We start from the raw sequence: 58,728 nt of genomic DNA on the forward strand, positions 1-58,728 counted from the left end.
GGAAAGCACAGAACCAGTGAGTGTCTGTTGTGCATGTAGCTCATATAGAACGGAACATAGGTCTTGGATCAAAGGGACCAATGCCGGCGCGAAGCGAAGTAGAGTGAAAGGAGCGAAGAGCATCGAACGGAACGGAACGAAGCGACGGCATCGGCCTTGTGCGGGTTTAATTCACTGTCTGACTGTTAGAGACGCTGAATAAGTTGGGGGTGCGAGGACAACACCCCCGCGGTACGGTACAGGGGTATTTCCTGTACGGGCCTTAAAGTCTTTTATGGACTCAGGTTAGGGTTAGAATAAATAATATGTTGTCATCTTACTTTTCAGTACTGAATAAAGAAATCTCCGCTTCACTCTCGTAGACATACGCACACCGTCAAACCACATAAATTCTTGTATTGATTTTCTTTTTCATCTCTTTAATATTGCGTATAAAATCCAACAGTGTCCGACCATTTTGTTACCCGCACATCTTGAAAAATGAGAGAAAGGTTAGTTAAAGAAATGCTGGCCGTTGAAATCATCCAGCCTAGTGTGAGTCCATTTTCTAGCCCGGTGTTACTCGTTAAGAAAAAAAGATGGGAGCTAGCATTTTTGTGTTGATTATAGAGCATTGAACAAAGTCAAATTTTCCAGATAAATTCCCCTATTCCAGTTATTGATGAGCCATTGGATGAGCTTCATGGTACAACCGTATTTTCAAAACTGGACTTAAATTCAAGGTAAGACGAGAAGATGTGCATAAGATGGCTTTCAGGACGCATGAAGGACACTGAATTTTTCGTAATGCCTTTTGGTCTTACCAACGCCCCAGCCACTTTCCAATCCTTAATGAATCGAGTGTTCAAGGAGTATTTGAGGAAGTTTGTATTGGTATTTTTTGACGACATTTTGGTTTACAGCAAAGACCTACCATCACATGGGAAGCACTTGGAATAAGTCTTTGAGGTTTTGGCAAAGCATCAACTCCACGCCAAGAAGTGTTCATTTGCACTACGCCAGGTGGACTATTTAGGACATTTTGTCTCAGCGGATGGGGGCAACAGCAGACCCTAGCAAGATAGCAGCCATGGTTCGATGGCTTTCACCCAAGACTCTTCGGGAACTCCAAGGATTTCTAGGATCCACAGGTTATTACCGTCGTTTCGTAACCAATTACGAGGCAATCAAGTGGCATTTGACACAACAATTAAAGAAAGACGCCTTTTGTTGGACTAAGGAGGCAAAAGATGCCTTTCAAAGGTTGAAAACAGCAATGATAATGGTTCCAGTACTAAGATTGCTGGACTTCTCCAAAGTCTTTGTTGTCGAGACAGATGCATTAGGATGTGGCTTGGGAGCGATACTAATGCAAGACCACCGACCTATTGCTTATTACAGTCAGGTTTTGTCAGCAAAATCACAGCATCGGTCTGTATATGAAAGGGAGTTGATGGCTGTGGTACTAGCAATTCAGAAATGGAGGCAGTACTTCCTAGGGTGGTGGTTTATCTTCCTTACAGATCAACGAAGCCTAAAATATCTGATGGAACAGAAGGTGGTGCTAAGAGAATTCCAGCGCTGGGTAACTAAACTTATAGGTTATGAGCTCTAGATTCAATATAGGTCGTGCATAGAGAACAAGGCAGTTGATGCACTGTCGAGGTTTTCAACCCCAATCGAATTCTCTGCTATCGCAATTCCTATAATAAGGATGTGCAAACAATAGAGGAACGTGTTTGCTCGGGATCCATTCTTATCCAAAATCAAATACGAGCTGCAAGAAAAAACCTGACTCGCATCGAAAATACTCACTTGATCAAGGTAAGCTTTTATACAAAGGAAGGCTAGTTCTTCCCCACTCCTCATCACTAATTCCAACGCTACTCAAGGAGTTCCACAGCAGCTCGTTAGGTGGCCATTCTGGGTTTTTACGGACCTATAAGAGGATAGCGAGTAATCTGTACTAGAAGGTGATGAAGGATATTAAGAAATGGGTGGAAGAATGTGCAGTGTGCCAACTTAACAAAAGCTTGGCACTTACACCAGCAGGCTTCCTGCAACCATTACCGATACAGCAACACATTTGGGAGGATGTCTCTATGGATTTCATTAAAAAATTGCCCAAATTAGTAGGGTTCGATTTAGTGCTAGTCATAGTGGATCGCCCTAGTAAGTATGCACACTTCTTGCCACTTAAAACACCTTTCACTGCTTCGGGGGTCACCAGAGTGTTTGCAAAAGAGGTAGTCAGGCTTCATGGGATTCCACGCTCCATCGTGTCAAAAAGGTTCTTGAGTCATTTTTGGACGAAATTATTTAGACTCCAGGTAACTCGATTTCACGGGAGCACAGCCTATCACCCACAATCCGACGGGCAGACAGAGGTTGTCAACAGGTGTGTGGAAACATACCTGTGATGTTTCACTTATGACAAACCCCGAAGTTGGAGTTCTTGGCTACCTTGAGCCGAGTACTGGTACAACGCTACCTTTCAAATCTCTAGTAAGGCCACCGTTTCGGGTTGTGTATGGGCGGGACCCTCCCCCACTCATTCATTTTTGGACACATAAGGCAGGCGCCTCAGTGATAGAACAACAATTGATGGACAAGGATGCTATCTTGGAGGAGTTGAAAGCTCACCTCAGCCAAGCTCAGGCCAAGATGAAGCTAAACGCAAACATGCATCCACGAGATGTCCAATTTGATAATGGCGAGCTAGTGCATGTGAAGTTAAGGCCATATCGTCTCCACTCTTTAGCGGGTGAATTAAAAATTGGGACCCAGGTATTATGGCCCTTTCAAGATCATCCAACGAATTTGTCAGTAGCATACAAATTGGAACCACCTCATACCGCAGCATTCACCCAGTTTTTCATGTGTCTAAAGAGTTAGGGACTGAGGTGGTAACCCCACAGATTCCTTCCCAGCTAGCTGCTACCTTAAAATGGGTTGTGGAACCTAATCATGTGTGGGGATCTCGTGTGGTAAAAAGGGGACAGCATTCTAAACAGGAAGTACTGATACAATGGAAGAACCTACCAGCATCTGAAGCATCATGGGAGTCATACAAGTCAATCTACCAACATTTTCCTAACTTACACCTTGAGGACAAGGTGGTTTTGGAAACCAAGTGTAGTGATAGAACCCCTATACGATTTACTTATTCTAGAAGGACCCAGAAGAGGGTTGGGGGAGCAGGCCGGAAGTAATAGAATCAGGTGATGAGGAGGTTAGTTAGTTTTAGAAAAATCTATAGATAAGTGATGAGGAGAGTGTAGTAGGCACGCAATTAAAGAGTGAGAGGAGAGGAGTAGACTGAGTTGTTTCCTGTAATCTTCAGCATTCCATTTCTTTTGTAATCATTCCTTCATTTCAATCACAGAAAATCTGGTTCTCTTTTATCTTGTTCTTGTCAGTTTCCAAGAGAGTCCTATCACAATGGTTATTTGTTCATTGTGGTATCAAATATAGGAAAGGATCATAGTGTTTGCAGAGGTATTTTTCTCTCTAAAAAAAGCAGGGACCACGAGGTACTCTTTTCATATTTTGATTCTCCGAATGACAGCAATTTTCTATGTGCCCATCTATATTACTCCCTTCTGTATTTCAGTGGGTTTAGCAGGTACTTAGCTGCTCAAAGTGACAGTGATTTCTTTCCTTTGCTCAACCAAGCCCCTCAACCGCCCTCCTTGATTAGCAAGACCATTTGATTGCGATAAGCTGCAACAGCTTGACAAATTTTAATTCTCATCTCACAGAGAAAAAATCATAGGCACCATTGTCTCATGGGCTGTTGATTTCTGTGGGTTCTTTTTAGTTGTTCAGATCAAGCCTTTTTCTCTAGCTCATGATATTCACTGCCATTCTCTCCTTATGCATCATCTCAAATCAACATAGCTTCAGAAATAAAGTCGAAATAAGAATATTATTTCCCATGGTGCATTACTTTTACCAAGTTCTCCAAGGAAAAGTTCCTTTCCTGCTCTTATATTCTTCTTTAATGCATTGCCTAATGTCACGAAGGAGAAAAAGTATATTCATACTAATATCCATGTTACAAGAAAGTGTCTCAAACCAGGTTTTTAGCCATTATAAGATCTTAATTACCTTCTTTATGCGCATGGCAATGTCTCCCATATAATATGAACAACTCAATGTCAAATTTCTCTCCGGACTTGCATTATCTGTAACATCACGTTAAACAATTTACGTCAGTCAATATTACAATTTATCAGAGAAGATATAAAAATGTAACAAAATAGAATGCAATTGGATGAGGAGAGATGATTTTCATGAGAGGGACAAGCAAGTGATAGATCGGGAAAAAAGAGCCCCCACGATTGCCAGCTGAACTAAGTCTTATTCCCAATCAATTTGGAGTCAACAATATCAACACATTTTTGCAGTTTCTTTCAGTTCATCGCTAGATCCTCTGGGAGAAGATAAAGGGGTGAAGATAATAAAAAATTAAATGCTCCATCTTAAGCCATAGAAACAAGTTAAGAGAATAAATATTACAATGGAGGGAAAATGTGTATCATATAAGCATCAGATACAAAAACCAAAAGAAACTCCTTTGAACACCTCCGGGGTAAAAAATTAGTAGTCCATGTATAAAGGCAGATATCTCGCCTATAGACCATGTGTTGCAAAACAGGAAAAGAAACGCGAGAGAAAATATTTCTGGAGATAGTCAATCCATTCAACACATCATTCCCTCAACTTATGTTAAGAATTAAGGTACCGAATAGGCTTGGTGATGAAAATAAAGGATAAACTCCTAGTTAACAGAGAGTATCACCATCGAGGAACATAACACCAAAGGATAAAACTCCATTCGTAAGTAGAATACTATTGTTTAATCTCATTGAGTTTATCACTATAGTAGGATAGGCTAGCTAATTCAAAAGTTTGAAAAGGAGGTTAAACAAGGATATGAATCATTTTCTTCTTGGAAGGCTTTATGGGGTACATGGCTTCAAAGAAATTCACCCTTCTTCGTGCACTTAGTAATATACAATGAACCCTTCGAAAAGTGAGAGAGTTTGTATAAAAGAATATTTCTTGAATTCGGCAAAGGCCAAATGTTCTTCCTTCAACTGACCAGAAATTTGAACATCCTCATAATAGAAAACAAGAAATCTCCCAACAAATGGTCGTAAACCATATTTCCCAACTCTCATGGAAGTGCTAGGAGCATTAGGCATCCTAAAATGTAAAACTAACCACTCATACAAGTCATATGCTAATTTTTAAATCATCCACCAAAATTTTGATCTGATGGTATCCACTATGCAGGTATATCTTGCAGAACTGAGTGGGCCCATCCAAGTCATCCAACATATCCTCAAGCCTATAAATGGGAGGTAATTTAGTTGATTGATACACATTCCCCAAGATCCTTCTTTCTTTGAATCAAGTAAAATAAGCACACCAAACAAGGTCACAAGGAGACTTGCTATTACGAACGAGCCCTTCATATAAAAATGCCTTCTATTCCCTATTCAACTTAGCTCTCTTCGCAAGGTTCATCCGATAATGAAGGAAAGAAATCTTGATCTTACAACTATGAATATCACATAGTAAAAACTTAGCTTGTGTGGAAGCTCATCGCTTAATTTCCTTCGTAGTATGAACTAAATTTTTGTCTAATGGTACATCACACAATACCTTTGCCATTCAGAGTTGGATTTCAGCACCCCAGACGGTGCAACAGAAGCTGCATAAGCTGAATCACATTATTTCAGAAGGTTTTAAGGATAGTTCAGGGAACACTATTTACATTTTAACAGGATGTACCATCTATGAGAAAGAGCATATACGTGGTAGTCACACAAGGTGCACAAATCAATGTACCTTCTAAATAATTGGCACATGACAAGACAGCAATACTCCCCTTCCGATCTGAAACAACGGCAGTATTAACATCCATAAGAACACAATCAGCAACTAGCCTCTGGACAGGATCACAATAAACTTGCTCCAGTTTTCTGGCATCCTGGGTAGAAACAATATATGGAAATTTGTACCAGATGAACACGACAAAATAATATATTCCACCCCCATTTAATTTTTTCTAAACCACATAAAAATGACATGTCCAGGTCTTGAAATAAAACCTTTAACTAGAATAAGGAAAAAGTTACAAGTTTAGATAAAAAAAATAATAATAATAATAAATAAATTGGAGGAGGATATAATTTAAAACATAATACAACAACTGATATTTTTACATAATTAAATTACTTTATATTAACTTCTGTGGTTAAATAGAAAAATTTCCGTAGCATAATAACTTATAAATCTATTTTACCTTCTAACATAAACTTCTAAGAAAATCTAAATCAAGTATTACTATTTAAACATGTACAATTGTGCAAAGGCCATATGTAGATCAAGTTTGTTGTGAATATGAATCAACCTAGATACAAATCTAATCATGCATGCAATCTAAGTTATACTTTGACAGCAAACAGATTGTTAATACTTCAAAAGGAGTCCAGAATTGAAGTTTCGAACTATAAATAAAAAAAAAAAAAAAACCCTACTAAAATAGAGGACACATATTGACAAGGTGTTTGATGGGGATAAAAATTAAATTTTTAGTAGATTTTGATAGAAGTTTTTGAAATGTGAGGTTGAAAAAGTCAAAATAAGAATATTATTTCCCATGGTGCATTACTTTTACCAAGTTCTCCAAGGAAAAGTTCCTTTCCTGCTCTTATATTGTTCTTTAATGCATTGCCTAATGTCACGAAGGAGAAAAAGTATATTCATACTAATATCCATGTTACAAGAAAGTGTCTCAAACCAGGTTTTTAGCCATTATAAGATCTTAATTACCTTCTTTATGCGCATGGCAATGTCTCCCATATAATATGAACAACTCAATGTCAAATTTCTCTCCGGACTTGCATTATCTGTAACATCACGTTAAACAATTTACGTCAGTCAATATTACAATTTATCAGAGAAGATATAAAAATGTAACAAAATAGAATGCAATTGGATGAGGAGAGATGATTTTCATGAGAGGGACAAGCAAGTGATAGATCGGGAAAAAAGAGCCCCCACGATTGCCAGCTGAACTAAGTCTTATTCCCAATCAATTTGGAGTCAACAATATCAACACATTTTTGCAGTTTCTTTCAGTTCATCGCTAGATCCTCTGGGAGAAGATAAAGGGGTGAAGATAATAAAAAATTAAATGCTCCATCTTAAGCCATAGAAACAAGTTAAGAGAATAAATATTACAATGGAGGGAAAATGTGTATCATATAAGCATCAGATACAAAAACCAAAAGAAACTCCTTTGAACACCTCCGGGGTAAAAAATTAGTAGTCCATGTATAAAGGCAGATATCTCGCCTATAGACCATGTGTTGCAAAACAGGAAAAGAAACGCGAGAGAAAATATTTCTGGAGATAGTCAATCCATTCAACACATCATTCCCTCAACTTATGTTAAGAATTAAGGTACCGAATAGGCTTGGTGATGAAAATAAAGGATAAACTCCTAGTTAACAGAGAGTATCACCATCGAGGAACATAACACCAAAGGATAAAACTCCATTCGTAAGTAGAATACTATTGTTTAATCTCATTGAGTTTATCACTATAGTAGGATAGGCTAGCTAATTCAAAAGTTTGAAAAGGAGGTTAAACAAGGATATGAATCATTTTCTTCTTGGAAGGCTTTATGGGGTACATGGCTTCAAAGAAATTCACCCTTCTTCGTGCGCTTAGTAATATACAATGAACCCTTCGAAAAGTGAGAGAGTTTGTATAAAAGAATATTTCTTGAATTTGGCAAAGGCCAAATGTTCTTCCTTCAACTGACCAGAAATTTGAACATCCTCATAATAGAAAACAAGAAATCTCCCAACAAATGGTCGTAAACCATATTTCCCAACTCTCATGGAAGTGCTAGGAGCATTAGGCATCCTAAAATGTAAAACTAACCACTCATACAAGTCATATGCTAATTTTTAAATCATCCACCAAAATTTTGATCTGATGGTATCCACTATGCAGGTATATCTTGCAGAACTGAGTGGGCCCATCCAAGTCATCCAACATATCCTCAAGCCTATAAATGGGAGGTAATTTAGTTGATTGATACACATTCCCCAAGATCCTTCTTTCTTTGAATCAAGTAAAATAAGCACACCAAACAAGGTCACAAGGAGACTTGCTATTACGAACGAGCCCTTCATATAAAAATGCCTTCTATTCCCTATTCAACTTAGCTCTCTTCGCAAGGTTCATCCTATAATGAAGGAAAGAAATCTTGATCTTACAACTATGAATATCACATAGTAAAAACTTAGCTTGTGTGGAAGCTCATCGCTTAATTTCCTTCGTAGTATGAACTAAATTTTTGTCTAATGGTACATCACACAATACCTTTGCCATTCAGAGTTGGATTTCAGCACCCCAGACGGTGCAACAGAAGCTGCATAAGCTGAATCACATTATTTCAGAAGGTTTTAAGGATAGTTCAGGGAACACTATTTACATTTTAACAGGATGTACCATCTATGAGAAAGAGCATATACGTGGTAGTCACACAAGGTGCACAAATCAATGTACCTTCTAAATAATTGGCACATGACAAGACAGCAATACTCCCCTTCCGATCTGAAACAACGGCAGTATTAACATCCATAAGAACACAATCAGCAACTAGCCTCTGGACAGGATCACAATAAACTTGCTCCAGTTTTCTGGCATCCTGGGTAGAAACAATATATGGAAATTTGTACCAGATGAACACGACAAAATAATATATTCCACCCCCATTTAATTTTTTCTAAACCACATAAAAATGACATGTCCAGGTCTTGAAATAAAACCTTTAACTAGAATAAGGAAAAAGTTACAAGTTTAGATAAAAAAATAATAATAATAATAATAAATAAATTGGAGGAGGATATAATTTAAAACATAATACAACAACTGATATTTTTACATAATTAAATTACTTTATATTAACTTCTGTGGTTAAATAGAAAAATTTCCGTAGCATAATAACTTATAAATCTATTTTACCTTCTAACATAAACTTCTAAGAAAATCTAAATCAAGTATTACTATTTAAACATGTACAATTGTGCAAAGGCCATATGTAGATCAAAAAAAAAAAAAAAACCCTACTAAAATAGAGGACACATATTGACAAGGTGTTTGATGGGGATAAAAATTAAATTTTTAGTAGATTTTGATAGAAGTTTTTGAAATGTGAGGTTGAAAAGTAGTGGAATCCATGAAAGATGTAGTAGTTAATATTGATTGTTTGACTTTGACTCATATTAAAATCTAAGCCAAACAGGGGCTGAATATATTTGTGATTTATTCATAATAACATTATCTAATCTTGAGCATACTCATGAACACACTGACTATTTATCTAGACTTGAAACAAAATTAATCTACATGAAAATTTCTATAGCTGACTTTATGTCGAATGACAATTGACAAGTTTTGATCAATAAAGAAATTTCAGAATCCGAGTTAGGTTTAGCTGGCTTCTAAGAAAACCGAGTAAATATTGGGGTAAAATTTAAATGCAAGAGAATATTACTTATCTCTAAAATGTGTCATTTAAATTTGTCAACTTCTTGGAATGCAGTTTTGTCGCATAATTGTATATGTTAACTTACGGGGGTTATACAAAAATCCCTTTCTCAATGAAATTTTCTGGATAATTTATTCTCATCCATATAGTATCTGAAAGGCAAGATATATGTCCTAAATAGTAGATTTACCCAGCAAAACTTAGAAGTCGTTTGGTCATTTTACATTGGATCTGCATAGAAACTCGTAATAGAGCAAAACCATTTGAAAATGCACAAAATAACACAAAAGTAAAACCAAACCTCTCTTTATTGGTCTAATTATCCTTTCATTGAGAACCATCTAAATTGTGGGGAAAACAGTAGCTAGTTACCTCATGATATGAATAGAAAAGAACACCATCACGGCAATCACCAACAGCTATCCTGGTGAAATATGCAGTCAAGGTCATGATCATGAAACGTGTTCTTCCAACAGCTAATCTTCTCACGCGATGGGAGTTATCATTTGAAAAACCGCAAACATAAAACTGAAAATAAAAACATCTGTCATCCTTAAGATGCAACTCAACTATCACCTTCAACATGACAGCATTACAAGCACTAAAAAATTTGATGGAAATCTCCAAATTTGATAAATTAGGCTTTTAGTTTCTCTGGTATTCTAATATATTCTCTAGTATTTTGTTAGATGCTTCCTACTTAAAACTTGATAGATTATCTAGTATCATAAATGCTTCCTACCTAATGTTTGATAGATTATCTAGTATTTTGATAGATTCTCTAGCATTATATTATATTTTTCTTGCCTAAATTAGACTAGTTCAAACCCTATATAAAGGTGTTTATGCTTTCTTATAAGACAATAACTTTGATATGGAATCAGTTGATATTTTATTCCTCTAAATTTTCTCCTTGCCCTCCCCATTCTTCTCTCTTCCTCTTTCTTTTCTCAATCTTGTTCTTGACCGATTGTGTTCGTCATGAATTTGGTATCACAGCCAAGCACTCTCCTCTTACCAAAGTGTAGTTGCTGCGTGCATTGTGGGTAAGGAAAAGTGCGTCCAGCAGCCATTCAAACCCATTGACAAGCACACCAATCACCGCCCCCACCATCCCCCAACAGTCCATCACCTTCCCTAGCCAGCAATGTCCAAATCCTTTTCCAAAAAAAAAAAGGACAAGAAAGAAAAAGGACAACAGCAGCAGCCAGATTCTGCTTCATTAATTTCTACAGATTGTTATTAGCTAGTTCTGAAAAAAGGAAAAAAAAAAAAAAAAAAAATCATATTGCTTCGTTAACAACTGCTGATCTGCCAACCAATTTTATGGTGTCATCAAAGACCTCAACAACAGGCCCCATTTGGCCCAAATTGACAGCCTGTCAAGCCACATACCCTACCCATTATTCCAATAAAAGTTTAAAACCAAGCCCACTAGCCAAAAACTCCATATATGCAGCCCATTAACAATATACCCACTGAGCTATTAACCCTTAACCCACAAAATCTGACCCCCCTAAACCCATTAGCCCAATCTTGACTCAAAGAATACTCTCCACCTCCCCGGACCCTACAACCACCTTGCCACTGGCTATCACTTCTATTGATGGCGCCCACAAACCCACTCCCCTCCACGACCTATATACTAACACTCTTCAATCCCAGCCCAACATTGCCTTGCAACACAACTTCCATTGTACGCCACCGCCAAAAACCATTGTCCAACACTGTTGTTGAGATCCCCACTTTGAGCCACCACTTAAGTCGCAACTCACTTGCGACCATCACCACTAGATGCCACAGCCACTCTGCCTGTAATTTCTTTTCTAATTCACTACCTCCTCCAACCTCATTTGCTCATCGTTGGCCTTCACTTCATTCCATTTGCTACGTTCTTCGCTGCATTCATCTGCCACTGCATCCATCGCTACATGTTTGAACAATGATTTCAACATTTGGCTGTATATAAGGCATATCAATTTTGTTATGTTGAATTCTTCACTTTCTTTTAGAGTTTATGGCTTACCAAAAACAATTAAAAAGTAGCACACACATTATTATGTTTTATCTTTTCTATTATGTTTATCTATTTAGTTTCTTATATAATTGTGATACGATTATCTTCTATTTGATTAGAATAATAGTTTCAATTAATTTCAATTTTTTAATAGTATTAGAGGTAGGAAATAATCTTACTTATAAATACTGGGGATTGTACAATTTTCATATCATCAATCATTATTCAATCACTACCAAGCAAGTTATTCCAATATATTTCTTATTTCAACTCTTATTACAAAAATTTCAAAACGCTTACGCACCAAAATTAGTATCAGAGCAAGAAAATTGCATTAATTCGATGCCCGATGAAGGTACCGGTGGTAGTCAAACCATTGACGACGAACCGAGGATCGACAAACTCGAACAACAAATCCAGAGGAACGACGAAGCTCTTCCCCATCTCACGCAGATGATGACTACATTAATTGTGAAGGGCAAACGCGAGCTTATGGAGAAACAACCAAACTGAAAAGAAACCCGATAAAAGGGAGATGACTCAGATTTCAATGAGGAAGGAGAAGATGCTAACTTGGAAGAAAGAAGTCCAAGGGTAGCAACATGTATGGGACCACAGCCTAAACCCCAACCACACATCAACCTAAACCTGGAGAAACAATGTTGACCCTTTGCAAATGACCAACTCCGACAACAAAACCCTTGCCCTCATGGCGCGCCAACACAATCGCTAATCGCAATTTTTGCGAGGCATCCCCACTGCAGGTGTATGAACGGAGATGTAGAGGTCATGGTGGCTGGCGTGATGACAATAAACCCTTGGCAGCGATGGTGATTCCACGATTTGGTTTAAGGAGGGAATGTGATTTTGACCAAGATTTTAATAATTTTAACCAAGAGTATAATTTTGACCAAGCAGGTAATTTTGAGTGAGTTTAATTTTGATCAATGGTTTAATTTTGATCGTAGACCGAGGGATGTTAACTTTCATGGGGTCCTAATTTTCAACCAAGTGATAGAAACTTCCAACAAAGACGGCCACGAAAATTCTACTATTCATCCGAAGAAGAAAATTTTTGACCCAGGGCTAACAATCGGGGTCCAAATGATCAAAAATTTAAGATGAAGATGGACTTGTCAAGTTTTGACGGTCGATTAAACATTGAAAATTTTTTGGACTGGATCCATAGTGTCCAAAATTTCTTCGACTATTTAAATATCTAAGTACAAAACCAAGTTAAACTTGTGGCATACAAATTAAAGGTGGAGCTTCTACATGGTGGGAACAATTTCAATTTAATTGTCAAAGACGAGAAAAGGAACATGTACAAACCTGGCCCAAAATAAAATGATTACTGCAAAGGCGATTTCTCCTTCCAAATTATGAGCAATTTTTGTACCAGCAATACCAAAATTGTCGACAAAACATCCGAACTATCAATGCATACACGGAGGAATTCTATCGATTAAATGCCCAAATTAATGTCTAAACAGAAGCTCAATTAATTGCTTAATATATAGGAGGCCTAAAGTTAGTCATTCAAGATCGATTAGTTCTTCACGAGATTTGGACCATGAGAGATGCAGTCAATCTAGCAATGAAAGCGAAAAATCAGATGAACAGAACCATAGTTTGTATTCAAGGTAATTTTCGACGACTAACGCAAGAAACTTATTCTACTCCAAAAAGTGCAACAACCTCAGACAACAACAATAACAGTGAGGATGCAACTCCAATTCAAAATTCAGCACAGAATCAAAGTGGAACTTTAGCTCTTGTCGAACTAACACCCAAGGTAGAAACGAGATACAACAAGCAGCCAATAAGACCCTTATGCGCGTTCTAATCTTGGGATGTGCCTCAGTGCAATCAACCGGTCATCTTTCAAATAACTACCCAAACAAGAAATCCGTTAACCTTGTAGAAGAAGGCGAAAGTGATGAAGAACAAAATCTTGATGACAATGATTATGAGAGTGGTAATGTTTCAAATGCAAATACATGGGAAGAATTAGCGTGCATTATCCAATGCCTTTTGCTTGACCCCAAAAGCCCAATCACTCTCAAAGACGCATCTTCGAGACTCGATGCACAGTTCATAATAAGGTATGCAACGTGATCATTGATAGTTGTAGTGAGAACGTCGTTTCCAAAGCAGTGGTAAACGCCCTAAATCTGTAGATCGAGAGACAACCTTTTCCATACAATATTACATGGATTAAGATGGGCCCACAAATTCAAGTTCTAGAAATTTGTAAAGTTCCTTTGTCAATTGGGAAATATTACAAAGATGAGATCATATGCGACGTGGTGGATAAGGATGCTTGTCATGTTTTATTGGGTCGTCCATGGCACTATGACGTCGATGACACTTATCGGGGACGGGATAATACTTTCATATTCCGGTTATTTGACAAGAAGATTTTGGTACCACAATCTCAACCTATGGAAAACAGCTTTGCTATCAAGGAAGAGAAATCAATTTTTACCAACATATCGGGTCCAAAATTCTTTGAACAAGTAAAAGAGCAATGCATTATATTAGCATTAGTAGTTAAAGGCCAATCAAAAGCAACTATGCAAATTCCCACCAAAGTTTAGAAAGTTCTTACTGATTTTGCTGAGATAGCACGTAACAAGTTGCCCCCTATGCGAAACATTCAACATCATATTGATTTGGCACCTGGAGCTAGTTTGCCTAACTTACCACATTATAACATGAGCCCAGTTGAACATGAAGAGTTGCAGGGACTAGTCAATGAGTTACTTGATAAAGGGTTGATCCGTGAGAATAAGCCCTAGTGCAGTTCCTACTCTACTCTATAAAGAAGGATGGTAGTTGGCGAATGTGTATACAATCGTGCTATTAATAAAAATAACAGTCAAGTCTTGTTTTCTATCTTCGCGTCTTAATGATATGCTCGACAAGTTATAGAGGGTGCAATGATACTTATCAAACTTGATTTGAGGAGCGGCTATCATCATATCTGTATTCGAACAGGTGATGAGTGGAAAACAGATTTCAAAACCAAAGATGGTCTCTACGAGTGGTTAGAGATGTCATTTGGGCTATCAAATGTACTAAGCACATTCATGCAATTAATGAACCAAGTTCTTCGTCCATTTGTGGGAAAATTTGTGATGGTCTATTTCAATGATGTTCTTATCTATAACAAGAATGAAGATGAGCAATTATCACATCTTACAGAAGTTTTCTCAGCCCTGCGACATTACACATTGTATATCAATTTCAAAAAGTTCAGCTTTATGACCGACCAACTTTTATTTCTTGGTTTTATGGTAGGAAAAGATGGTATTCAGGTTGATGAGGGGAAAGTGAATGCAATAAGCGAATGACCAGCTCCTAAAACCGTGCAAGAAGTACAAAGCTTTCATGGATTAACAACTTTTTACAGATGTTTCATTCAAGGATTTAGTACAATTATGGCACCTATTACCGATTGCCCCAAAAGGCCAATTTTAGTAAGGCAAAGCACAGGAAAATAGTTTTAAGACAATAAAAAATAAGTTATGCACGACACCGGTATTGACACTACCTAGCTTCGAGAAAGTATTTGAAGTCAAGTGGGATGCTTCAGTTATGGGAATTGGAGCAGTATTATCTCAAGAAGGTTGCCTAGTCGAGTTTTTCAGTTAAAAGGCTAGTGAATCTCGACAAAAGCGTACTACTTATGAGTTGGAATTTTATGCCGTGATTCGAGCTTTAAAACATTCGGAACACTACTTGATTCAATGAGAATTTGTGTTATTTATGGATCATAAAGCCTTGAAATTTGTTAATTCTAAAAAAAATAAATCAATTGCACGCTCGAAGAATCACCTTTTTGCAAAAAATCACTTTTGTTATAGAACATAAGTTTGGCCAACAAAACAAAGTAGCAGACGAGTTAAGTCGATGTGCATCTCTTTTAGCTACAATCAGCACTAAAGTAGTTGGGTTTGATTGTTTGAAAGAACTTTATACAGCTGATAAGGATTTTGGCGATATACGAACTTGATGTAATTATAGGGAATTTATACCTTATTACCTTTTTCAGGAAGGATTCTTATTTAAAGGAACTCAGTTCTGCATTCCTCGTTCTTCTTTGTGTGAGCATTTGATTTGAGAATTACATGCAGGCGGATTAGAAGGACATGTTGAGCGAGATAAGACAATCAACTTGGTTGAAGAGAAATTTTATTAGCCCTAGGTCAAAAGAGACATTGGTCGTCTTTCTCAGCGTTGACAATGTCAGAAAGCGAAGGGACAAGCTCAAAATACTGGCCTTTATACCCCTGTCTGTTCCAAAAACAATACAGCAAGATCTCACCATGAATTTTGTTCTTGGCCTTCCATGAACTCAACGGGGAGTTGATTTTGGTCGTAATTGATCGATTTTCGAAGATGGCTCACTTCCTTGTAAGAAAACTGCAGATCCTTCTTACGCACCTAATATATTTTTCCGCGAGATTTTTCAACTACACAGCATTCCTCATTCTATAACTTCTAATAGAGATTTAAAGTTTCTAAGTCATTTTTGGAAAACATTGGAGAATGTTTTGACACTTCTTTAAAGTTTATTAGCACGAGTAATCCCCAAACATATAGTCAAACTAAAGTGGCTAATTGAACTCTTGGCAATATGATTCGAGTAGTTAGTGGAGATAAACCAAAACAGTGGGATGTTGTCCTTCCACAAATTATGTTTGCTTTTGATAGTGCCTAATCGATCCACCAAGAAGACTCCATTTGAAATCGTTTACGATAATATTGCACGACATACAGTACATTTGTTTTGACTTCCTAATGTCAATTCTAATACAAGAGAGTTTGTTGAACGTATTCAAAGAATTCATCACGAGGTAAAACAAAATTTAGAAGATGCTAGTATTCATTATAAGACTATTGCAAACCAACATCGAAGCCTTAAGCTGTTCAACGAAGGTGATTTAGTAATGATTCATCTCAGAAAAAATTGTTTTCCAGTTGGCACTTACAATAAGCTTAAAGATAAGAAGATTTGTCCTTTTCGCATTCTTAAAAAGTATTTCCAATACTTTTAATGTTGCTGATATCTTCGAGTATTTTCCTCCGAATGAATTTTCCTTACAGATGCAAAACTCAAGGACTAGTTTTTTTCAAATGGAAGGGATTGATGTAGTACATCACAACTACAATTAATAGTTTCCTATTACAATTATGTTTTATCTTTTCTATTATGTTTATCCATTTAGTTTTCTTGATAATTGTGATAGGACTTTATTTTATTAAAATTATAGTTTCAATTTCCTAATACTGTTAGAAGTAAGGAATAATCTTGACTATATATATAGGAGGATTTTTCATTTCAGCAATCGTTATTCAATCAATACAAAGCAAGTTATTCCAATATATTTCTTATTTCAATTCTTATTATAAGAATTTCATAATGCTTCTGCGCCAATTCCACATATCTTCGCCTTCATGTCGAACTTGTTATTGCCTAGTCCTATGAACGAATTTACCAAGGACTTCATTCTAACATTACCTCAACTACGTGATATTCCCCAGGTAGCTAAATTTATTTTCAAGGCCACTGTTTGATTGCATATTTTCTTATCGACAATCAATTATTGCCTACTAATTACCATTATATTATTTTGGCTCGACTCTATTGCTTCTTTTCCAAATTTTCATGTTAAGATAAAATGCAAAATTTACTTAAATAATAAAATTATGAGCTTTCTTTCGATGCCCAATTTAGACACAAATGCATTCAAGTTGATTTTTATGCCTTATTATGTGTTTCTTTGATACGATTTTCAAAACATGTAAAGAAAAAAATTCATCATTAGAAAAATAATCTATTTGGCTGGCCATCACACTTAAATGAAGGTTTTATTTTCACTATATCACATTTGTTTCCTTGCGGGGACACATTCGAGCCACCGGCATTTCACTCATTTATTTCTACACACCAATCAATCGTGCTAGTACATCATGCTCCTCGTGTGAATTTTGTGATAATTTTTGTGGATGAGTTGCATAATTTGTTGGCTTTTAGTTCATAATCACTAATAAATTACAAGGAAAGATTGTATCATATTCTTGGGGATGTATAGATTCGATTGTCATCATATGGTCGATTTCGTTATTTGATCCAAAAGAAAAATCACTAGCTAAAAAGTAGCAATCTATCTTGTGGGAGTCCAATCTTTCCAAATTGAATGCATAATTGGAGTTTTACACTCTCTAGTCTTTTATATTTTGTTAGATTCTCAGTGTTTTGTTAGATGTTATTTACCTAAATTTAATAGATTATCTAATATGTTTTTAGATGTTTCTTACCTAAATTAGACTAGTTTAAACTGTATATATATAAGGGACTTATGCTTTGTAATAAGACACAATTTGAGATAAAATAAATTGATATCTCTCTCTAAATTATCTCCTCTCCCTATTCTCTTTCTTCTCTCTTCCTCGTTCTTTTCTCAATCTTTTCCTTGTTTGATTGTGTTCCTCATCAGAATTTCATGACTTACAGAGTTACCAGCAGAGGCCAGGAAATAACGACCAAGGTAAGGACAGAGAGCAAGAACCATCCCTGGCCAGATGGTTGAATAAGCCAATCGCAAGTGCCATGATTCAGTTTCTTCAAGCTTGATCCCATCAGAGCTATTATCATCTGGGCTGCTGCAGACACTACTGCTAGAGAGTTGTTCGGCTGCATAACCACCAACGTCACAAAAAGGTGAACTCCATTGTGAAGATGAACCAGCCTTTGAATACAGCATGATGGCACTGCTCTCTGAATTTCGCATATGTTCAAGGCAAAGAACCAGCAAACGGCCTTTCGTGCTGTTTAAGATATACAGGAACACTTGTGAAGACATAAACACAATGAAGTAGACTCCAACAAGAATATTAGGGACCAATAACTATATTATTAAGATTTAGATCAACAGATGCATGGAAGAACTTAAGTTTTAACAAAACAGTGCAGCATGAACAAAATAAGGTTGTAACAAACATATTTAACCTCTCAGCTTCTCCACTGGGCATTATAGCTGGACCAGCTGATTGGCTAGTTCCAATCACCAAAACACATTCATCTCCAACCTTTACTAACTCCATGCATTTTCCAATCTCTCCAGGTTCAAATTTGAAAGATGACAACACTGACCCACTCAAAGGATCTATACAACAAACATCGGATGAACATTCATTGTCTAATTCAGTCCTCATGACAATCAACAACCTGCTTTCACTATGATATAAAACTTTCCTTGGAGTGCCACCAAGAGGAAACTTTTGCACATTGAGCCTCTTACTTGGCACCATTTCCACCTGAGACAATTAATCAGCGTCATGATGTGAAGTGTTAATGACATGAAATTCGTTAACGAAAGGCATTCAAAATAAGACAAGATACAAAACCACCCATCAAGACTCACAAACATAAACAAGAATGCAACTTTTTTTCAATAAAAAAAATTAAAATATGCCCAGTGGTATTAGTATAAATGCTCCAATTGCAAAACTTTTTTAGAGCAGTAGGTATGGGTTCTACAAAAAGATAATTCCAAATATTTAAGTTTTAACTTCGGCTTGATTTAAGAGATTCTTGTATAGTCTAGCATAACATGAAACACTTCAAACTCTACCCGAGCAGTAACAATCTCAACCAATGCACACATGCTTAGTGAGGCTAGCAAAGCTGGGCACAGACAGTAAAAAGGTCTTGATTTAGGACGAGTCAGCTGAATGTGCTGCAATTTTGTAAATGAAGCAATTTTGTGCTTCCATTTTACCTTCAAAGTGGTGTAATTCATTTAAGTGTAAAATATGCGCCTGTTTGCAGGTCTCCTGACTATGGTAGTGAGGTAAGTCAAATCAAGGCAACAAGGAACTACTTGCATTCATCAAAATAGCCTATCTTATCGCAAGAGATATGTGTGTGATTTTCTATAGTATAACAGAAAAATTCAGGTCTTGAGTCAGTTGAAATGTACATGCTACTCAATCTTGTCATCTATTGATTTGCCATGAAATTCTACCAGCTCATTTCATTTTTGTAAATTAACATGAGAAAACCAGAATACACCTCAAAATATGAAGAGGATAAAGAATTGGTTCAAACCTGATATATGAATGCTATTTCCTTAAGTTTAGGATCATATGGAAAAAGATTCCCAATAAAAACTATGGTTAAATTAACATGAACAGAGAGCGAACAGTAATTTCAGCCCTTTGAAAGTGGTTCCACGAGTATTAATGATTTCAAAGCTGTTCTGGAAATAGACTACCATAGCAATGATTCCAAGAATTTATTCATTTTGACCAGGGAGTGACATATAAAAGAAGTATGCGACATAAGATTAGCTGACAAAGGGTTGAGCTATACCTAGTAGGCTTATCACCTCACAACCAAGGAAAGGCTTTTAAAGGAATGGGGGTGGTAGTTTTAATGCTGAGCTCTACTTCGATTTATATAGGCTCTAGTAGCTCATGATCAGCCTAACTGACCCATCTTTCTCCAGGAAGAAACCGCTTGCTTGGTGTCATGATCAAAGGAGAATTAGAACCAAAAAATTTGTCAAGAGCAGAAGAGCTCTTCTAATGTTTCTGTCTCTGGCGAGTCTCTGTAGGATACTTGGCCAAAGCATGAGACAACCAAAGTATTCACAGTAAGATCAGCTGGATGTGCAATAGTCTTTCATGAAAAGATATTTTTTTATGCAACCTACAAGTCATTTATGTGACACTATTATCCTTTCTTGTTATAAAACAGCTTTAATCTACTCTATCCAAAGTATGCACAGTAAGATCAGCTGGATATGCATTAGTCTTTCATGAAAAGATATTTTTATATGCAACCTACAAGTCATTCGTGTGACACTATTATCATTTCTTGTTATAAAACAGCTTTAATCTCCTCTATCCAAAGTATTCACAGTAAGATCAGCTGGAGGTTATAAAACAGCCTTAATCTACTCTATCCTTGCATATTTTGCAACAGAAACTAAAGAAGTTTTAGCGCACTTAATTTTTCCAAATCCTAGAGCTTATATCGACCAATTGCCCCAGATATGTAGTGATTTTTAAGCTACTTACTGATTAGTTTGTGGTTCGTCTTGAAACAAATCTTGCTGCCATAGAGGAACTCATTTAGGGTCCATTCGGTAGTGATTATGAGAATTAATTTTTTGACCATTAGGGAGAAAAGTGGGGGCCACCTGTGAGAGAAAAAATCAAAAATGACGGCTGGAATAGTGAAATAATTGTCAAAAAATCAATTTTTTGAAAGTGAAAAAGCACTACTAAGCCGGGGATTAATCAATTTTCTGGTCAAGATTTACTTCTACTCCATTAATTATCTACTCATACTGGAACCATTTATGTTGTTGATCTAAATAAAGAATGTCATCAAAGGAGCAAAGCACAAATAACAAGCATAAGTGGAAAAGTCAAATTGAAAATTGGAGGTATCATACTGCTCAATAACCCTTTAGAGAAAATTGTCTACCCTCCACTCTTTCCCCTTCCCCAGTAGGGCTAGCTTGCTCTGTAGTAGTTCTAGAGGGTAAACAAAAATTTTCACAATTGACGAGTCTCGAATGGAGTTCTTCATTCACTTTAAATTATATTTTTGGCAGACTCAATTGACACCTAGAATTTTAATACCGTTAATACTTTGGTAGAAGGAAGTAGATGTTTTATATTTCAGTTCTTGCATCTATCATTATTTTCTCTCCGTGTTCTGTGTGTGTTGATATTTATAATCCTCTCAATATTCAGTCAGAGATGAGATACTCTGGGAGACATGGTGCACTCTAGCTGGGAAAATATGACAGCCAAATATTGTTGTAGAAGGTGGGGCAAAAAAAAAGTAGAGGCAAAAGTATACAGTAGCACTAGATGGATAAGAAAAATTGTTATTACCAAATGAAGACTGTTCTCTGCAACAAATAGAACTCCTCTGGGGCATTCAATTGAGGACACAGGAGTGAGATGAGTGGAAGGTTGAAAGGAAATTGATGTATAGGATAGACTGTGCCTAGCAGTCTGCAATAACCAAGGTCTATCACTGAGAGCAATCATATCAGCATCAAGGGAATCACTCAATGGAACCAAGAAAACAGGTGTGATACCGATACGGCGCACTGCAATAAGCTCAAGACTAACTGGAAAGTCTCCCTTAGCCATCCCAGATGAATTGGATGTAAAAATTAGTGGGATTCCGTAGTTTGGAGACATGGGTTTCAACGAGGCATGGGAATTTACCAAGCACGAATCAACAAAATTTTGATGACTGGGTAACTTTGTAGAGGAAACTGCAGATTCAACAGGCCACTCGAACCTAAGTAGCATCCCGTTCCTTAATCCAGAAAGAACATACAGCCGATCAACTAAGACAAGCCTCACGTCTTGAGGAATACAGCCACTAATAGCAGTTCCCACAGTGTTGGTTAATGAAATGATTCCCGTAGCAAGAACTTTCAGGCCCTTATCAGGTACAAAGGATATGACTTCTACTGAAGGCTTATGGGTACCAATAACGAATATATTATCGATGTTAATTTCAGTTGGTACGGCCACAGGCTTGTTATCTGCATAATTCATCAGAGAGTGCTTCGGGCACTTTTGAGGTATGGAAATACAAGACAACTCATTTTGCAATCTTATGCACTGCATCTGATATATTTCATAATGATAAGCTGATAAAGATCTAACACCAAGAACAAATAATAAGTACGGACTGGAAGTGGCTACAACAATCAAATTGCATCCAACCGCTCCAAGACTTAGAGTCATATTATCAGGGAACCATGACGTGCATACTGGAGATGACAAAGGAACACCTTCTGGATGCACAGCTCTAACAGGCACGCAGAGTCTAATTCCACATTGGTGAATCTGGATCATCACACCATCAGCCACGAGACCGCATGCCAAAGTACAGACATCGGGCTGAAAACCAACTGAATCAGTCACATCAGTGAAGCTTAGACCAACGGAAAGTACTCTCGTCTCTTCAACAAATGATAGCACAAGAAAAGAATGATAAGGATCAGAAACTTTCATTTTAACTGTCCAAGTACCAGTTACACAATGATAAATAGGACTAGTTTTCAATAACTTCTCCACACTGATACCATTTCGAATGACTCGTAACGTCCCCTCGGGTGCCATCCCAGAGCAAGCAAATATTTGATCATGGTTTTCATCAGGGTGATCAACAACTGAAATATCCAAGATTGGTGCAACGCTTTGAATTGGACCTCTGTACTGTAGTAATCCATCCTCCAATTTTAAGACCATTCCATCAGCCATGTCAACAACTGCTGCCAAAAACCCACCCTCAACCCATAACAGGGCTTTAGATGGTGGGCCTTTGTAAAGACAATCAGATAGGTTTACTCTAAGGTCATCAGACTCCAAAAAAACTTGAATCATGTAGAGTTCTCCAGTATCTGCACTAAAAATCATCCTAGGGTTAGTTAAGTTACCAGGCTCCCAACTCCACGAGCAGACATAATTGGAACCTGGTTTTGTGCTATAATCATCAATGTTCATGGGATCATCATTTTTATTCATGTCACTAAGCTCCAACAAGGCTGAGGCAGCAACACTATAGATTCCTTCTTCATCCATAATATCAGGTATTCCAATAGTGTCCTCTACAAAACTCAGTTCCTCCGCTAAAGGAGGTGTAAAATTCAAGCTTGTTTTATAAACACAACAAGGGTTACGAACATCCCTAAAATCCATTAAGAGAGCATCGCCAGCCCTGAACAGGAAGGCACATCCATGAGAATTAGGGACTTCAACTATATGATGAGCTAGGGGTCCAGCTTCAGCAAACTGATATATTACATGGACGGCTTGTTTGACAATATTCCATTCCAATAACAAAAGCTCATTCCGGTAAAAAGATCCCCTCCTGCAGAACAAGAACTTTGCCTCTGAGGATATCAAATGAACTTGTAAAGGAGATCAATATTATGTCGAACACAACCAAAAAACAAGAAGAGAACCAGATTATATCATGGACAATATGAAAATGTTTTTACATTCTCAACACAGATAGTTATCACACCTATTCAAAAGAATGGCTAACACAGGGTTGTGCTCTTCACTTAATTGATGGCAATCTTTTGAGATGAAGCACATGCTCCATATGGTACCAGAAATATTAGTAAAACCACTAGCAGTTGTCAAGCTGCCTTCATTTTCAGGAGGACAAAAGATCCTCTGTAATCAGCACATGTGAAGGACTTATCAGAAAGTTCATTATCATATTCAATCAACAATGTTGAGCTTTCAAAGGATTGGAAAAATAAAAAATCTCCAGAAGCATAGGTCATGAACAAATTTAACCTTATCAATGATATCGCCACTGGCAGACATTGAGATCGAGAAAATAGCCAACCTGTCTTCATATGCACTAGCAGCAACATAACAGCCACTGTAGAGAGCAAAGCAATAAAGAACCTACATGAATAACAATTCTACGAGCTCTGATATATTGAGATTTTAGAAAGAAAGCAACTTACCTGGAATCAACAGCTAACATCCTTCCAAGTTGATATCTTGAGTTTCCAGGAGAGGAAAGTTGAAAGTGTGTCAATGGGAAAAACCTAGAGAAACAAAGTAAGCCACTGCTCACTCAAGTATCCAGGCTGAAATAAACTCGAACCAGCAAGAAAAATAAATCAAAAAACATATCTCTTTGAAGGCAAAGAAAAAGAAAGTGATACTTATTACTAAAGAAAACCTGTGCATTTCGTTGCAAAAGGAGAGAAATGATAGCTTCCCTGAATCAGAAAGGACTACCAATATATCCTTCCCCAGCAACTACAAAATAATAAGAGGAGATAATCCCTGATCATGTACAGTTCCCAAGTATGAATTTAGCAAAAACAGGTAACACAAATAAACCTTTGGACTTTGTGCTTGAAACCTCTTGTTCCACGGGAGAACAGCAAGATCTTTTATAATGCCAAACACAGGTTGCTCAGAAATAGATTGAACAATCCCATCATTGTCAATTATCACCATCTCTATGGATGTCTCCTGAAACAAGGTTTCTTCTAGCCTCAGATATCTATCTTGCATGGCAATGAAATAGAAAATGCGCTCATGTCCACAAGCAAAAAGTTGCATTCATGTATGTTAGACATAATTATATATAATCTTCCCACTCGCCACATGTCCAATTAGTAACAGACTACCGTTAATGAAGCTTCCCCTTTCAACGTTCTTAACCTACACTATTTTCTTCAATCCAGGAAACACAGATTAAACTCACGCTAGTTCATCAATTTTTTCATCTCTTACATCCACATAAAATAAATAATACCACATGCGGATGGCTATCGACATACTTGTACACTTGAATCGTCTGCAGCAGTTAGCAGCACAGTTCACAGGAATTAAGTTTCTAATATCTTAAACTGTCCAGGATCGAAATAGCGATTTTTTTTAACGTGATGCGTGAACTGGGCAACCAATTACAACGAAAATGGGAGAATGAACATAGAGAAGACCTTTCCGAAAATGACATCGGAGGACGAAGAGGAGCGGAAGTGGCCGCGGACGACTTGAAGAACGACGCTGCTCGTGAGGACTGTTTTGGCCAAATAACAAGCAGCGGAGTTACTGTTTGAGGATGATTGTGATTTGTTATTACCGTGATTAACCACCCCTGGTTTCGATGATGATGAAGATTCTTCCTCCAAAACTGCCATTGTCCCCTCTTTGGTGCTCTGATTAGCCGTGGATAGAGGGACTAGGATTTTATTGTAAGTTCGGTGGACAATAGATTTGCTGTTTGGACGATGCTTCACTTACGCATTTCAGAGGGCTCGGCCAGGGCGCACAAGGGCGGGTCCGCAAATTTTTTTATTTTAATACAAGTAAGTCCCATCAACCTATCAGCTACAATGAAGAGCCTATAAACCCCTTGTAGAACAGTACCCTATACACAATGCATAGTTCTTACTGTTTGGGTGTTCTGGTGTAGATCCCGGATTTTGGGCTCCAAGGCCGAGGTGGCCCTTGATTTGGAAGGACTATTCTTGGGTGCCAGGGGCCTGGTCAAAGGGTTTTACCCAATTTGGTCACGCAGGATTCGTGATTTTTACATGGGGGTAGAGATGGTTCCAAACTCAAGATTTTATCCCGAGTTGAGCAGCATTATTCTACTCTTTTATCCTTATATAAATTGTAATAAAATGGAATTGAAGAAGAAGAATTTAGGATTTTCTTTTCATTTCGATTTACACATGAAAAACCCTCCCCACCTCTTCCTCTTCAAATTGGAAACTCTCTTCCCCTTTTAATTCAGCACCTTCAACATTTAACACTTCACCTTCAAGTCTAAAACAATCTCTTCTCATTTTCCTTCAAAATGCATTGAGTTATTGTGTGTTTTTGTCTTAAATTTAAAATCTCTTATTCCATTTGGGAATTTTAAATCTTATTATTCTATTTAGCCCCCCGTTTGGCCTCCATTCTTTTCAAATATTAATAGTTGGAATAGTATTTTTTTGAAAAATGTGTGGTTGAAAAAAATGAAATTTTTTTTATTTGCGTATAATATTATTTTATGAAAGATTGTGTAGTTGAAAATAAGAGAGAGAGAAAAAATGAGAATGGGAATGGGAGCCAAACAAGGGCTTAGATAGATTTACAGAAGTTTTAGTTGGTATTTGGCTATTTCCAATAGTGGTTTGTAGCTCTTGGGTGGTTCGACCAATTCCAGTTTTGCATTTCAGGTTAGATTTGGTCGACATCTGTGACATCTGTTTAGGTGTTCAACTATTTCTATGGATTATAAGGAGTTAGCTTCAGCTGAATAGGTTTGGCATTTCCCTAATAAATTAAGATTGCTTGTATATAATAATTTGAGGCCTAAGATTTGGTTAGGTTTTATGTTGGAATTGAGTAGCTTTTGTCTTCCCTAAAGTGTACGGTTTTGAAGTTTTTCTATAGTATAGTGTTTTTTTTTTTTTTTTTAGTTTAGCTGTGTATGTGACTTAAGGACTTTTTTCGTTATGATATTTTATTGCTTCTTCTCACCCATTTGAAGACAACTTAATTTGCATTGTTTATTTTTTTCTGTCTTTTTAGCTGTGTCCACAGATCAAAAAAAAATTGTGTTATGGGGGAACCTCCCCATAACTGTGATTTGTTGATGGTGGGTTAGAAAATGAAACTGCTAACTAATATATTAATCTAAAAAGTTTCTTCTTTTAGGAAAGATTGAATCATTTCCAAAAAGTTCACCAAATGTTAAAAAAGAAAAAATGACTTCTTATGTTAGGTTTAAATAATTTAAAAAATGAAAAATGCTTAATTTATGAGCAAATTACCATACGAAGGTGAAGGCATTTAATTATGAAGCCACCGCGTGAACAATTTATAATACATTGTACTTACAAGTTCTCGAAAGCACATCAAGGTAAGAATGACTAATAAGTGAATATCAAATAAAATATACTTTCTTGATAGAAATAATAATACCTGCTATTGAATTTCATATTCTGCAGCATTTCTTCTATTAAAGAAAAAACTAGAAGAACTAGGTAACTTGTTTTAATATTTCTTGTTTTTATATTTGTTATTATGTGCTTTAATACCATCAGTTGTTCTAATATTTGTACATATTTTATAATTTGCAGTGCTATGGAGAATATTCTTCAAGTTAACACTACAATTACAATGAGATGCCGCAAATAGTGCGAGATGTTTATCAGAAGCTCAATACAAATTACAAAAACAAGTTTAGAGAGAGTTGCTTCAGATCTCTCCCTAGGTTGAAGGATATAAGGTTGGCTTCACAAGTTGAACAAGAAAATGAAGAGTGACAAGTATGAGTTGGGATTGACACAATATTGGCGTACATCTTGCGGGCTATGGAGGAGAATACCTACATCAATTTATGGTGGTTGAGCTTGGTGGATGATCTCGACAGGTTTGAGATGTATCAATGGGGAAATTTCTCATTTGAATACACGATCAATATGTTCCAACGTGAAATGGGAGGTAAATTGAAAAGTTTGGATGTCGGAGGAGAGTCACGCTGTTGGTATTCGTTGCATGGCTTTCCCCTCGCTATAATAATATGAACAAACAATAAACTTGACCTGTATTATTTTTTATATGTCAATTTGTGTCTTGAGATAATAATATTTGTTCTTGTAATAGATTCACGCATTTGAAGCAATTTCAACTTTGGGAATAAAGTTCGCTATGAAATATGTAAATGTAATTCCAAGAATGGTCACTTGGGGAAATGTCGAAGAGGTTAGCGTTTGTCGCCATTGATAACGTGTTGAATTCGAAGGAGGTGATGAGAACAAATTATGGAATTAGCATAGTAAATGACTATGATTTGCACGATTTGATATTTGCAGTTAAAGGTTAATTCTACATTGATTCTCACCGAAGCTGACCTCGAGGAAGCTTATTGGAAAGAGTAGAAACCTAACGTGGAAAAAGATTAAAGTGCTTCACACCATTTCAAAAGAGATGTGGCTGAACATGATGTCGAGTCACATCATGCATTCCACCAACACTCTTCTACAGCATCTCAACCACCACGGGTATCTCATGAGATCAATATAGTAGAATTTATTGAGAACGAAAATGGAAAAACTTGAGGGAAAGCTACAAGCAGTCATATCAACTCGAATTGATTGGGTGGAGAAAAAGGTTGACATGTTGGTAGAATGGGGTGTGGTGGGTCGATTCCATTTAGCAACTAGTATATTTGACGGTGTCACTAGTAGCACAACTTATGTACTAAAACATGAGCCGAAGGGTAGGTTGGAAAATGAGGCTGGATTTGATGATGTGACGGATTTGCCTACAAATAAAAGAAGGGTATAAAAGCCTTAGGAAAACTCAAAGTTAGAAGAGGATGTCAGAGGAAATAATGGAGGGGGGAAGAAAACTCCAACTGGATCTGTGAATGATATGGAGGAGCAAAAAAAAGAAAAAATGGTCGAAGAGGGTGTTGAAAAAGAAACAATAGTTGAGGAGAAGCGTCATGACATGGAAAAAGGCATCGCTAATTTGGTGTTGCTTGAGAAACATTAAGTGGATGCAAAGAAATCCAATTAAGGTATGTAAAAAATAATTTGAAGTTTAATTTTATGTTATTACATCCAAATGAAACAAAATGTAGATTTCTAATTGTTGGTACTTGCAACATATAGGTAATAGTGTACAAATCGAGGAGATAGGATGTAATTCACCGAAAGGACGAAGGTATCGTCCAAAGAGAAAAACAAGCTTATTGTGTTCTTCCTGCACGGACCCGACAAAGAGGAAAAAGTTGTCGGATATCAATGTATATGATCCTTATCGAAAGGTGGATCCCTTGATAGTTAAGACTCTTTACAAATAGATGGAAACTACATCTTCTAAGTATATTATTACATATAATTGCAAATACATGTGAAAGTAATTATATGATTACATAAATATAACTTTGTGTTGATTTTTTTGTATGCACAGTGAAGTTATACCTTTGCATTTTTATGATATTCAAGCAAAAAAATTAATCGACATTTTAAATGAGGAAGGCTAGATTACTGACAGTGTAAATTATCCAACTTTAATGATTTTATGATAATGTTATACAAGATTTCATATTAATTAGTTTATTTTCACAGATTATGAACGAGGCCCGATACTAGATAAGAGAAAAGGCTTCCAATTTTTCCAACCTATTCCGACAAAGTTGCTACATATTGGATATTTATTTCTATCAATTTGTTGTCAATGCACATGGCCAATTGCAACCGAGTAACGAACTCAATTTTAGTAAGAGTCTGATCAATTACATGAAAAGGGCTACTCTGGAGCTTGGCAAACCTTGGAACGAATGTAGATATTTGTGTATTCCTTGCTGTACCAACAACCATTAGTTCGTAGTTTAAATCGACTTGGAGGAACAGAAAATTTTTATGTTCGATAGTTTAAAGGATCACATTCGTAGGGCAACATTGAAAGTTTAATTTTTGCCTCTACATGTGGTTATTCTGTTGCTAATAAAATCCCGTGTCAGGAGTGAAGACAAATATAGCACAGAAAAATTCAAATTTGTGAATGTCAAAGATATTTCCCAACAAATAAATGGGTAAGATTGACTATTTTCATAATTGGTAGTACCCTATAATTTAACTGTTGAAAATTAATACAATAACTACAGAATTTTTTGGTAGATCTAACCGTATGATATTCACCATAAAATGCATAGAATTTCTGCGAGCGAATATGGATGTACATGTAATTTGATCGTATTACATACTAATATGGTGAAAGAGATTGGCCGCAGATTGTTGGCTTGGGACTTCGAGTTGTAGATTGTATTTTGCTATTAATGTTTCGACAACATTTTGTAGTTATTTTGTTCTTTTTGCTGGAATAGTTATTTTAATGATATTGATATTTTTATGATGTTGCCTAACTATTAGCTAGTACATTTGAAACTGTAATGATCATGGATATTGAATATAATTTCAATATAAATATTTTTCATAGTCTTCTATTATTTTCAAGTCTACATATTGTACATGTCAAGTTGTTGATATTATGCATATTTACGTAACAATATACACGTTGTTTCTGTGACATAAAGTATTTAACGTTGCTTTAATACAAAAATACACTCATTCTAATAATGACAATGAAATCACTTCTGAAGCACAAAATGTTATAGATGTCGTTCTAATACAAAAAGTGCATTGAATAACTAACGATATTGAAATCATTCTTGTAGCAAAAAACGATTTCAATATCGTTTCAATATGAAACACACACAGCTTAACTTATTTTGATAACGACATAGAAGTCGTTATGACTATACATAACGATATAGATGTCGTTCTTCAAATAGGGTAGCTCCCAGTACACGCTAAGGCCCGCACCTGTTGTAATTGGTTATTCTTAATACGTCTCAGTAGCTGTCCAAGCACGTGCCAACTTTGTAGGCTTTGGCGTGAGCCTGAATAACTTTTATTTTCTCTTCAATTGAGTCGCCCAAGTCATTGCATTAGGTCCTTTGACCACATAGATATCGTTTCATTTCATACAAAATAGCAATGATGTTGTTGCGGTCCGTAAACACACTAAATAACATAATGACATCCATATCATTTTAATACAAATTTAATGAGTTTGAACTCGTATCAATAAAAATCTTAGCTAGAATGATATATATGTCACTTTTTCTCATATCAAATGACAATAATGTTGTTATAGTGTTAAACCCACAAAATAACGTAACGGCATTCACATCGTTTCAGTACAAATGTAACGAATTTGGACTCGTTTCAATTAAAATCATAACTACAACGACACATATGTCGTTTCTTTTAATGTATAACGACAATGATATCGTCATTGCGTCAAACCCACGAAATATTGTAACGATATCCATATCGTTTCATTACAAATTGTACGAGTTCGAACGCGTTACTACCCAAATAATAACTAAAACGACATGCTTATCATTTTATTTTACATGAAATGATAACTATATTGTTTATACTAAAAACGACGATTCGACCATCCACGACCACTTGACATATATTCGACATATGTAGGACGATCAAATAGGTCATTAAATGGTTTTGATATCATGTAAATGAAACTATGTAAACGTTTGTGTTCTCATGGTTGTATACAACTTTTAAACTATTATGACAAAAAGCAGTATCTCCGTTTCTTCTTTCTAAGCCCCCGATTGGCCCCCATTAATTTTCATTCCATTACATTTCATTTTTTCCTCTCATTTTCAACTACACAATCTTTCATAAAATAATATTAGACGTAAATTGAAAATTTTTCCTTCTTTTTCAATAACTCATTTTTCAAAAAATAACTATTCCACCCATTTTCATTTTTCACAAAATGAGGACCAAACGGGGGCTAAGTCATTCGAGTGACATCAATCCACGAGATGACCTCTTTTGATCATTCTACATATGTTGAAGGCATGTTAGTTGGTTGTGGATGTTCAAATCGTTATTTGTAACCAAAACGATATAATTAACATTTTCGACAAAAAGAAACGATATCTACGTCGTTGTTGAATTGGAACGATTTCGAACTCATCAAATTTTTACTATAATGAGATAAATGATGTTATGTTATTCCATGGTCTGATACATAACGATATCATTATTGTTTCATTATAAATTTGACGATTTCGAAATCGTTATAGTTAAAGAATAACTACAACGACATTGATATCATGTCTTCTCATACGCAGTGACAATTATATCGTTATGCCTAGAAACGATGAGTAGATCTTCTATGACCATCCGACATGCATTTGACATACGTATGATGATCGAAAGGGGCATCAAATGGGCTGATAGCACTTGAATTACTCAAAAAGAGTGAACTAAGATACATTCTTTCCATTGAAACAACTCAAGGTGATAGAAAACTATGAAATATTCTCATACTTTCCAATGAGTGAGATTGAACTTGGTTGATGACCTATTTTTATCGTTTTACGTATGATGGACGTATTCGGAGGCCATCGATGGTCGAATCGTCGTTTTCAGGCATAATGATATAATTGTCGTTACGTATAAGAAACGCATGATATCAATGTCATTGTAATTATTCTTTAAATTGTAACAATTTTGAAATCGTCAAATTCGTAATGAAACGACAATGATATCATTGTGTATCAAACCACGAAATAACATAACATCGTCTATATCGTTAGAGTACAAATTTGATGAATTAGAAAATCGTTCTAATTCAAATAATGACTACAACGACATAAATATCATTTATTTTTGTCGAAAACATTAATTATATCTTTTTGGCTACAAATAGCGATTTGACCGTCCACAACCACCCAATATACTTTCAACATACATAGGATGATCAAGAGAGGTTATCTCGCGGGTTGATGCCACTCGAATGATTTAGAAAAAAACAAATGGAGATACTACTTTCTATCGGAATAGTTCAAAAGTTGTATATAATCGTAGGAACACAAAAGTTCCCATAGTTATCGTTTTATATAAAGTAAAAGGACATATAGTTATTATTTAAACCATAAAGAGTTATAAATCATAAAATTTGTAATGCACTGACATGGATGTCATTACATTATTTAATGGGTTTGACGCAACGATGATATCATTGTCGTTATATATAAACAGAAATGACATATGTGTCTTATTACGATTTTAAATGAAACAAGTTCAAACTCATCAAATTTGTACTGAAACGATGTAGATATCGTCACATTATTTCCTGAGAGTGGCACTACAATGACATTATTGTCATTTGATATGAGAGGAAACGACATATATGTTGTTCTAATTAAGATTTTAACTGAAACGAGTTCAATCTTGTCAAATGTGCATTAGAATGATATAAATATCATTACATTATTTCATGGGTTTGAAACTACAACGATATTATTGTCGTTTGAAATGAGAAGAAACAACAAATATATCTTTGTAGTTAAGATTTTTACTGAAACTCGCTCAGACTGTCAAATTTGTACTAAAACAATTTTGATGTTGTTACTTATTTCGTGGGTTTGACACTACAACGATATTATTGTCGTTTGATATGAGAAGAAACGTATTGAGTACTAATTAAAATGGGCGCATGCCTTAGCGTATACTAGGTGCGCGCTAATTTGAAGAACAACTTCTATGTTTTTGTGTATAGTCATAACGACTTCTATATCGAACCAAAATAAGTTAAGCAGTGTGTATCTCATACCAAAACGATATCGAAATAGTACTTTGTTATAGGAACAATTTCAATTTCGTTACGTTGTTCAATGTACTTTTTGTATTGGAACGACATCGATATCGTTTTGTGTTTTAGGAATGATTTAAATGTCGTTATTAGAATGAGTGCATTTTTGTACTAGAACAACGTTTATGTCGCTATGTGTAGCCGTAACGACTTCTATGTCGCTACCAAAATATTTTATATAGAAACGATATAGAACTTTTTCTTGTTGCAGGAACGATTTCAATATCGTTTGTAACCCCTCGGCCCCTTGTGGAACGGAACGCTACTTACTTTATTTAACTAACCGATGGTTTAGTCATAGGAGAATATGTTTTAGCGGAAGCTTAATTTTTACAATGATAATTTTAACAACAATCTTTCGAATATTTTAAATAAAACACTGAATAAAAAATAAAGGAACGTAATTTATTTGAAGAAAACACAACTTGTTCTCGTGTTCAGCGTTATTCAAATACTTTAAAGAAATAACATTGAAAACGTTCACAAAAATAAATCTAAATAACTTGTTTACAGGATTTTCCATGTGCTCGTTGCACCACTCTCCATCTTTTCCATCATTCAGACCCCAAGGTAGAATCATATCAATCTGTAGGGAAGGGATTAAACCCGTGAGTTAAAAAAACTCAATAGATATCATTGGTGCATTCGTGATCAAGCTATACATTTCAAACCTGTAACTTTAGAAACCTTTTTATAGTAGGATTTCCAGTAGAATCCCAAACACATAAAGTCATGAATTAACATGACGCCTCTACCGGAAGTACATACCGTACCCGAAGGTACCTTTAGACATGGAGGTATATGCCGTACCGGAGGTACCATTAGACATACAAATATTAACATAAATCTTCATTTGCTAGAAACTTATAACTTAACACGAATTAACACTTTGCACCTCTACCTATCTTGATTGATGCTTTGAACCTTGTTGAAAAATGCACTCCTTTGATGTTTCAAAAAAAACACTACGTTGAGAATTGATGTTTGGAAAACACTTCTTGATAGTACCAAAACTTCTAGGAAAAACTAATTTTCCTCCCTCCTTTTTTTTCTAGACTTGAAAACTCTCTCTTTTATGCTTAAAAACTTTTGTCTTGGTATGAAAAATGTGAGACATTGGGGTCTATTTATAGGTGAAAATTTCACAACTTAAGGGCAAGTGAAGGGCCTAATACTCATTAATACGGGTGCCATTTATGTGGGAGTTATAGGTTTAAGAAGGTGCTAGAAAATCGTGTAAGAATTTGACTTTTCATATTCCGCGTACTTCGGTTAATACTGTACAGCTTTTAGTATGTCTATCATAACTTCTTCTCTCGATATCCGATAGAGGTAATTCAAAGTGCGTTGAAAAGCTAACTCAAAAAGATACAATTTTTCTTTAGATATCATTTTCCAAATCGAATGTTTTCTATGTCATAAATGGGTCTCAAATGAGACTAAAAATCTGAAGTATACTTCAACCATCCAATATTCATGTCTTAGTGCCACTAAGGTGTTTAAAATTAATTGGGGTTCTACATCATTACGTTATTCAGTGCACTTTTTTGTATTGAAACGACGTCAATATCGTTTTGTGCTTCAGGAACAACTTTAATGTCGTCATTAGAATCAGTGCATTTTGTAATAGAACGGTATTAAACACTTTGTGTCAGAGGAAGCAAATGTATATCGTCATTAGATTGAGTACATTTACATCAACAGTAACTATATAAACATCGTTTGCATTTAATATGGGAAAAATAAGTACGAAAGCATAAAATGACTTTAATGTCATTTCAATAGTACAAAAGCATTTTAATAGCACAATGACTACAAGCCATGATAATATTACAATCTTAAATTTCACTGCCAGCTGATTGGCTATTGAAAGTGGATCGAATATGACCAATTTTCTTGCACCTACTGTACTTACAAGGTGTACGCGTCTTTTCGACTGATCGTTTTCTCTTTTTTGATAGTCGTCCACCTTGTCTTCGTGCCAATAGTGGAAATACTTCTATAGCCATCATAAGCTTGGGAATTCGTCATTTGATCTCATTTGGCAAAGGGCATAAGAATGTACAATACGCTTGATTCCAACAAATATTTATAGTTGTCATCTAATTTAAACCTCCCGACAGCAATTGCATGTACATATGGAACTTATCCAGATCAAATTTCCTACACACAAAGGTCTTTTAATCCAAGTCCATAAAGTGGTGTTCTAAAATATCACGAACTTGATAAATGTCTGGAGATACTTGATTTACATCCAACCCATTTGATTCATTATATTTTATGCACATCTTTTTCTCTAAAGGATGCGTGAGGTAGGTCACACATTTTTCTGCTTCAACATGTCTTTCATAAAACTACATTTACAATGTCTTTTAAATATATTCAATCAAAACAACTATAGGAAATTTTTGAGCACTCTTCAACAAACTATTTAAAGATCCCGCATTATTCGTAGTATTGATATTGTAACGTATCCCAATAAAATGTGCTCTAGCCCAATAATGAAATCTTCTTCTAATAGATACTCTTTGACATCCTTCTTTTTACTATATAAAGTTACTGTGTTGGACTCAAATTCTAGTATAATATAAGCCTCCGAAACTGCTAAGATCACTTCGTGGAAAATTTGTCCTCAAGGTCTTTTGCAAGTGGTATGTGCAATTACCATGATGAGCAAACTGAAAAAACATTTCTAAATCCATTTTTGATATATGCTGCACAATCAGATGTAATCAGAAGCTCGTCTATATCACCTATTATTAAGCGTAGCTTCTGAAAGAACCAAATCCAGAATTTTTCATTCTCCGAATCAACTACTCTCCATGCGAGTGAAAATATTTGAAAATTTGCATCCTGACAAGTTGCTATGAGTAGAGTACTTTTCATTCTCGATTTCAGGAATGTATCATCTACAGACATTACCCTTTGCATTGAGTTGAAGAATCCACGTATACTTGGTCCCAATGCCATAAAAAAGTACTTGAAGCGCCGATCATCAATAGTATGAATGAATGTTAGCGTAACAAGATTTTACATCTCCAAAATATGACAATATGCTGGTAATTTTACATAACTCTCACGGCTTTTCCATGGATTAGTCCACAACTAAAATGTTTAGCCATATACGCTTTAGTATAGCTTACGGTTATGCCGAACTCTTGACGACTATCATTAATGATGTTCGTTGGTCCATAAACTCGGTTGACATCTTGATACTTAGGGACAATGTGGTTTCCAATGACTATATATGAAGCATGCCAATGGTTTCTACGACGAATGCTCATGGAGCAAGAATGATAACCATTATACCGTCGAACTTCGAAAATAGGACTTTCTGCGACCTTGGTTACTCGCAAGCACCACTTATAATTTTTATCAATACAAATAATTGTATAAGTGCTCTTATTCGACTTCTTAACTCTGTATTCGAAGTAACATTTCATAACTAGCAATTGAGTTTTGATATTAGGTCATATTTTGATGTAAACAACTGGTTCACTTGCACATCTTCATTTTCTGTAATTCTTACACATGTCCCAAAACAGAGCGAACTTGCATACAGATACAATCTGACTACATTCAACATCATTATCATTCGTTACATTCTGACTATAAGGTTAATCCATGGATAACTCCACATCATTGTCAACTTCTACAGGAAAATTATCGTCGCCCTGCATCTACTCTTCCAGGACTATCTTCACTTACATTAAAATCATTACAATCGACAAATATTCCATCACCATTGTCATGTTAACCATCGTCATCCATTCGAACATATTTCTCCTTGTTATTCATATTCGCAATTTGTCCTCTACCTTCTATTAGTAATAAACATCTTTTATCATCAAAATCTTCTTGATTTTCAATTCATTCGAAAGGATTACATAAAGAAAAGTATCTTTACAGAATATAGAAACCACTTCGCATTATTGTCACAATCAATTATTATCGAAGCAGATAGAGCTTTAGATATTATAGGGGCAAGAGTTGAAATCTCCATTTTGTATAGCCTTGTATCGACGTTCAATACCTCTTTAACTTTATCATACAGTTCCACATAAGAAATAGTTTTCTCAACAAGAGTATGAGTTGCTTTTCCTTTGCCATTCTCTGCATATTTCCATTTTCATACTTCAATTGACTCCTCATATTCAACTTAATAACAAACTAATATTCAACCATATTCACGGTATCCATAATTGTAATTCAATATAAAAATTTCATCAGTAAAGTACTGAAACAATAAGTAAGTCATTATGTACAAAAGAAAATCAAATGTATGTTTTATAGTCGATCAATAAAAAGAATAGCCAAACATGCCTTTGCCAACTTACATTTCACTTTAACTGGTACAAATGACGAGTAATGAGAAAAGGGTTGGGAAGTCACCCATATCAATACTCTAATCCAATGTTAAAATGAATTCAAATCATTATTCACAAATGAACACCATAATCATATATACAACAAGATGAAAAAATTATTCAAAAATGGACAAAGAAACTAACACAAAAATTGAAAATTTACAACACTCTCTTCTTCTCCAAATGTCCAATAATTATATTGCAAGATTTCATTATTCACTTCAACCAAATGAGTGTTCAAGGGAAAGAGAATGTAAAGTTTATGGTTTCATTAAGTAGAGAAATGACGATGAGAAAAAAAGGGATTGCATACCTGTAGAGCCGATTTTTGAAGGAAAAAATGGAAGGTATAATTTAATTAGGGTTAAATGGGAACTGAAATAGGAATTAGGACAATAATATCTTTTTGTATGTAAGGACATTTTAATCATTTACAAATTATATTTTCCATTTTCCATATCTTTATGCCTTCTACCTAAAAAACGTAGTTGGTGGCGTTTTTAAACTAATGTTTTGTTCGACTAGGCTCTTTAAATGAAAGTCCATTCTTTCCATTGGGTTAAACGACAAAAGGAAAGGCTCCGTTAATTTTTATATAACAGTTATGTCATTGTTATTGAGAGATTAATTTTTTGGTAATTTTGTCTCAAATAATAAGTTAATATTTAGCCCTTGTTTAGTGGGAATTAAAATCAAAATTTTAGTGTATTTTGATAAAATGTGTTGAAATGTGTGATTGAAAAGCTATGAGTCACCCAAAATATGTGGTTAAAATTAATTGTTGATTAAAATTAAAATTTGGATTTTAATTTATACTAAACAGGAGCTTAGTTTTGTGTGATATTCTTTTTTCCAAACTTTTTTTATATACTCATTTTCAACAATACATTTACAATTGTTCAAAACTTTGTTTTCTTAAATAATGCCACTAAACATGGCATAATACCTCATATGAAATTATGCAGCAAAATTTTTGAGAATAAATTATGTAAAAAATAATATTTTGTGGGAATGAGTTGTTAAAAGTAGAAAAAAATATAAATTTTCAAGCAAAAATATTTATTTGAGAGAATGTGGAAGCTAACAATGAATTTAGGGGAAAAAGAGTTTAGCCCCTTATTTGTGCATCATTTTTCATAAAATTTTTCTTTCTAAAATTCATTTTCAACCACACATTCTTATAGCAAAATATTTTGTGTGTAAAATAAAAAAAAAATTCATCCTTTTTAACCTCACAATATTCAAAAAAAAAATAATAATTCAAAACTCATTTTTTCGAAAATACTCTTTTAGTTGGGTATCAAACATGGGCTTAACATACAAGAACATTTTGAGAACAGAATTATCATACCTCTCCTTTTTTGGGTTAATTTTGTTTTTGGTAGCTGAAATTGCATTGAAATTTTAATTGGGTAGTTTAGCTCATGTTTGAGCTCCAATTTTTTTTTTTTTTTATAAACATAGTTTTTCTTAAATTTATTTTCAGCAACATATTCTTTTAATAAAATAACTTTACACTTAAATCCAAAACCTTTTAACCACACATTCTCAAAATAATAATAATAATAATAATAATAATAATAATAATAATTAAAAAAAATAAAAGTTCAATATTGCAAAATGAGTTTCCCCAAAAAAAGGGACTTGGCCAAACCTTCAATTTTAGTTTATAGTAATCAAACCAATCAGCTTCAAATTCACTCATTTCGGCCTTGTTTGATCCACATTATTTTAAAAAAAAAAAAATTATATTCTTAAACAGTGATTTAACATTATTTCAACCACATATTCTTCAAAAAATAGTATTACACGCAAATTCAAAACTTTTATTTTTTATTTTTTAACCACACATTTCCCATCAATACATTATTCAAAAATGCATTCTTATCAAAATAATGTGGCTCAAACAAGGGTCTAGTCTCATTGAATTTAACGTCTCAATCCTCTAACAAGAGAGTATTTCAGACATAAACGCTCATAATTTTGTCATGACAACAAAATTTTGAATTGATGATGAGTAAGGTTATAAGAACGTTACCTTGCATGAATTGTCGTCGATTTTTATATGCGATTTGTTTTTAAATTATGCTATCACAACATGGTTATGTAGCATGTTTATTTGGAAACGCAAGACAAATGGGATTGTTGTTAATTTTTTTTTTTTTTTTTATGTGCAAATAGATTTTGACATGAATTCGAAATAAAGTTGAAGCAAAGATCCTACCGATTCCCATCTTTTGTCCTTCTCCTAATAGAGGACAAGGGAAGGGCGAGGTTAGAATTTATTTTACTATATTTTTTACTTTTTAAATGTTGATATTAACTCTAAAAAGTTCATTTCATCAATCGTCACTGAAGTTCGAATACAATTTTAAATCAATCATTAAAATATTTGTGATGATAACTCTAAAAAGTTCATTTCATTAATAATCACAGAAGTTTGAACAAAATTTTAATAATCATTAAAATATCCGTGATACATTAATCGATGTTAACGTTTAACCAAAACACGTCGATTTTGGAATGTATGTACCATTAAATGAGTGACTAATTATATGCAACATATTTTAACATTAGTAGCTAAATGAAATACAAAAATATTTCACTGATCAAATCGATACTTCAATGATCATTTGTGACATTAACTTTGCAATAAAACAGCCATGTATAAGTCTTGTAATGGTTAGAGAGAATATTTTATTGTTTTTATCTAGAGATAATGACTACTGAGTGAAAAAAAAATTAAGAATTCAAGAATTTTGGAAGCGAGAAAAAAAATTTGATAATCCAAGTACTCTAGACCGCAATTGTAAAGAGTGATGCCTTGTTTCCAAGTAAAGTTACACTTTTTTCTTTTTTTTTTTTTTTTTTTTTTTTTTTTTTGCAGGATTCCACTTGACCATTTTTCATTAATCCTTAACAAAAAACACACAAAAAAGGCACCATACAAGTATTATCAATGCAGCACCTATAAGGTACATGTGAACAATCCCCCTTTGTAAGGGCAATCGTCCAATTGTAAATTTCTCAATTTTTTTCTCTCTCCAATGTACATTCATTTACAAGTGGAGAATGTAAAATGTGGGCTAACTGAGCCAACCATCCATGCTTTGCCTTTGTTTGATTTAGTCAAGATCAAAAGTTTAGTAGATGTTGATAAAATATGTGGTTAAAAATTGATAAAAATTGTGGATCTCATAAAATGTATAGTTGAAATGAGTTTAAGAAAAATAAGTTTTAGAAAATTGAGACTAAACAACTACTTTTTTATACGAGGCGACTGAGAGGGGATGAAAGGCATTTTAGGAGATTTTTTAGTGTACAGGAATTATGGAGTACGGAGGAGATGCATGACCTTCCAGCAGTTAAAGAGAAGATCCAAGATGGGACACATCGTGCGTTAAGTTTCCTCAAGTTGAACATCGATGTTGCTATCAAGCAGGAGGTCTGCTTAATAGATAGAGTTGTCATTCGAAATGATTGGTGTTAGCTTTGTAGTCAAACAGAATAGCAGATTATTAATAGTGAAGATTATAGAACCTATTGCAATATAGGAAGAGCTACTTTTTGTCAAATAGTGTGATTTCAAATTGATTTGGTAAAGAGGTACTCTTTTCGAATGGTGCAAAGTCTGAAGTTGAATTTTTAGTTTAATCCTAATGAGGTTGTGCTCATGAACTTTCTATAAGAATGAAATAGATCCAAAATAATTAGGCAAAAATACCATAGATTAAGAAAATTGAAGTTCCATAGATCGAGTTCATACCTATAGCCATTGATGTTGATTCACGAGCTTTTGTATTCTTTCGGTTAGGCACTTCTAAGCTCTCCAACACTCTAAATTTAGTAGCGTATATTCTATATTATTTATAGTGTTTGTTATGTTTGACGCTGTGTTTGGGCTTAGAGACTAAATCCATTTATATATTACCAAGCTCTCATCAAGTCGTGGCTTAAGTTACCAAATTTTCAATCAATGATGAAATTAAAACCCCATGAATGCTGAAATAATAGTTGAAACTAAAAAGAAAACGTTGGACTATCAATTGCTCATTGAAGAGATGGAAAGAAATTGAAATGGGAAGAAAACAGTTACATTCTCCCAAATAAATTAAGGTGCACATGAATATAAGAAACATCACAATAATAAAAGTTTCATATAGAAATTATATATATCATTACATAATGGAATTAATGGTGGCATGCCTTTAGTCAAAGGATCAACGATTATCAATTCAGTATTTATGTGCTCAATGATCACTTTCTTATCTTTAACGCATTCCCTTATGACTAAATACTTCGACTACTACTTTTGTTACTTTTAGCCATAATAACCATAGCTGAACTATTGCAGTAAATTCTCAATGGCCTAGAAACGTAATTTATAACTTTAAGCCTAGATATAAAACTCTTGATCTATATACGAACTCAGCTTCCATAGTGGAAGTAGTAGCCAATATTTGTTTGGCACTCCTTCATGATACAACTCCATTAGCCATTATAAAAATATACCTTGATGTTGATTTGTGTGAATCAACAAAGCCAACAAAGTCTGAATCCAAGTATTTAGTCACTTCTAGATTATCCTTTGTTTATACATATGCATGTAATTTTTTATTTTCTGAAGGTATCTTATTACTATTTTTTATTGCTCTTCAAAAGGTCCATACCTAAATTACTCTGATATCGTCGTCCTAACATTCCTATAACAAATGCAATGTTAGGCCTTGTGTAGACTTGAGCATATATCATACTTCCGACAGCGGAAGTATGTTAATGTTCTTCATTTGTTCACTTTCTATATCATTTTTAGGGCATTGGTTCAAGTTGAACCTATCACCCTTTAAAATGGGAGTTGTACTTGATGAACAATCATTCATTCTAAATTTCTACGAAATTTTATTGATGTAGGTTTCTTGAGACAGACCAAAATACCTTGTAATATGTCTATAAATATTAATGTTATTAACATAAGTTGCCTGATCCATATCCTTCAGTCGAAATATTTAGAGATGAAATGTTTCACCTCATGCAACAATTACTTATCACTATTTGTAAATAAAATGTCATCTATGTATAAACACAAGAAAACAAATCTTACTCTCATTAACCTTCTGGTATATACATTGATCTTGAGATTTTCAACAAATCAGAATGAATAAATTACTCCATAGAATTTAAAACTTTATTGACAGGATGCTTGCTTTAAATCATATAAAGATTTCTTAAGCTTACAGACCAAGTGTTCACCATCACTAGAAGAAAATCTCATAGGTTATTACATATAAACTCCCTCCTCTAAATCTCCATTGAGAAATGTTATTTTCACATAGATTTGTTGCAATTCAATGTCAAATTAGGCTACCAATGTCAAAATAATACGTAGAAAATCCTTTTAGATATCGAAGAGAAGGTCTCCGTGTAACCAATTCCTTCCTTTATAGTGAATTCTATAGAAATAATTCTCAATTTAATATGTATACTGTTATTTTAAGTGCTTCAGTCCACAAAGATTTATGAAAATTGTAGCTATTAAGCATACTCCTCATCATGTCCAATAATGTTCGATTTCTTCTTTTGCCATACCATTCTTGTATGGTGATCTAGACATAGTGTATTGGACAACTATCCCATGCTCTTGATAGAATTTAGCAAACGAACCAAGTGCTTGTACATCCTCTGTATATCCACTATGATATTCTCCACCTCCACCTCCATCTGATCTTATTCTGCTTCTTACATTGCTTCTTTACTTTAGCCTTAAATGTTTTAATGGTATCAAATGCTTTGTTCTTATTATGAAGTAAGTATAGATACATATATCGTGAGTAATCTTCAATAAAGGTGAAGAAATATTTTCAACCATGTTAGTCCATATCTGGACTATATATATCACTATGTATGATTTCTACTATGTCTGAACTTCAATTGGTACATTTCTTGAACTTGTTTGTCTGCTTTTTCCTAATGTAGTCCACATATATCTCAAAATCAGTGAAATCTATAGTACTAAGTATGACATCTTTTACTAATCTTTTAATTCTTTCTATAGAGATATTTTATAATCTTTGGTGCCACAACATAGATGAGTTTTCATTAATATTACACTGTTTATACCTTTGTGAACATGCAATAAATTATAAGTGATGTTGTTTTGGAAATCAATACGATAAAAACCATCAAACAGAATACCATTCCCTACATAATTAGAATTATGTAATAAACCGAATGACATATTTGAAAAATTAAAGGAATATTCTAAGGGTACAAGTTTGGAAATAGAAATCAAGTTTTGTGATAAACTTTGAACATAAAAGGCCCTATCTAATTTCAAAACAAATATATAACTTAAAGTTAAAAAGCATACTCCTATAGCCTGCACATGTGAGCCTATCTTGTTTTCGCATAAGATATTCTGCTCACGTCACACGACTTCTTAGGTTTTACATACCTTGCAAGGAGTTTGCAATATGGAATGTAAATCTAGAGTCAATCCACCAGGTGTTAATATTTACACTAATTATATTCGATTCATAACAAACAAACGAGACTAGATTATCTTTATCATCAAGCCATTTCTTGAATTTCATACAATCTTTCTTCATGTGTTTCTTCTTTGTCTAGAAGTAACATTTGTCCTCTTTCTTGATATCAATTTGGGGTGATATTTTACTTTTCTCCTTCAGATTGGCTTCAGCATTCCCCTTTCCATAGGGTGAAACCAGCATTATACTTTCACATTGCTCTATCACTAGTATCCCTTCCTCTTGAACACACATATTTATTAATTCATTAATTGATTATTTATCCTTATGTGTCTTGTATGAGGTTTTGAAAGGTACATACTGTTGTGGGAAAGTGTTCACAATGAAGGATTCAGATATGTCACCTCGAGTTTCTTAAGTTGAGCCATAATATCTCTCATCTTCATAATGTGTTCGCGCATACCTTTTACTATCAATGGCCTTTAAGTCCTGGAACTTGTCATGCTGGTCAACGAAACCACATAAATTAGCAGAAATTTTAGTATTTATGAACATCGTGCTGAGGTTATTAGTTCACTCTCATTTTCATAAAGCCCGATGTCTGCTGCAGTGCTAACATTAGTGATTTCAGTGGGTTTGTCTTTCGTAATAACGTGGATAATATATATCATCCTAAATGTAGAAGAATTCTCTTTCCATATTCTATAGTTATCACCATTTAATTTGGGAATATCGCAACAAATATCATAGAAATTAGCAAATTGTGAAGCTATATAATATTAAAAATGCTTATGTTAAAATTGAGGCTTAATTGTATAAAGTGCGTGTTTTACCAATGTAAATCATGCTAAAATTGAATATAATGTCATAAAATTTGTTTGTGGGGTAAATTTTTAATTCAAACATATTATTTATGATAAAATTATCAAATTATGTACCTAATTCATATTTTGGGTATATTACGAAATTAATTTGACATTCTATCCCAACAGAAACTTTATAATAAAACTATCAAATTATGTATTTATTTATAATTCCTGTTGGCATATTTTGAGGTGATTTGATATTTTATTCTAATTATTTATATAAATATAACAAAAATTTCGTGGGATAAAATTCATTATATTAAGTATAATTAGCTACAATTTAATATCTTTAATCCTTATATGATACCAATCTTAATATATAACTTTATTTAATTGAAGATGTTGTGGCTATTATTTAATTAAATAAAATCATATAGATTACTAAACATTATCGTTTAATGCATAAAGATTAACTCAGTGAGAAAATAATTTTAATAGCAAATTCTTAACTAACATGTTATGATTATGCACAAAAAAGTCTCGTAATCATTATAAAGTTTCACGTATTAACACAATTAACTCATGCAAAATAAATAAGAGCCAATAATTAACTTTGCACAATTTAATTCATCATAAACTTGCTTATATTATTGTAAACATAAATAATTAATATATGCAAAAACTTAAGCAAATAAAATAAATGCCCAAATATTAAATTATGCATGACTAGCCTAAATACATATACATGTGTCTAATAAATAATTGGCCCAATATACAATATATGTTATTTCTACAAAAAATTTTGTATCCGTATTATTCCAAAAAGGATTTCATAATTTATTATGTTACATTATTTAAAACAAAAATACTAGATGACGTATGAAATATGTTTACATATACTTCCTTCTAAAAATAGACCATACATCACATTCTGTAACGACCCTTTTTGAATTCAACCTATTTCATGTTGTCCATTAATGCCATTTTGTAAATTGAATAAGCAATTCAATAAATGATGATGACCAAAAAGGTAAAATCAATAATTGTTAGTTTGTTGAATAATCACCATGTGATTTCATACTAATGTTATAGGCTTCAACATCATTGTGTAAGATGATCAAATGGCAAATATTTTTTTTAAACACATTTCAGATTGCATATACCCATACACTATTATGAAATAAATTGAATTTCCAGAGAATATCAAGGCACAATTATATTGAAGTAAGAACACAAATTTTCGTACATAATTTCATAATGGCTTCATTATGATTTTCACATTATGAATTTTTTTTTTGGACATGTCGCGCGCGCGCGCGCTCACACACACACACACACACATATATATTTTGTTAAAAGATGCAGGATTTACACATTCTCATTAAATTTTGCATGTAAATATATACAAATTACATAGACCTGCGATAAAGTCCTAATCAATAAAAAATGAGAGTCAAATGTTGGATATGGTGTGTATTCACGATAGATCTATAGAAGAACGAATTAGTGATTAGGTTTAGGAAATTTCTTGGTGGATGATTTAAGGGAGAGAAGATCGGTGCATATTTTGGTTTAAAATATGAAAGGTCACGATTTTAGGGATTTTGTGATTAATTTAACATTTAAGGGCATGTTTGTTGGAACGTAATTTAAATGCGCGTTTTTTGGAGTAAAATTAGCTAAGTAATGAATGACATATATGATTTGGTTAATTTTTCACATTTCTATTTTACTATATAAAACCAGTATTTATGGTTAAAAAAAAATTGCATAGTATATTTTAAATATTTATTAAAAAAACAGATGTATGACTTAATTTCCTCTTATTTCTAAACGTCCAATTTCAATATTACCCAATTAAAATACCTTATCATTTCCACTTGGGCTTATAAATATTTACTTATCATTTCCAATTGGCCTAATATTTGCTTATCATTTCAAATAGCTTACTTTCTACAAACGGTAGAAGAAGAGTAGAAAACAGAGGTGGTCGTCTTCAACCTCCAGTCGGATCGAAATCGACCCAGTCAGAACTCACCTCAAATTCAACCATCCAAAATGCAAATCTTAAGTTTAAAAAACACATAAATCTAGAAATTTATTTTATAGGGAAATCTAAATTTATTTAAAAAAAATCAGCCTGTAAAGACAGAGTTTTGCAAATTGCTCGTAAAAATACCAATGCAGAGGTAATAGGTTGCTCTGATACCAAGTACAAGAATGCAATTGATCTAAAATAATTAGCAGGAATAACTTGGATCGAGCCCCATGGATTGAGTCGTATCTTTGGACATTGATGTTGTTACATGAGCTTTTGTATTTTCCAGGTCAGGCGCTTCTAAACTTTCCAACACTCGAAATTCGATGGTGTATATCCTGTATTTTCTGTAGTGTTTGTTGTATTTGAGCTTAGGGACCGAATCCGTCTATATATAAGCTCCCATCAAGCTATGGTTTAAGTTACCAAATTTTTAATCAGTCGTGGAACTAAAACTCCATGAATACTAAATTAATTATTGAAATTGAAAGAATGAATTTTGGATCATCAATCGCCCATTGAAGAAATGGAAAGGAAGAAAACTGTTGTACCTTCTTTATTATTATTTTTATAGATTACTAAACATTATCGTTTAATGCATAAAGATTAACTCAGTGAGAAAATAATTTTAATAGCAAATTCTTAACTAACATGTTATGATTATGCACAAAAAAGTCTCGTAATCATTATAAAGTTTCACGTATTAACACAATTAACTCATGCAAAATAAATAAGAGCCAATAATTAACTTTGCACAATTTAATTCATCATAAACTTGCTTATATTATTGTAAACATAAATAATTAATATATGCAAAAACTTAAGCAAATAAAATAAATGCCCAAATATTAAATTATGCATGACTAGCCTAAATACATATACATGTGTCTAATAAATAATTGGCCCAATATACAATATATGTTATTTCTACAAAAAATTTTGTATCCGTATTATTCCAAAAAGGATTTCATAATTTATTATGTTACATTATTTAAAACAAAAATACTAGATGACGTATGAAATATGTTTACATATACTTCCTTCTAAAAATAGACCATACATCACATTCTGTAACGACCCTTTTTGAATTCAACCTATTTCATGTTGTCCATTAATGCCATTTTGTAAATTGAATAAGCAATTCAATAAATGATGATGACCAAAAAGGTAAAATCAATAATTGTTAGTTTGTTGAATAATCACCATGTGATTTCATACTAATGTTATAGGCTTCAACATCATTGTGTAAGATGATCAAATGGCAAATATTTTTTTTAAACACATTTCAGATTGCATATACCCATACACTATTATGAAATAAATTGAATTTCCGGAGAATATCAAGGCACAATTATATTGAAGTAAGAACACAAATTTTCGTACATAATTTCATAATGGCTTCATTATGATTTTCACATTATGAATTTTTTTTTTGGACATGTCGCGCGCGCGCGCGCTCACACACACACACACACACATATATATTTTGTTAAAAGATGCAGGATTTACACATTCTCATTAAATTTTGCATGTAAATATATACAAATTACATAGACCTGCGATAAAGTCCTAATCAATAAAAAATGAGAGTCAAATGTTGGATATGGTGTGTATTCACGATAGATCTATAGAAGAACGAATTAGTGATTAGGTTTAGGAAATTTCTTGGTGGATGATTTAAGGGAGAGAAGATCGGTGCATATTTTGGTTTAAAATATGAAAGGTCACGATTTTAGGGATTTTGTGATTAATTTAACATTTAAGGGCATGTTTGTTGGAACGTAATTTAAATGCGCGTTTTTTGGAGTAAAATTAGCTAAGTAATGAATGACATATATGATTTGGTTAATTTTTCACATTTCTATTTTACTATATAAAACCAGTATTTATGGTTAAAAAAAAATTGCATAGTATATTTTAAATATTTATTAAAAAAACAGATGTATGACTTAATTTCCTCTTATTTCTAAACGTCCAATTTCAATATTACCCAATTAAAATACCTTATCATTTCCACTTGGGCTTATAAATATTTACTTATCATTTCCAATTGGCCTAATATTTGCTTATCATTTCAAATAGCTTACTTTCTACAAACGGTAGAAGAAGAGTAGAAAACAGAGGTGGTCGTCTTCAACCTCCAGTCGGATCGAAATCGACCCAGTCAGAACTCACCTCAAATTCAACCATCCAAAATGCAAATCTTAAGTTTAAAAAACACATAAATCTAGAAATTTATTTTATAGGGAAATCTAAATTTATTTAAAAAAAATCAGCCTGTAAAGACAGAGTTTTGCAAATTGCTCGTAAAAATACCAATGCAGAGGTAATAGGTTGCTCTGATACCAAGTACAAGAATGCAATTGATCTAAAATAATTAGCAGGAATAACTTGGATCGAGCCCCATGGATTGAGTCGTATCTTTGGACATTGATGTTGTTACATGAGCTTTTGTATTTTCCAGGTCAGGCGCTTCTAAACTTTCCAACACTCGAAATTCGATGGTGTATATCCTGTATTTTCTGTAGTGTTTGTTGTATTTGAGCTTAGGGACCGAATCCGTCTATATATAAGCTCCCATCAAGCTATGGTTTAAGTTACCAAATTTTTAATCAGTCGTGGAACTAAAACTCCATGAATACTAAATTAATTATTGAAATTGAAAGAATGAATTTTGGATCATCAATCGCCCATTGAAGAAATGGAAAGGAAGAAAAACGTTGTACCTTCTTTATTTATTTATTTTTTTTAAATCTATAGCAATATAAATGTTACGTTGAAACTTAAATAGCACATTATAGAGATGACTCCCATGCATTACGCATTTACATAGACATTCTTTATGTTTGAAAATTATACAAAAGGATTTTGTTAGGGTGTATGTAGTCAAGATGACTCCCATATAAAATCTTTTTTTTTTTTGCTCCTATGAAAATTTCCATTTTTTGCTTTAGGGTGTATTTAGTTGAGATTTTTAAAGATTCTTATTAATTTAAGATTTTGGTTGTATTCAATATAGACTTTTTAAGACTACTAATAGTAAGCACTCACGTTGCACGTCCTATGTATTGAATAAATGATATGCACAATATTTTTGAAAGTATTAATACTATCTTAATTAATAATTTCTCTAAATTTATATGAGATTTATACATTTTTCTGGATTGTCTATGGAGAGAGCAAGAATTTTTATATTTAATATAATTGGCAATTTTGAATCGCACATCTCAACATGGCACATTTTGATTTTCCTCTATTGCTTTGACATTCCTGATGTAGTCCCTCAATTTCGTACATTTAGACAATATTCTTGTTACTAGTTTCAAGGGGAAAACCCCACAAAATCTATAAAAATATAGGATAAATTATGTAGAAAAATGATGATTACGCTTTATATCGTCAATTTTGCAGCCTTCAAGCCTTGATCTACTTAAGCTACACATCATCACTACAAACAACATAATAAATCTTCAAATTCAAAATTCATTTAAGATATTCATGACTAATGATAAAAATCTAAAATATAGAATAAAATTACAAAACATTCAAAGACTTCAGTAAAAAAATGGATTGTTGCTTCGATGTAGCAACATTCTTGTATGATCTATTTGAATATAAATATGCCAAATCAAATTTAGAAAGTAAATTATACACAAATGTAAATATATAACATAAAAATTGTGAAGGTACATAAAATGATACAAATAGGACATTCAAGAAATTCATGGACATTGGTGGCTGGATAATCACAATTCCATCGAAGAAGTTGTGGTTTGCTAATTAGAATATCAATCCTGCACGATCACCCCCTTGCCGCCACTTGCATAACGATAAATGCCACCATCACCTCACCGCACCAGCAACGCCACCACAAACGGATCACACCAGTCCGTCGCAAACTCACCACTACAGTCTACCGCCTGTATCCTACCTACCACGCACCACCATCACCAACGTCGACCACCACCACCGTCAACACCTCCAAATGCACCAACACTGCCAGCAAAACCCCCCAACAACACCAAAACAATCCCAAACCACTACTACTACCTAAAACTCCACACAAGACCAACCCAGACCCCGACCACCACAAACAACATCAACGGTTGATGACGCCACTGTGCGTGACTACGTTAGAGGTGTTGACGTGTACCGTGCAGTGTTTCTCGCGGTGGCGATAGAGAGAAGGAAAGAGGTGGGACGCAATGCTTCTTCACAGATCACGTGCAGTGCCCCCACACACACCTCTGCGTTTGTCTTGCCGGAGAAAAGGCAAATCTACAGCGGTGGCTCTCGTCTCGCCAGACAGATGACGGCGAACTTGGATGAGGGAGAGCAGCGAGTGAAGAGAGCGGAGAGAGAGATTCAGCCAATTAGGTTTTGAAATGGGGAAATGGTATTGCCGTATTGGGATAAAATGGCCTGATTGATTAATTATAATATAATAATAAAAATATTATTAAAATATATAATTATCAACCTGATTTTTGATTAATCAAACTTTGTATATGAATTTTGACGAGCGGTCTTTAAACACCTATCATTTTGTAATTTCCTCAAGAATTAATGGCTAGAAATATGGGCTTCAGTTGTTGGCTTCAGTTTTATTTCAAGTTGGGCCCATACTTCTCTTTTGATTTAAAGTAAACAGGCCCTTTATCCTATAGATAGGTAGATATTTTGAGCTCATCACAATCATCTTCATTTGACAGATTCTTTTGGCCTCCATTTATCCAGCATGGGACGTCTCTTTCAATTGTAGAAAATTAGTGACTTATAGGTTATAGATTCTCATTATGCTATAGTTTTCCAGGTTGTGTACTTCAATTTATGGACAATTTTTCCTTTTAATTCTCGATGGGGCCAAGGCGATTACTTCTTCTTCCAATTATAATGTATACGAATGTGAAATGACTATATACCGGCACTGCGGTCTCAGAAAGATGGTATTAAATTTTAATTTCCATCCCTTCAGCCACACTTGTTGCAAATTTAGAGGTATTCCAACTACTATTTCAAAACTGAATTTGGGACTTTATGGAGGCTATAACCTATTTTAATAATTCCCACACAAAGTCACTTGGGGCTGCGTTTATCAATTTTCAATTTCTATTTACTGCTCTCTATTGATTCCAATATTATGAGGAGCTCATTTCAGGTTGTGGATGGGCTACAAAACTCACTCATGTCAGAGGAATACGATTGGTAAGAGTGCAAGCAAACTGTTCGATGAAATGCTTTGCTCTAAATTAAAGATTCATTGATGTTGGATCATGTAATGGATAGTCATATTATTACTGCTGATTCATCAAGTTTTGTGAAGAAATTTCTCCCAATTATTTATGAGGCAAACATAAAAGAATCTTGCTGGGCCAAATATCAAATCTTGATTGATAAAGGAGATTTCCATCATTCCTCGCACTCTAGCTTTTGAATTTCTTATAAATCGAGGCTAGCTCATGGTTTTCTTATTATTATCAAAGATGAGCCATAGCTCATGGATATCTTATTATCAAAGATAGCATTTTATAAGCCCTCGTTCTTTGAACAAAAAAGAGATAGTATTTTATAAATCCTCATTACTTAAATAAAGGAAGAGGCAGTATGTTGGAGTCCTTGTTCATTGAATAAAGGAAGAAGCAAAGTTTTATAATTCCTTGTTCCTTGAATAAAGGAAGAGGTGGTGCCTTGTGGTCCTTGTTCCTGGAATAAAGGAAGAGGTCGAATCTTGAAACATTTGCCCTTGAAAAATAAGCAACTTTCTAGCTAGTCAGACGTGTTTGACCTTGCAAAAGGAGCATTTTCTGGCTTCACGAGATGCTTATTCCTCACCTTTTACTATCGTCGAGCCTAACCATAAGCCCTGTCTATTTGAGGCTGCTTATAAGGCTTTGATAGTTCGAGAGATATTCGTGGGATGTTTATTTCTCGCCTCGTCGGATGCTTATTCTTAACTTCGCAAGATGTTTATTCCTCGTCTCTTACTATCATTGAACTTAGCTGTAAGACCTCATCTATCCAAGATAGCTTATAAGACTCCGATAATTTGAGAGCTATTTGCGGGATGTCTATTCTTCACTTTGCCTGATGTTTATTCCTAGCTTTGCGAGATGATTATCCCTCGCCCTTCATTATCGTCGAGCTCAGCTATAAGACCTCGTCTTTTTGAGGCCTTCTTATAAGTCTTCGATAGTTTGAGACAAGCCACAAACTTTATATTTATTCATCACTTCACGAGATGCCCTACCATATGAGTTATTGCATTATAGTTGCATTTATCTATAGAAAGCTCATCATGCCTCTACATTACAGCTACCTATCTTTCAAAGTTTTGCTTATGCTTCAACCATGTTATATATACACCTATCATCAGAGAGCTTATATTATTCCTTGCATGGATGAACATTTCACCATACAGGAAGCCCTTGACATGATGTTATCCATCATGCAAGGATGTCATTTACCGCTTTGTAAGGAGAAGGGTGGCCAACCTTATTACCTACAAAGATGAAGTCTTCAATGGCTGGATCAAACACAATGGAAGAAGCCTATGCACAAAAGAGTAAACCCATTGCAAGAAGGTAAAAAATAAAAATGAAAAGAAAATAAAAAATAAAAAGGCCTCGATAAGGACAGTGTGATGCTTATTACGAGGAGCCACGCCTTACTACCTTAGAAGTTAATCCCTTTCATGACTGGACCAAACACCATGAAGGAAGCTCTTGATATGGATGAGCCATCCCTATGTAAATGCGTCAGCTTATCAAAGCTATATACATTCAGAGCATCGCCTCTACATTAGCTTATCACAATGGTTTATATTTCAAGTCCGACCCGCATTTAAGTATTCGACTTGGGGGGCTATTGTGATACTAGCATCTTAGTATCATTACATTATTACTGCTAACATATGCATTATATTATTGATCTCCTAGCATATACATTATATTATTGATGCTAAGTATGCATGTCATATCATTGCAACACATCATGATACTATTTTCATTACAAACAGTACGTATGCCAAATTATCATCATTTTCATTTTATTATCAACATCATGTTACTTACTTCACTATAGCACTATTGATACATTGAGCTGTGCGAGCATATGATGTATTGTGATGTATGACAGACTCTCTTCATATAATATCTTGAAGAAATTTGATATATTATCTTTCACTTTATCGTCATGAGTAATTTGAGGGACAAGTGGACCCCAAATTTATTTGGTATATGTGCAGTGGGTGTATTGTATTGCATTATAGGGTGGTTTAGTTCATATTATAGAGGATATGCTGTTGAAATTTCGACAAATTATATGCGACACCTTTCAAGGAATTCGTAAGCCCTTGCTTATTCAGGCTCACACAAATATTTTTTAAAGCAGTTCATAAGTCCTTATGTATTGGATTAACTCATATTCTCAAGGCAATTCGTAAGTCTTTACCTATTTTAGATCGATGTATATCTTCGAGACAGTTCGTAAGTCTTTGCTTATTGGGCCTCCTCATATTTTTGAGGCAATCTATATTTGACTACTTATATTCTGAAGTCCGACCCGCACATTAATGTACAACTCAGACTTGGGAGACTATTGGTATACCTATAAAATTATCTCATATTGGGCCCTCCCATTGAGTTTGGAACTTGGTCTAGCCCATTGGCTCACGGGTCCATTCCAATTTTCTATATATATATGTGAATTTCATTCATTTCCAGGGTGTGTCGTCTACGTGGAAAGGACGAGGTCAGAATTCTGTTGGAGTGTTTTTTAAGGTCAACACTGATCATCTTAAATTTACATATTGATGATTTATGCCTCCTAGATCTCTTTTACGGGTTGGCACCTTACCTTTGTCCATTAGAGATGGATATGGTTCCATTTGGTTTGATTCCAAGAGAGTAGAATCAAATCGAACCATGAATCATTTTTTTTTTATAATGGAGCCAAGCGATTTTTCTTATACGATGAGAAACCAAATAGGAATTTGGTTTGATTTGATTTGTTTCTAGTTTCATTTCTTAAACTTCCAGACTTACACAATATCTGTAAGTTAGTAATATATACCTAAATAAAAAAAATAAACATCAAACATTTAACAAGTTCAAATTATCAATCATCAAGATTACCAAAGTCCAAACTAACAAAAAAAATATTGTCATAATTTGAATGCATAAATTAATTTCCATTCCTATACAAAAGATTGTCTAATATGTAACAATAATGATTCACTAAATTAATTGCAGTAGTTTTGATGGCACACCTCGAAGTAAGTGATGAATTATGTAAAAACTTTTAAAAGCAATCATTAACGTTTTAATGCTCTATGAATGTTTATTGAGTTTTTCTTTTTCTTTTTTTTTTTGAAAGAAAACAAATAATTCATCAAACAATCAATGTTAAAAAATAGTTCAAAAACTTTTTAAGTGATCGATTAATTCCATTTTTCTTATATCTTGAAAGAGGAGCGTGATGAAATGTGGTGATGTGATCCATAGAACGAATGCAATCAATACAAATCTAGGCAAAGATCCGTTAATTGTCGAAAAAGGGTCAATAACTCAGTTGCGAGCAAAGAGGGTCAAAGAAGCAATGAGATTGATCATTCAAGCTACAATAAATGAAACGTCGATTTTGACAAGCAAAGGAACAAGTTTCATGTTGAGCTCGGGAGCTAAAACTAGTTGGATCAACTTGATACAAGCAACAGACAAAGAGATAGGAAAATTAAGCTACGCGAACGAATAGCTCACTCATGCACGCGGTCACGTGCACCTATGCAAAAGACTAGCTGGGGATTTGACGTGATTTTTCCAATTTTCTGTGAAATCTTTTAATTAAGTTAAAACTTTTCTTTTGGTAACTTTTGTAATCTTTTAAAATTCTTTTTCGTTTAGACTAGGGTTTTATGGTTTTTCTATATATAGGACTCATTATTCTACATTATAAACAACTTTGATGATATATCCAATTGAGACAAAAATTGTTTTCATCGTTGAACTAATTTTCTGAAGTTATCAAGATTTTAATTCCTGTGGCATTCAAACAATTTGGATGAGATTCTCAAATCTTGTGATCAAGAGGTCAATATATTGTCGACAATTTGTTGGTTGCTTTGTTCAATATTTTTGAATCAACCTCAAAACTTTGATTTATTGGCTTTCTTGGGCTGTGATTCAATTTCGTGTGAGTTTCGTAGCTTCAATTGCTATGTGGGTGAGCATCAGTTGGTATCAGAGCTTAGATTCCAAAAATCAGTCTTCTAAAGTTATAAATCTCACTCACATCCTAGTTTGAATTCTTCGAGAATAAGACTTGATTGAGTCCGGATTAGTTCTTTGAAGCACTTGGATGAAATATTGAGTGAAAAAAAGGAAGAATGGTGAGACTAATTAAGGGAAAAAAATCATTTTGAGTGATACACGAGCGTACACATGAGGTAGATATTATTTTAGATTTAAGGTTTCTGACAAGGACGATTCTACCTCAAGCAGAAACAACAATCAAGTCAACATGTCGGAAGAGTTGATATGACGATTTGAAAGGTTGTTTGAAGATGTCAGGGATAGGTTGTATAGGTAGAAGGTGTGGATGGAAATGCAAGATTCATTGCTTGCCAATTTATGTAAGGGAGTTCCCAATGCAAGGAGGCAAGGTAGGCAGGAGCCTAGGATAGAGAATCGTAGTGATTATGACATAGGTGGTAGAATAGATAAGGATTCAATAATGGATGACGAGTTCGGTAAGGGATAAATAAGTTAGATATGAAAAAAGGGATAGAGAACTTATAGGAGATGGAATTGATGAGAGTATGGGCAATATTAAGATGACGATTTCCTCATTCAAAGGAATGAGTGTTTCGAAAGCCTACTTGGAGTTGCGAAAGAAGATTGAATTGATATTTGATTGCCACAACTACTCGGAGAAAAAGAAGGTAAAAATTTTGCGGTACTTGAGTTCATCGATTATGCTATTACTTGATAGGACCAAGTATTGACATCTAGGATGAGGAATTGTGATAGGCCAATTAATACATGGGGAGAATTGGGGACTATCATGAAGAAGAGGTTCATGCCTAGTCAATGCTATCGAGAACTTCATCAAAAACTACAAAGCCTTTGTCAAGGGTCTAAGAGCGTGGATGACTATCATAAGGAGATGGAGATATTAATGGTTAGAGCGTGGGGCTTTGGTCGAGTGAAAGCCTTCTTTCGAAACCAAGTCGTAGTAATGTTGAGGAGGATGGGAGGCCACTATGACTCGATTTTTGAATGGTTTGAATAGGAAAATAGCTAATGTAGTGGAGTTGTAACATTATGTGGAGTTAGATGACATGAACATGTGGCTATGAAGGTGGAGAGGTAATTCAAGAGGAAGGAGACAACTAGTTATCCATCGGGTTCTAATTTTTCTTGAAAATCGAAGTGGGACAGTAACAAGGGAGATGGGATAGTTTCAAAGAGCAAAGCTAAACTACCGATAGGAAAAGAAAAAAGAGCTAGCAATGTCACATCCAAAGTGGAATCCCAGTCGTCTAGGAGTTGAGACATCAAATGCTTTAAGTATTTGGGGCCCAACAAGAGGGAATGGTTTTACGAGACTATGGAGAAGTGGTGAGCGATAGTGAGAAGGACTATGGTGACACGTCGGAGTTGGAAGAGGCTAATGTTGGTAAAAAGGTGGAATATGCAGCGGGTGAGCTTCTAGTTACGAAGCGAGATCTTAGTGCTCAAATCAAAGCGGATGACTTAGAGCAGCAAAGGAAGAACATGTTTCATACACGGTGCTACCTCAACAATAAGGTATGTAACATGATTATTGGTGAGGGTAGTTCTGCTAATATGGTTAGCACTACACTTGTTGAAAAATTGGTATTAACCATACTATAATATCCTAAACCTTACCTGCTACAATGGTTGAATGAATGTGGAGAGGTTAAGGTGAATAGGAGGTATTGGTGAGTTTCTCAGTTGGTAGCTATCATGATGAAGTGATGTGACACGTAGTTCCTATGTTGCCAGGTAAATTTTGTTGGGTAAGCGATGATAATATGGTAGGAAGGTGATGACACATGATGGTTACAAAAATAGGTATAACTTTATCAAGGATGGAAAATCTATTACCCTTGCACCATTAACACCGACATAAGTGTATAAGGATCAAATCAAATTGAAAAATGAGGAAGAGAGAAGATTGAGAGAGATGGAGAGCAAGAGAAAAAATAGTGAGGTGGCTAGTAGTGAGAAAGATGAGTAAAGCCACAAGAGTGAAAAAAAATAGTTTTCTAATAGGAGAGAAATGTTGAAAGTGAATTTCTTTGCAAAAGGAAGTGAGTTGAAGAGGGCAATAGTTGAGAGTCGACTAATAATCTTGTTGGTCTATAAAGAGTCACTCATCAATCTTGAGAAATCTAACACATCCCCTCTAGTTTGGCTACTTTTTTACTGCAAGAATCTGAAGAAGTATTCCCGGAAGACAACCTAGTGGATTACCACCCATTCGTGGCATCAAATATCAGATCGTATTTGGGGTTGTTGTTCCAAACCGGTGGACTTACCAAAGTAATCCCGAGAAAACCAAGGAACTTAAAAAACAAGTGGAGAAATTGATGAGCAAAGGAAATGTGAAGGAAAGTATGAGTCCATGCGCCGTGCTAGTATT

At 34.5% G+C, this 58,728-nt stretch overlaps 1 protein-coding gene and 1 long non-coding RNA gene across 4 annotated transcripts; one reads left to right on the plus strand and one right to left on the minus strand.

Annotated features, from left to right (window-relative positions):
* Positions 1–6,792: 6,792 nt before the first annotated feature.
* LOC111399497 (spliceosome-associated protein 130 A) lies at positions 6,793–25,439 on the minus strand. Of its 3 annotated transcripts, XM_023026850.1 has the most exons (13): positions 25,106–25,439; positions 24,498–24,632; positions 24,334–24,413; positions 24,113–24,196; positions 23,937–24,024; positions 23,656–23,810; positions 21,498–23,499; positions 18,595–18,902; positions 18,098–18,413; positions 9,932–10,087; positions 8,575–8,716; positions 8,389–8,446; positions 6,825–6,902 (listed from the first exon to the last, which is right to left on the minus strand). In XM_023026850.1, exons 1-13 carry the CDS (start codon positions 25,304–25,306, stop codon positions 6,899–6,901), a joined length of 3,729 nt encoding a protein of 1,242 aa, XP_022882618.1. In that variant the 5' UTR covers positions 25,307–25,439; the 3' UTR covers positions 6,825–6,898. The 3 variants fall into 3 exon arrangements, with proteins under 3 accessions (XP_022882617.1, XP_022882619.1, XP_022882618.1); XM_023026849.1 differs by lacking the exon at positions 8,389–8,446 and having other exon boundaries at positions 6,793–6,902; positions 25,106–25,438; XM_023026851.1 differs by lacking the exons at positions 8,389–8,446; positions 25,106–25,439 and having other exon boundaries at positions 6,793–6,902; positions 24,113–24,238; positions 24,498–24,628.
* Positions 25,440–51,747: 26,308 nt separating this feature from the next.
* LOC111399498 lies at positions 51,748–53,379 on the plus strand. The gene is made up of 2 exons (XR_002703696.1): positions 51,748–52,062; positions 52,223–53,379. It is a non-coding gene; the product is annotated as an uncharacterized LOC111399498 (long non-coding RNA).
* The last annotated feature ends 5,349 nt before the right edge of the window (positions 53,380–58,728 follow it).

This window comes from Olea europaea, chromosome 9 (genome assembly GCF_002742605.1).
Source record: "Olea europaea var. sylvestris chromosome 9, O_europaea_v1, whole genome shotgun sequence".
In the NCBI taxonomy this organism is placed as follows: Eukaryota; Viridiplantae; Streptophyta; class Magnoliopsida; order Lamiales; family Oleaceae; genus Olea; species Olea europaea.

Coding starts and splice junctions, on each gene's coding strand:
- LOC111399497 (XM_023026849.1), bottom strand. CDS start 25,306: ATGGCAGTTTTGGAGGAAGAATCTTCATCATCATCGAAACCAGGGGTG. Junction 18,414..18,594: donor CCCAGTGGAGAAGCTGAGAG/GTTAAATATGTT, acceptor TATCTTAAACAG/CACGAAAGGCCGTTTGCTGG. Junction 8,717..9,931: donor TTTTCTATTCATATCATGAG/GTAACTAGCTAC, acceptor GTTTCTACCCAG/GATGCCAGAAAACTGGAGCA.